Below are 70451 nucleotides of genomic sequence, written 5' to 3' on the forward strand. Positions count from 1 at the left end.
TGACCTTAATTAGATAGTTAGGAATTAATTTCCCCCAAAATAAAATTTTTCTACAAAAATCTTGGTTATCAGCAGTTATGTAACAATGACAGCTCCTTATCCGAGTCTGTACGCTGGAACACCAGGCTTCCAAAAGCCATTCCCTTATTCAGCATCTGGGTTGTGATAGTGATGGAGAGTGCTGTCTATGCATCAGTCCAAGGCCACGTGTTCAGTTGTGTTGAGATCTGGTGATGAATCATTTTTTTATCCTCATCAGACCGTTCAGTGAGTCCTCGTGCCCCACAGACAGTGGGATTGTCATCGGAGAAGAGAACAGTCCCGTCAACACAGAAATGTTGCATCACAGGATAAAAGTGATCACTCAGAGCATCCATGTGCGGATCTGCAGTGTCTCCTCTCTCTAAGGGCACAAGTGGATCCAAACCTACAAATAAACAGCTCCTAATCTCAGCATCACCCTCAATACATTTCTCTATATCGATCAAAACTCATGTTTTCCCGCATAGCTTTAAATGCACACGTCACTTTAGTTACAGTGCTTAAAACATGAGCCAGCTAAGCAGCATGTGAGGCTCAGCCAGCTGTGCCCCAACAAGCTAACATCTTTCTTTTGTCACCACTCTTCATCTTTAATAACAAGAAGAACAAGGAGTCCTGCAAAGGACATCATGAAATATGCAAGAGAGCTCTCACAAACTGCCCCGAAGTGTGCCAAAAAAAAGGCAAGCAGCTAAAAGACCTTAAGCTTTTCCTCCTGGTGTATTTTTAGGAAGCTTACTGGGAAACTGATAGATTCGTTTTTCACTGCTGACTCTGTGAACAGCTTTAATGTTTGCTGTGCTTGTTTTGAATCATACATTTAGTATTTTTTTCTTAAATGCATTGAGCTATTTTACTTTATTTTACATTAGCTTTTTACAGTGTTTTTAATGTAAAGTATTTTATTAAATTTTTTTTTACTGAGAGCTCCTTTATGTGTATTTTTCTGTTTAATTGCAACTGCAACTGCATTGCTTTGTTTGTTTAAAGCTTTCAGTTACATTACTTGCTGGCTGCTTATTATTGACCCTGTGCTGTGAGAAGAACAACAGACGGCAACATCAAGTCTGAATTATCTTTACAAAAGCTGAATAATCGCAACTACCCCCCCCCCCCCCCCCCCCCCCCCGCGCGCGCCTCACTCTGGGTTAGTTTTCAGTCACAGGTGTTCCAAGGGTAATTGAGCCACAGGACCAAATACTTAAAAGAAGCCTGGGCCTTATTACGGTCACATACACTGCATATTAGGTAAGCACAAAGGTATGAGTTTTCTAAATGTAGCAGGAGCTGAGGGGGGTCTATGTCATGACACACTGTTAAATTACAGTAAAGTACTGGCTGTTAAATTTGCCAGCATTAAACTGATGTTTCACAGTGCGCCTCCTGTAATCTAACAACGCTTCCTTACTGTAAAACAAACTTAATGATTGTTTCAATGTAACGCTTCACAAAATGCAGAAAATGCTCTGTGAGCGCTCTCGGGTGAAATGCGATCATCCCCGATGGATATAATGACAATTGTTTGACCTCCTCTTTTTGAACCAGTAAAAAGGGCCATGACAGCGTCTGTGGTTATGCCAAGCAGCTCAAGCATTCATAACTAACACGTGAGAGAAGAAGTGAATGTTTTTTATTTCTAAATGCACATCGAGCCAACAGAGCCAAATCGTTTACCCGCAGACCCTTTTGTGTTTAACCATGATGCATCCATGATGTAATCATACGTTTTGGTTTTCCTCTGAAATCTGTTATTGAACCCGTCGATCCAACAATCGGGTCTCGTGTTCGGGGTCCAGCATTATAAGATTTATGAGGTTTCCTCAGACACGCTGACCTCCACTCGCCTTGACACTATTACAGACGGCAGTGGCCAGAGCCCGTTTAGGTGACACCCGCTGAACACGGCGACCTCTGACCTTAACTCGGGACCTTGTCAATCATATTACCTCATCCTGATTCAATGTGTAGGGAATTTCTTATGGCATGCAAAGGCAAAAGAGGCAAGGAGACTCCAAATCAATCAATTTACTGAGTGTCTAAACAGACTCAGATATTTGTCTCCTTGTTTTACTCCTAATATTCAAACTGCACAGGAGAACCCGTCTGAGGCTGATATTATTCCTCTCTCCAAGTAAGAAGTAAGAAAGACTTCCTCTGGGTACCACCAGATTATTTGAAACAGATTCATTGTTATTATAGCTTTAAAAGCTCTTGAAGTGAAGCTGTAAACAAACAAGTGCATGCTAAGTAAGAGAAGACCCAAAAATAGTTAAAGGGGAGTAAACACGGCTATTTCGGGTGAGGTTTTGGCTTTTAGAAGGTGCCGGCACATCCTGAGACGACAAAGATAAATAACGCTACGCAGGAGCGGCTGTGGGAAAAACCGAGAGCTCTTCAGTAAAGACAGAAGATGTGATCAAAGTGTGGACCATCATTGTGGATTCAGCAGAAATCTGAAGGATGAAAGGATGGATGGACAGGCGTGGATAACGGGACATTACAGAAAATGTGACCAAAAACATGGGATTTAAATACTAAAATCTTCAGTTAGGGATAATTTTGGTCTTTTTTGGAACAACAGAATACAATAAAAAAAAAAAAATTACCTCAGCATACACTTTATTTATGTCTGTGGTATATCAGACACAGTTAGCATCATTAGCATTTATTTGCAGTTGTGTTTTAGACCACCTGATGAACATCCAGTTTTTTCCAACTCCTAAAGGAAGTATGTGTAACTGCTGACTATGTTTCTATGATCAGCAGCTAGCTGCTGCGTCTCTACAGTTCATCAGTGCAATCACACTGAAAACAGGTGCCTGGGCAGTTGTGTAGAAATCAGTGATTACCTTTGCTTTCCTTTCTCTCAGTAAACACTTACCTGATGACTCCTTCAGGTCATATGAAATAAAATATTAAGTTCATTTTGTAAATGATGTTGTGGTTCTTCTTAGTGTCAGAAAGGTGGATCAAGTGGAGGGTATGCTCGTGGGCTGTCAACTTGTCCATCACAGCACATTAGCTCATTTTCAGAAACATGTAAACTACAAGAGAGGAGAAAGGGAGCTGTAAAGACTTGTTTCAGGTAGTCGATAAACTGAGCTGAGGGGCTGCACCAAAGCCCAGAATCATTATTTTTATGTGTGAATCATGCAGCTTTAGAAGAGTTCAAGAATAAAAACATGGTGGGAAATGAGTGTAACAGTTTACTGTAAGGATGTATGAATAAATCAGAGTTTCTACTGTTCATAAGAGGTGGGAACAAAAAGGTCTGCTGGAAATATGCAATTCAGTAAGAAAGGATATCTCTGGCAGTCACCTTTCTCACTTTATCCTGGTTTTCACTATTGACTAATGCCTCAGCTGATACCGTTGTATATTTTCAGTCTCATACAGGGTTTGTTATTTCTTTAGCCTGCCTAAACTGTTCATCTATCTGTAAGCCACTTTGCAGCCCACCTTCATTCCAGCGCCTCCTTTAATTCTGTGTCTGACTTATTGTCATCTCTGGTCTCATTGATGGTTGATCTGTTCAGTGCTGGGAGTCTGGCTGTTGCTCTCCTCACCTCCTTCTTTCCATCTAGGCACACAGAAGGGTGACATAAGTGAGATAATGGAAATATATTCACATTTGTTATGTCACTTATTGATCGTTTCAAGAATGATCTGATTTTAGCTCCTCTCCTTTCATTAAGGAAGGTCCAGCGTAGCCGCTGCTGAAGGAGGTCACAAAGGAAGGATTGTAGCACCTTTCCTTTGTATTTAGGGAAAGGATGCGGGAAAACGCAGAGAATACACACACACACACACACACACACCAGGTAACGTGGGAAGAGGAAACGGGTGGTAACACAGCTGACACAAATGACATGGAACAAGACAAGGGAAGTAAAACCAAAGAGCAACTGGAGCTCAAACACAACAAGAACTACTGCTCAAAATGACTCAATGAATCAAAGCAGCGATCAAAACCTCAACCCAACAATAATGAAAATCTCAGAGCTGTCAAAAAGCAGCGAAGCTGAACAGTAATGAGTGCTGCCGGGCGCAGCAAGCCCCGCCCCCTCTCCAAACACTGAATCACTGAGATAACACACACGTCCTATTTCCCACGTTAAATTCAAGTAGCCTGCAAATCCAGAATCTGGATCGGATCAGTTTTACTTTTAAACCAAATTTAAGCATGAAAAGATGCTTTAACCCCTTAACTGGCAGCAAATAAAATCACCTGAAACAACTACATAACACCCTCTGGTTATTATTGGCTCTGAACAACCCATTTCATAGCCTATTAATCGGCTGCGTCTGGTCCGCGGGCCGAATGAAGTGCATTTATATGGCAGGCTAGACCCGCCCATTTTGACTGACACCTCATTCGGCCAATCATGTTAAGAAATGGGTTTCCCAGAGCCAATAATACTCAGAGGGCGTCACGTAGCTTTGTCAGGTGATTTGGTGCAGCCAGTTACATGATTGGCCGAATGACGTGTCAATAAAAATGGGAGGGTCTAGCCTGCCATATAAAAGGGACTACAAACGGCCCGTCACCGGGCCCTTGCCAGTTAAGGGGCTACATGACAACAAAAAAAATACAGACCAGTGCTTCCTACTCTCTGTAGGTGGCACAAGTCCCCAGAAATTACAAGTCCTAGAACACATGCTGTACCAGGTCTCAGTAGGTCTCAGTGGGTGTGTATGAGCCTCTGAGTAAGAACCAAGAATAAGAAATGCTAAAATCATAATAAATGCAAACCACTGATAATACTGTCACTTTCTGTGACTGGCATTATTATGGTAAGAATGAAGCTGTCTGAGATGTTTAGTAGATTCTTCTGTGGTGTGAATTTGACCATCCTGGTGACATCGCTCTTGAGTTATCATGGTCAGAAGTTTTTCAGAAAACCTGACCTCTGACCTTGACCCAATTATGGGAAAAATGTCATAATTTTTCATGGAAATTTGGTATAAATCGGTCTGGTAGTGTTGCTGTAATATTGTTAACTGACAGAAAACAATACCCCGTTCCCCCCTCTGAGGGGCAGAATAGTAACCATGAATCCCAAAAGTGAAAAAATTGTTGTTTGACTGTAAACCAACTTAGAGTGAAAGGACTGCATTAAAGTCTCTACTGCAGACTGCGTGGAGCTAAAGTCGCCTGTGTCTCTGGTCTAAAGCAGAATCCATCTGAAGCTGGAAGGAAAGAGGAAAAAAATCTCCAGAAAATATCATTCCTGGCTCCAAAGTCATACTTTCAGTCAGGCCTTCTTTCACCACACACACACACACACACACACACACACACACACACACTCCTCTCTGAGCTTTGGTGCCTAGCTCCATCTGGTTGGCATGGAAACAGCAAAACTCCCCCCAGATGAAAATGAAATGCCCCCCCCCCCCCCCCCCCCCCCCAACCTGACTAATATGGGAGCACAACGGGAATCACATTATTCCCCCAACATGCTAAGAGTGTTGATTGGTCTTCATTGTCAGACTTCACATGAGGAGAATCAAATCAGTCTTCATGACAGACCCCTCCAAAAAACCCCGAAACACTGAAAATAAAATGATTTTGTGCCAGAGTCTATTGTTGCTTTTTTTGTGTCCAGAGTCTTTTTTTAAACCCACAACAGAGCGAGAAGAATAGAAATCTCAGCCTGAGGCAAAGTATCGTCTGAGTCATGTGTGTTAATCATCCCCATCAGCCCCCACAGACTCCGGTCATTTAGAGCTGCAGGGCAGCAAAAGTCTTACTCACAACATCTTTCAAACTCCCAGGCAGACCAAAAATAGCTGACAATTTGGGGCTTCTGCATGGCAACACAAAATGTAATTCTGGTGTATGTGGTGAGTTTCTAGGGTAGGCTTTTATATATATTTTTAATATTTATCCACCAAACTCAATCTAAGACTGAGCCTGTTCAGCCTAAACTATAATCATTAGAGGTTAGTGTCAGATATATGTTTATTATAATGATTTAACTTGGCAGAAGTTACATATTAACCAGTTATAATGTATCTATATGATTCCCTGGTGAGATTTCCATGTGTTTAAATTATCAGGTGAACTTACTGATGACCGAGGTGAAAGCAGATTATAAAACTGACCTGCTCAGCGTGTTCAGTGGATGATTTCTGTTGTAGAGATCATGAAGATCCACGACCGTGTTTACCCATAAATGTAAAGAGCTGATGATTGGCTGAAAGGTTTCAGAGGTAACTACAGTAACAGGTTGTTACTGACTCATCAACAGGTATCTTTGACAAAGACCTCACAATGTAAAGACCCAGGTATCTGTCACTTAAAAGGTAATGTGTACCTTGGGCAGCTGAATCCTCAGAGATTTCACTGTCACGTGAGAGTGAACGCCACATCGTGTAATTCAACACCTCAGTCGTGCTTGTTGAACACTGAAGATGGACAATAACTTCCCATGAAATGAAATCCCACATTGATCCTGTTCTTCACAGCCTGAATGTGACTCACACGCAGGCACACACAGCATTGTGTTATCAGTGGGGAAAAGTCTGACATTGGAATGAAATAAAAGCAACACATTTGGACTTCTTGAATAAGGAATATTAAAAATATCTACACTACTGTGCAAAAGTCTTGAGCAATGCCTCATTTCTTTATACTTTGCTTTCAAAGAGCCAGACTTTCTTGTAATTTTTTTTAAAGCTGGTCTTCAGCATCAGCTCTCCAGGCTTTCTGAAGGTCATTAACAATAATTAGATTATTAATAATGATATAATAATCTGTAAGCATCACTCTGGGAATCGGTTGAACTTCCAACTAATAAGATTAAGATTTACAAAAAAAATGTTTTATGGCATTTCAGCAAATGACTAAGAATAACTTGAATTTAGTGGTCCCATTATTATTATTATTATTACCAGTAGGTGGCAGTGTTTGACAAGAAAGCGTTAGTGTAGTTGCCCCATCGCGGGAAACAAGAAAACCGCTTGGCTGGGTGTCGTCCTGTGGAGTTTGTGTTGTTCTCCCGCGGTCCAGAGACATGCTTGTGAAGTCAAACGGAAATCTAAATCGGCTTTAGGTTCGGATGTGAGTCTAAACAAATCTCTGTCTCTCTGTTTGACCCCTGACAACCTGTTTAGATAACCAACCTGACTTAGATAACTAACAATAGAATAGAATAGAATGCCTTTATTGTCATTATACAGGATGTACAATGAGATTGGAGGGCCACTCCTGTTCAGTGCCACGTAACAGAAAATCAAACTCTCTAAAATAAAAATAAAAATAAAAATATTATAATCTAGTATAATCAATATAATCAAGAGATATACAGAAAATAAACAATGTGTAAAATATACAAAAAATAGAATGTATAAAAATATATACATACATTGGCGCAAGTGCCAGTAACACACAACCAGAGTATGGTTATTCTAAGATTAGTCCAGGTGAGCTGAAAAACAAGGTTACAGTGTTTCTTATAAAATTACTGTTAATAGTGTATCTTAATAGCCTGCTATTACGTTACTGTTACAGTCCAGATTAGTTTGCTGGGTCTTATATGAATTTGTGTGTGTGTGTGTGTGTGTGTGTGTGTGTGTGTGTGTGTGTGTGTGTGTGTGTGTGTGTGCGTGCGTGTGTTAGGGGTGTCGTTTGATACACTTAGACATATGAATAATGTTATAATGTTTTCCGGAGCCGGACTTTACCAGAAGTACTTGAACGCCGCATGCGCTCTCGGCGGTCTCTTTGAAGTGGCGTCTGCGGCTGCAGCTGAGTGTTTCTTCGGAGGGAGGTAACTGCTAGCTTACATCCAAAAGAAAAGAGTTTTGTATTATGATAATTTAAATTTCAGCCTCCGAACAGGTCATGGGACCTTCCGAAATAGTTTACCTGCGAAAAGCGCGCTTAAAGTTCAGCTTTTAGGTTTTTTTTATAATAGTTGATGGATTTTTCCAGCACCCCCTGAATTGGATAAGCTTGAACTGATGTGCCGACATGCAGCAGCTTTAAGCTAATTTATAAACGAGGGGAGAAGTGAAGGAAAGTCCATTTCACTTGAATATAACTCATTTAACTCATGCTGCTAATTTCCACATTCAGTTACAGTGATTGCTGCAATGTTACAGACGCCATTTGTACCTTAGAACCTTCTGGAGGTAGCAAAGATGGCTTATTCTGGTTTAGTCTAAACCAGAAAACTTCAGCTTTAAACCTCATTAGTTATCTATTATATATAAGTATGCTAATTTAAGTGTCTTAATTTACAGATACTGAGTGCTTTACCAAGTAGGAAAATCCCTGTAGTCATTCCCCTTACCTTATAGGATGTTTCATCACCAAAAACTACAAACATGATGGATACAGGTCCCAAGAATATGATGCATCTGTCCACACAGCTAAGCTTCCAAGGCTGGCAGACAAAAAGAAATTGAAAACTGGGGATGCGAATGGCTGAGAAACAATTGGGATGTAGTCAAAGAAACATGGCAATGGTGGAATGGCTTATTTATAATGAAGGTAATAATGAGCAGAGACATTTCAGAAAGGTGTGGAAGATCAGGTGATGGAAACAGAGGCAGAGTGTGGCAGGTTTGTATGAAATGACAGAATGAACAGAATAAGCAGAAGAGGATGATTTAAACTGATTTAAAGGTACAAAGAACCTATGAAATAAACGGCTATAGCTAGGGACAGTTTTGGTCCATTATCATCTGCTGATTATTTGATTATTCCCAATTTTGGTTTCCACTGACTGCTGTTACATCATTTTGTTCTCAGCACAGTGCACAGGATATCTGTGAGCACTGTGGCACGTCTCCTCCTCATATAATGTCAGGTGCGAGTGAGTTGGCACAATGCTCTAGGCTCTGGGTATGACTGTAATCAAAAAACATGGCACCACTTAAGTCATGTGATATTAATATTATTGAATGGTATGTTTTTGCTTGCTGTAATAACATTAATTAGTAAGAGAAACATGCTTTAAACTGCAAACTTTATGAATTTGAGACTAACCTCTTTTCCTTTTTCTTTCATACAGAATGATGTTCGACTTTGAGGAGGCAGACTTCTTTTTTGAAGCTGAGAAAAGAAAAAGAAAAAAACACAAAAAACACAAAACCAGCATGACTGTGAAAACACAAGAGAGCATCCAGAAGAAAAAGAAAAATAAAAACTTCAAATTCAGAGATGCAATGAAGGAAAGGAAACAAAAGAAAAAAGAAAAGGAGAAACGTAGACTGCCTTTAGAGTTCGATGTCAGTCTTTTATTTGAAGAGCGAAATAGTGCACAGGAAACGTTTTTTGAGAACCTTGAAGCATCGTATCCACCTGATCCTCTGACTCCAGACTCCAGGAAGAAAAGCAAAAGAAAAAACAAAGTCGTGTTTGACGTGCCGCCCTGTCACATCCGTATCAAACGCCCTAAATTTGCATCATCATCCATCGAAGAGAAGGAATCCGTGAGAGACGCTGAGAGCTGTTCGCAGGTCGCAGTGACAGGGAGCAGTCCCGATCATGGCTCTCAGTGCACCAGTGACGACATCAACAGCCAGGATTTGTTTATTACCCAGAAGACTTTCAGAAAACCGCTCCCCGATCCCTCCAGAGGCGAAGCTAGTTACAGACCTCTTGTGGCATCTCCTGAACTGCAAACACAGCAAGGCAACAGCCAGCATCCTCCGCTGGTGAAACGGTTTCATGAAGAAGCAGACAAATGGCCACAAGGCTCACAGCCTCATCAGCTGTGCGTGCAGTCGAACCCAGAAGAAGCTGAAGAAAATAAAGCATTACATAAACTACAGAGGAAGAAAACAAAGTCCTTTCTGACACAAAACACAAACGTTTGTGAAGAGAAGAGCGTCGCACGTCCCGTAAGTTTAAAGCACAGAGTGGGGAATCCTTTCCTGGATGAGCCAGTCGTTGTAAAGTCCTCCTTGGAAGTTGCAGAGCAAAATACCTGTCCTCCAAATCAGCAATCCCCTTCATCCCTTCCACGTATCGATGAGTCACTGCTACCTCCCAGGCCCACAGTGAGCTCTTCAACACAGACAGAAAACTTCTTCACCACTGAGCTCTCCTCCTACCTCAGCTTCTGCCAGAAAAGTAGACCAACCGTTTGTTTCGAGGACCTGAAACCTTTAGACCTGAGCCTTCCGCAGAAGGCGAGAAAAGACCTCAGGAGCAGTTTGTCGGAACTAGAGGTCAAAAACGAAGGAGAAGCAGGAGGCAAGGCCCCATCTGATTCTTCACACGTGAAGGAGAAGCGTTTGCCTTCGGGCCGAGGGGAAACTACTCCCAGCCCGCAGTTTTCAGAGTCTGATCAAAAGTCTGCTGACACGACGACGTCCAGCGAGGACAGCGAGCAGCCGTGCCGCATGGGCAAGCTGGACCTGATTCAGGTGAGACCGCGTGATCCTGCTCCTGGATTTTCTTTATTTTCACTAAAATCCTGCACCCACTGCTGGTTCATCTGTTTGAATAACATTTGCTAAAAACTACAATTCCCAGCAGTTTTAGGGGCTGAGACGTGCTAAAGATTGGGTTATGAAACATTTATGTGGTTGGTATATAATTCTATATACTACATACTGTACTATGTACTGTAAAAGTTGCTGAAGCTTTAACCTCTTCTTGAGTAGCAGTACAAAGTCCTCCTTTAAGGCAGCATCCATTAATTTTCTTCTGATTGGCCGCCCTGCACTAACAGCGGGTGGGCGGGGCTTCTTTGCACAGCCAGAGCTGTGCAAATGATATGATATAGTTTTTTGGCAGACTCATAATAACTGTATGAAAAACATACATACATTGATCTTTTTTCCTCACATAGAGGTGTAGAACAACAGCGAACAGACATTTCTCAGAAGAATTCAGTAAAATTATCTGAAAAAGAAAAAGCAGACCTGAAGCGTCATAAAACCGCTCAGTTACACTGATCTTTGTCGGTCTGCAGGTCAGAGCGGTCCAGATGAGACTCAACGAATCCTTCTTCTTCAAGAACAAAGGAGAGAGACCGTCGCCCAGGCCCGAGTCACCGCTGATGAAACTCGCTCAGGGCAGAGACGTCAAGAGCAGGAAGAGCTGCAGTTCACACATATAACCGATAAATATTAATTAATATGTTAGACCTGTTGGCTGATATCGACATATCAGCAAATAAGATGGCATTAGTTGATGTCAGTGATCAGTATTTATCTGTTCTGGTTCAGTTTTAATGGCTTCTGTTGAAGAGCAGTCTGTATCAAATGTGTCAAAACTCACCTCGAACCTCTTTAAGCAGAAAGGCGGTGACATCAACACTGTGAGGGAGCTCAGGATGTCTATGATTATCATATACACTGGAGAATTCTGATGTCCGCTATATGGACAAAAGTACTGGGCCGCAGCTCTTAATGTGTGAGTGCAGCTGTGTTTATTACCATTACCACAGGTTTAAAATAATAAAGCAGCGGCCTGCCTTTGCAAACATTTGTGAAGGAATGGGTCGCTCTAAAGCACCCGCCAAAGTTGTTATGTTACATGAATACAAGAAACACGCTGTTATTAAATCAAAAGTTGACTTCTAGGATAGAAAAACAAACTTGTTCTTCCTCTGAATCGGCTCATTTGGACCTGTTCTGAAGTTTTGGTATTTCTCTGTAAGTTCATCCTTTAATTAAAGGAGTTTCAGTGGCAGGTTTTTTTAATGCCATGTCACTGTGACATCATATCGTAGTTCAGTATCGTATCATATTGTAGTTTATAACTTGGTCCATTCTGCATAAGAAAATCATCTTTAATCAATTAAGGTTTATTTATTGTAAAGTTCATTTTCTGCACAGCTGGGACAGCTGAGTGTTGACTCAGCATTTACCAAATTCTTAAATGTTTATTAATAAAGATCTTTATTATTTGAATCTGTCTGTTTATTCTCATGAGAAGAGAGGCCAGAGTTTGTGGAGAACAATTTTCTGCTTTGAAACACAGCAAATATGCAGCAATGCTGAGTCATGTTTACTGTATATACCATATAAGTGCTACAAAATGAAAGCTGCCTCAGCAACATGGTTTAAAACAATATCAGTGCGACCAGCTGGATTTGCAAGAGACCAGCTTGATCCTCACCTGGACCAGACCCACCACCACAGACGGGGAGAACGTGCTCGCAGTTAAGTTCTGATGTAACAAACTGCTGGATAAATATCAGTGTTTTATTTTTGTAAGCAAAGCACATTTAATACATCAGTTAAATGTGCTTTGCTTGCAGAAGTAAACCCAGTGTAGAGTCTGCTTTTGCTTGGCTCAGGGTGTTACAGTATGATAGCACTTCAGTTATTGCTCAGGTGTCTCTGAGGCGTCTTTGTGCATGAGTCTGGCCTCCGTGCCATGGATGCTGTCAGCGATGCCGAGCTCCTCACTGATCAGCTCACTGGTCTTAACCTCGTACATGAGGGGAATCAGATGGACGACTGACCTGAGATTAAATTTCATTTACATTTTTTGCTTTTAATAATTCTGGAAATCCATCCTCTCCACCTTCTGGGGGGCGAAGCTGTGCCATCTCAGACACCTGGCAGTCTTCTCATCCTGGGGCTGTGTGTTTAGGCTTGACTGTGGCTCTCCGCCAGATTGTCCCGTCACCCCTCGTGAGTTGTGTGTGAAGGATCTCGACTTGCAGCCTCATGTTCCTGTTCCTGTTCCCTCCTGTGATTAAACCACCTCACTGCTGCTCAGCCACACCAACTGCATAACAACCATCTACAGACTGCAGCCTGCCTGCCCGGTCTCTGTCTCAGCCATACCGGTCATACCCTCCTAGACCGTGTACTCTCTGTACTTCAAGTAAAGCTTCCTATTCCCAGACATTAAGCTCCACCATCTTAAAATCAGCTGTACTAACTCTCTCACTGTAAATAAGTCAGTTGTTTTGTGTGTTTCTTGGGTCCAGCACAGAAGCTTGTTAACATGACAGAAAGTGTAATTCAGGTCAAACCAAGAAGTGGCCAGCAGGGGTCGGCTGTCGCCCTCACAACAGGGCATGAACCAGCCACTACTTTCTATTTTTGTGAGTGATGAGGTGTTGGAAATGTCTCATTAAAAATCACCAGATTGTCATTCAGAGCAGAATATTTTTATTGAAACATTCCTGGAGGGGATCTGAAGCAATACAAGAGTGTGGGTTTACTGATTCATCGCAAAGCATCTTAGAAAATACAGTCATAATAAAATGCTGTTAGCCCAGATTAACATAACAGAGCTTTATTGTTGTTGATGATGAACTCTGAAGATCATCACTGATCTGCTGCTGCTTAAAAGCCTTTTGAGCCCAGGTGACACTCTGGCTCACACAGACTCTCCTCCCTGCAGCTGTACGGATCCTGCAGGAAAATTACAACAGAGTTAGGACTGAAAAATACCACACTGTGTCTCATGCATTTTGTTTTGAAAGTTTATTATTACTCTAAATTACTCTCTGTAGTGACATACACAAATGCTTTTTCAAGACAGCTTCTGTGAGTCTTGGTGACAGAGATAATTTTCAGTGCAGGTATCCTTCCTGTAAAGACATTCAAACAGCATTCTCCTGGAGATGTCAGTACTTGAACTGGAAGAAAAAGAGAGATTTTTAATCACCATATTCATTTAGTGACCTCAGAAAGCCAGCACATCTTTACACTAAACAGAGGGCCTGAATCTCCAAGTTATGGCTGGATTAACCTGCCACAACTCTGAGCTGACACTGAGCAAATATCCATTTGGGGTCCATCATACCCAGCTGGTAATGCAGGCTTGAAGATGAACACAGGTTACAGAATTAATCTGAAAAAATGTATCACCGAGTTTCTACACATTCAATTCAATTTTATTTATATAGCACCAAATCACAACAAACAGTCGCCTCAAGGCGCTTTGTATTATAGGTAAAGACCCTACAATAATACAGAGAAAAGCCAACAGTCTAAACGACCCCCTATGAGCAGCACTTGGTGACAGTGGGAAGGAAAAACTCCCTTTAAACAGGAAGAAACCTCCAGCAGAACCAGGCTCAGGGAGGGGGGGGTCATCTGCTGAGGAAGAGAGCCAGAGATCAATAATAATTTATTCTATTCTAATCCAAACAGAACCACAGCTTCTTTAACCTGGATCAAACAGTGAAGACAAAAAGTTGATTCAGCATCGTGAAAGTTACATTTTTAAACTGGAACTTTTTAAAAAATAACAGCAAAATTCATCATCCTCTGTATGGTCTATCTCATATATATAAGTTGTCTATTGATCATGTGTTCACGCTATTGATCATGTGTTCACGCACATGATCAATAGAGGGTCATAACCACCTCCAGGGGACTACGCCCACAGGGGTTTAAATACCTGGGTCTCTCCACCTTTTGGTTGAGAACTGAAGAAGCCTTTCGGATGAGAGGTGAAACGTCTTCAAGAAACAAAAAGAAGTCCAGTCGCCTTTTTCAAGCTCCAGAGACTACTATGACCTGGATGACTGAGAATCTACACAGACATAAGTTGTCTATCTTCTATAGTTCCTTTATTTGTTTTACTTTTTCTCTGCTCTTCTTTTTAGATTACATATATTTTGATATTTATTATTATTGAGCAGAAGAAGTGCAGAATAAGAATTTCATTGTTCAGTGTAACTGACTGTTTCCTGTACACATGACAATAAAACGCTCTTGAATCTCTTGAATACTTATAACTACATCATGTTTTTGTGCTAAAAGAGAAATAATTTCCTTCTTACTAAAAACGATTCTAAAGTTTAGTTTCACAAATTCATCTACACAAAACATTTTGGAGAGCGTAGAGCAGACGTGGCAGTTGGTTGACTTGTAACGACAACTTTAATTTCTACGTTTAGACTTTTTTCTCAAAATTTTGACTTTATTCTCAAAATGCTAAGTTAGATTTTTTTTTTATCAGTGTGGCCCTGATGCTCCATAAAGGACAAATAAATAACAGTAAGTTAAAATTTTTAATGTGCTTAAAGAGCACGTTAAAAACTTTAACAACAAAATATAATCTGAGGTTTATTTACCCTGGATTCATACTTTCCCAATGTTGTAATTCATACAAGTTATTATGATGACTAATAAAATTAAATAAAAATTAAAAACCGGGCCTCTGATGACATTTATCCAGAGTCAAAGCAGAGTGACAGACTTACGGATGGCAGCGCAGTGATAAACAGTGAGCAGCAGAAGCAGCAGTCCCACCGTGGTCTTCATCCTGACTTCACTGTGGATGTGATGATGATGATGTCCTTCTGTTGCTGCTGCAAGAAGTGATCTGACTGGTAATGTATTTTCAGACGCATATAAAGGGCAGTGATCAGAGTTGTGGTGAGGGTTTATTTTTTGCTTTTTTGGGTAAGAGGAAGTGGTAAAAAATCATCCATCAAAGAACATCTCTGCAGCTGCTCCACACCGATCATAGAAACAGATAACCTCAAAGATGCATGTAATGGAAAATTTGTTTGTCAACTCTAATAATAACAGTGTCCCTCTTGGGTATCTAATTATAATTTTCCTGTACAGAGACTGAGTGTCTTGATAGGGAGGGATGGGTCCGCCAGGGCCCTCCTCAGGCCTGGCTCCAGGGTGGGGCCCTGACAACCCTATCCCAGGCATGAGAAACAATTCCCTTGGTGACTCTTCCATAGGAGTCTTTGGAATTTCATTGTCTGGCCCCTCACCCAGGACCAATTTGCAATGGGAGACCCTACCAGGGGGACAAACCCCCCCGGACAACATAGCTCTTGGGATCACTGGGATACTCAAACCCCTCCACCACCATAAAGTGCCAGTTCACCAAAAAAGAACAGGTCCTGACTGTTTTTCAACTATTGGCTGATGTGCCAAATAACAGTTCAGAGTACCCACCCTTCTTGGAGTTGCCGGGTGACTGATGACTCCATCTTCATATTGGGAGGTGAGGGGAGCCATCAAGATGAAGAAGGTGGCCTATCGGGCTCAGTTAGCCTGTGGGACTGGAATTTTGAGGACGAGGGGGACGACTCGCCCATCACTGAGGGTGAGGTCACTGAAGTGGATGAACAACTGCTTGGTGGCAGGGCCTCTGGGATGGACGAGATTTGCCCTGAAGTTCCTGAAGGCTCTGGATGTTGCAGGGCTGTCGTGGTTGTCACGCCTCTGCAACATTGCATGGAGATCTGGGGTGGTGCCACTAGGGTGGTAGTCCCCATCTTTAAGAAGGGTCCAACTTTCAGGGGATCACACTATTCAGCCTCCTCCGTATGGTCTCTGCCAGGGTGCTAGAAAGGAGGGTCTGTCCGTTAGTTGAACCTCGGATTCAAGTGGAACAATGCAGTTTTCATCCTGGTTGTGGAACTATCATCCAGCTTTTCATCCTCTCGAGGATATTTGAGTGTGCGTGGGAGTCAAAGCTCAAAGAGGAATCAAATATTACTCCAAGATTATGGATGCTGGGGTTGGGTCATGGAAGGGAGAAGTGAGCGGGAGATTGACAGACGGATCAGGGCTGAGTCTACAGTGATGAGGACGCTGCACCGGTCTGTCATGGTGAAGAGGGAGCTGAGTGTGAAAGCAAAGCTGTAGAGTTACCACTCAATCTGCGTCCCTACCCTCACCCTCAGAAATGGGCTTCCTCCATAGCATGGCTGGCCTTTCCCTTACAGCAGGGGTGGACAACTCCTGATCCAACACACCAGAATCAAATGGCTGAATTACCTCCTCAGTATGCAGTCAAGTTCTCCAGAGTCCTGCTAATGACTTCTATATGTGATTCAGGTGTGTTGGATCAGGAACACATCTAAAACCTGCAGGACACCGGCTCTCAAGGCCTGGAGTTGGCCACCTCTGCCTTAGCGATAGGGTGAGCAGTGCAGCCATTCGGGAGTGGCTCAAAGTGGAGTAGTTAGTTGATGTCAGCGCTCCAGTATCTTGCTAAAAACTTTTCAGTGGACAGCTAATGACCCTCTGTTTCTTCTTTGCTCAGGAAACTGGAACCCTTGTGTACATGCCTGAGAGTAAGTGAGTGAGAAGAGGAAAAGAAGAGAGGTCCAATCAGAGGGAGGTCTTGGCTTCCCTGCTTAGGTTCCTGCCTCCATGACCCAGCCCCAGATAAGTGGAAGAAAATGGATGGATGGATGGATGGATGGATGGATGGATGGAATGACTGCATGTGTGAAGATGTCATGTAACGTCTATGTGGCAGGCAGGAAGGAGGACCCCAATGCAGGATACACAAGACGGAAGTAAATAACAACTTTATTGGCTGGCAGAGCAAACTAAGGGCAGGGCTGGACAGGACCAGAGGCACAGAATGTAACAAAACAAACAAAACCCAGGAGACCAAACAGAAAATCAAAGATAGTTCAGGGGGTCTGCCAGGGAAGTGACAAAGTCCAAAACAAAACAAAAATACAGAAACAGAGTCCAGGGTATGAAGGCGGAGACGGACGAAGCTTTAACACTGAATGTGTCCCATGTGACACGACATACTTGAGAGTGGATGCAGCAGGCTTGGACAGCTGGAGGTGAAGGGTGGTGATCAGAAAGTCCTTTACTAACCCGTGTAAGGAATCCAGAAGCCATGGAGAGCTATCAAACAGCCCTTGAAGCTTGGCTGCAATGGCTTTCTGTGCTTCCTCACACGGGTCAGACAACAGTTCAAAACACAGAGTGTCCACTCTCCGAATGATTATTTTTTCTGTTCCTCAAACAGGGCAAGAGCAGCAGAGTCCATAGCTTGAAGATATGACATGGTTTCAGGGGGGTCCATGTGAGTCTCACTGACCACCGGATTATTTAATACAGTCCATGACTTAATGTTTTTCTCTGAGGTCAAAACAGAGCGACTCACTGTGTTGGTGGGCTGCGATTGCCGTTTCGGATGCTGATAACGATGCTCCTTCCCCACTGAAGCAGGCTGAGGAAATGGCGTTGCAGACTGGGTGGAATTCCGTGGTGGCGGTGATGAAATCCGCAGCTTTATACCGCACGGGGCAGGAGGTGATCCTCTCCACTGCTGCTGGGAGTCTAGCTGCCTGCCCTCCGGAAGAGGCTGAGGCGGCGATGAAGCGAGTGAGCTGGGTGGCCAGGGAAGCCCTATATCCCAGGTACCGGAAAAATGATTCCTCTGGCGTCATCCCACTTGGCTCAGGAGAAAACTCCTTCCGCTGCTGCCGGGAATTCCTCTTCCTCCGTCCCTGTTTAGACTTCTGAGGAGAAGAGGGGCTAGCACATGGAGAGGCAGGTGAGTGAGCGGCTGGAGCGAGAAAAAGCCCACCCACTCGGAGTTCCTGTGACTCTGGCTGTAGTATATAAAGTGGATCTATTTACTTCAGTGGAACCACTCCCCTTGTTACTGAGTTCACCTATAGGTTATCTGCCAGCGCAGTGATATGTTCTCTGTGAGTCTACCGTGAAGTTAAGTAAAGTCTTGTTCAATCTACCTCCGTGTTGGATCATGTGTTCATGTCACTATGTGGGAGTAAAGACACAACAAATTGGCGACGAGTAAAACCGGACCCTAAATAACTACACGAAACGGAAAATTAAGACCAAGGGGACGGAGAAACGACGGAACGAAACCTAGCAAAGGATCCGTGAGTAGCATAGCACACAGTGAAAGGATACACGGATAAGATTTGCACTTCATGTCCGAAATGGCTTACGTTGGGAAAGTTGAGGAGTTTGATAGCTCAAGTGAAGACTGGGAATCATACATAGAGCGAGTGGAGTAATACTGCGACGCTAATGATATCGGGGATGACAAAAAAGGTCCCGTTTTCCTCAGTCTAATGGGAGCTAAAACTTACAGTCTACTGCGTAATCTCCTGAGAAGACATCGTTGAGACGTTGCAGAAGCACTTAAACCCCGCACCACTAGTGATAGCAGAAAGATTCAGGTTTCATAAACGGAACCAAACACAGGATGAAAGCATATCTGAGTATATGGCCGAACTGCGCAAACTCTCGCAGCATTGTGACTTTAAAGATGGACTTAACGATGCCTTAAGAGATCGATTGGTATGTGGCATTCATTGTACAAGCACACAAAAAAGGCTATTGTCAGAAAAAGAGCTAGATTTGAAGAAAGCACTAGAATTCGCTACCTCAATGGAAACAGCAGCTAAAGGTGCATCAGAGCTACAGAAGAAAACCCTTGAAAACGAAGTGCATCAAATGTCTCTGAATGGGAAAAAGCAAAAATGCTACAGGTGTGGTAAATCCTCTCACCATGCAAACAAATGCTGGTTCAAGGAAAAGACATGTAGGAAATGCCATAAACAAGGCCACATAGAAAGAGCATGCAAAACAGACCAAACTAATACCCAAAAGAAAAAACCTGGAAAGAACAAAGGTTTTAAACCTAAATCAAAGGTCAAAGCAAATGAAATGCACAAAGTAACAGAACATTCAGACAACACAAACAGCAGTGAGGAAGATGATTTATCATGCTTAGAGCTGCATAGCATAACTGAAAAAGACCGGAAAATAATATGGGTCACGACAACAGTGTCTGGAGTGAAACTTAAAATGGATCTGGACGTGGGTTCAGCCTTGTCAGTTATCTCTGAGACCGACTATGACAGGCTGTTTTCTCACTTACCACTGAAAAAGACATCAGTGATGTTAAAAACGTACACAGGTGAAAAGGTGTCACCCAAAGGAAAACTTAAAGTGGATGTGGCCTATGGTGATCAAACACACAAGTTAGAGCTCTATGTCCTGAAAACCACAGGCCCAGCTTTACTAGGACGTGAATGGCTAAGAAGAATTCAGCTTGACTGGCATGCAATAAAAGCCCTAAATATCTCGACAAACCCCAAGAGCTCCATCCCCAGCTCTGACCAGAGACTGTCACAGTTGTTGGAGGCTAATGCACATGTGTTTAAGAAAGGCATTGGTAAACTTAAACACCTAAAGGCCAAAATTGAATTCAAAAAGATGCCAACCCGAAATTTCACAAAGCGCGCCCAGTCCCGTACGCCCTACGTCCCAAGATAGACGCCGAACTGCAGAATTTGGAGGCATCCGGCATTCTCTCAAAGGTTGACTGGAGCGATTGGGCTACGCCCATTGTTCCCGTGATGAAGAAGGGTAAATGTGAAGTGCGTATATGTGGGGACTTCAAGGTGAGCATTAATCCGATGCTGCGCACAGTACAGTACCCCCTTCCACGCATCGAAGACATCTTCTCATCATTGGCTGGTGGGGAGAGTTTTTCAAAGATCGACTTGTCACAGGCCTATCTCCAGATGGAAGTGGAGGAGTCAAGCAAAAAGTTCCTAACCATCAACACTCATAAAGGCCTTTACCAATACAATCGACTTGTGTTTGGTGTTGCTTCAGCTCCAGCCATCTGGCAAAGAGCCATGGATCAAGTGCTCCAGGATATTCCTGGAACACAATGCTACCTGGATGATATTATCATAACGGGAAAAGATGATGATGATCACTTCCAGAACCTGAGCAAAGTACTCACCAGGCTGAATGAGTATGGTCTACGCGCAAAGAGAGAAATGTGAGTTTTTCAAAAGTGAAATCTCATACTGTGTCATGGCCGGGGAGGAAACGGACGAGGAAGGACAAACATGCAGGACTCCGGAGATGGGCATAACTTAAAGGCATTTATTAAAGTAGGGAAAAACAATACAAAAACCGTTCAGAAGGGAGACGAAGGGGAACCACAGGGAGCACAGGAACACACGGGCACACAACATCAACGACGCGACAAGGAACACATGGAAACTGAGGGCTTAAATACACACTGGGTAATCAGGGCAAGAGGAAACAGCAGGGAACAACAGGTGAGGCAAATGAAACTAATTACACAGGGGAAGCAAAGCTGAACACAAAGCACAGGAAAACCAGACTGTCAAAATAAACAGGAAGTGACAAACCAAGGAACATACTGACTAAACACGGGGAACAGGCACAGACTCAGGACAGAGACGCAGACATATCACAACAATAGGAAACACAAGACAAACATACTGGGAGGAGAAGCTCAGGAAATAAACTAAACACAAAACGCTGGGCAAACGGCCCAGGACGTGACAGTACCCCCCCCTTAAAGGCCGGCTCCCGACGGCCAAAACAAGAAACAAAACCAGACCAGGGCGGGAGGCGGGGGACCAGGAAGGAGGGCCCGAAACAAAAACAGACAGGGAGCAAACAAAGTCAGGAACAAACCCAAAAACACAAGGAAGCACTGGAGCAAGGGTAGAGCACAAGGGCAACAAACAATAAGCACAAGGAACCGAACAAAGAAAAGCAATGGCACAAGCTGAATACAGTGCAAAAACCAGAGCAAAAACACGGGGATGAGAAAACAAAAAAAAACAACCGGATGAAACAAAAAGCGACGGCACAAGGCCGGAGAGCTCCAATGTCCAAAACAGGGGGTCGAAACAAGGAACAGTCCAGGAGCTATGACAAAACAAAAAACAGCAGGAGAAAAAACAGGCCACAGTTCAGGGGAGTCAGTGGGAAATCCAAAAACAAAAAACACACAGTTCAGGAGGCCGCAGAGGCCAAGGGGCCACAAAGCAAAATCCCAACGAGGGAGGCCGACCGCGCTCCCAGCGGCGGCGGCGACGAGGACGAGAAGGAATCACTGGAGGCCGACCGCGCTCCCAGCGGCGGCGGCGACGAGGACGAGAAGGAATCACTGGAGGCCGACCGCGCTCCCAGCGGTGGCGGCGACGACGAGGGGGAGTCACTGGAGGCCGACCGCGCTCCCAGCGGCGGCGGCGACGACGAGGGGGAGTCACTGGAGGCCGACCGCGCTCCCAGCGGCGGCGGCGACGACGAGGAGGAGTCACTGGAGGCCGACCGCGCTCCCAGCGGCGGCGGCGACGACGAGGAGGAGTCACTGGAGGCCGACCACGCTCCCAGCGGCGGCGGCGACGGGGAGCAGGCACCGGAGGCTGACCGTGCTTCCAGCGGCGGCGGCGGAGACGCGGAGAAGACACTGGAGGCCGACCGCGCGGCATGCGGCGGCGACGAGGAGGGGTCACTGGAGGCCGACCGCGCTCCCAGCGGTGGCGGCGACGAGGAGGGGTCACTGGAGGCCGACCGCGGGGCGTGCGGCGGCGGCGACGGGGAGCAGACACTGGAGGCCGACCGCGGGGCATGCGGCGGCGGAGAAGGGCGACCCCGGGCTCTGGTGGGGAACCCTCGGGTGACGTGGAGCGCTCGGACTGAGCAGAGACCCCCACCGGCTCGGACTGAGCGGGACCCCCTGGCTCGGAGCGCTCGGACTGAGCGGAGACCCCCATCGGCTCGGACTGAGCGGGACCCTCGTGCGCGGAGCGCTCGGACTGAGCGGAGACCCCCATCGGCTCGGACTGAGCGGGACCCTCTGGCGCGGAGTGCTCGGACTGAGCGGGACCCCCTGGCTCGGACTGAGCGGAGACCCCCATCGGCTCGGACTGAGCGGGACCCTCTGGCGCGGAGCGCTCGGACTGAGCGGAGACCCCCATCGGCTCGGACTGAGCGGGACCCTCTGGCGCGGAGCGCTCGGACTGTGCGGAGACCCCCATCGGCTCGGACTGAGCGGGACCCTCTGGCGCGGAGCGCTCGGACTGAGTGGGACCCTCTGGCGCGGAGCGCTCGGACTGAGCGGGACCCCCTGGCTCGGACTGAGCGGAGACCCCCATCGGCTCGGACTGAGCGGAGACCCCCATCGGCTCGGACTGAGCAGGACCCTCTGGCGCGGAGCGCTCGGACTGAGCGGAGACCCCCATCGGCTCGGACTGAGCGGGACCCCCTGGCTCGGACTGAGCGGAGACCCCCATCGGCTCGGACTGAGCGGGGCCCTCTGGCGCGGAGCGCTCGGACTGAGCGGAGACCCCCATCGGCTCGGAATGAGCGGAGACCCCCATCGGCTTGGAGTGAGCTGAGCCCATGGGCTGAACGGGGCCTACATAGTGCGGCACCGGATGCGTAGGCTGGGACCGCGGAACAGGGCACACTGCTGCTTTATTGAGCAGCAGGGGCTGCTCGAGGAATAGCCGAGGTGCAGGGGACTGCGTGGAAGCAGGCCGGGAGACGACTGGCTGCGTGGAAGCAGGCCGGGAGACGACTGGCTGCGTGGAAGCAGGCCGGGAGACGACTGGCTGCGTGGAAGCAGGCCGGGAGCCAGAGAGAGCGGGCTGTGAGCTAGGGAGATCTGGCTGCGTGGAAACAGACCGAGAGCTAGGGAGATCTGGCTGCGTGGAAACAGACCGAGAGCTAGGGAGATCTGGCTGCGTGGAAACAGACCGAGAGCTAGGGAGATCTGGCTGCGTGGAAACAGACCGAGAGCTAGGGAGATCTGGCTGCGTGGAAACAGACCGAGAGCTAGCTGACACTGGGGCCTGAGAGGGAGCTGACACTACTGGAGCTACAGAAGGAGCAGGAGCTGAGGGAACTGGGACCAAAACCGAAGGAACTAAGACAGGGGCTGAGGGAACTGACTGAGAGGGCACTGAAACAGCTGACACTGGGGACCGAGGAAGAGTTACTGGAGCTGACTGAAGGCGAGGGAGAGCGACTGGAGCTAGAGCTGACTGAGACCCTGCTGCTGCAGCTAACACAGAAAACCGATGCGAAGGCTTGGACCTGGTTGCCCCCACCCGCGGAACAGGAACAGGTGCAGAGGTCAGCCCGTCCGTGGCTGCCCCCACCCGCGGAACAGGTACGGGTGCAGAGGTCAGCCCGTCCGTGGCTGCCCCCACCCGCGGAACAGGTACGGGTGCAGAGGTCAGCCCGTCCGTGGCTGCCCCCACCCGCGGAACAGGTACGGGTGCAGGGGGAGCTGGAGCCAAGGGAGCGGGAGCAGGGTGAGCAGAGGGAGCTGGAGCTAACTGAGGGGTCTGAGACTGCGACTGAGGAGGAGCTGGAGCTACAGCTGACTGGGAACACTGCGACTGAGGAGGAGCTGGAGCTACAGCTGACTGGGAACACTGCGACTGAGGAGGAGCTGGAGCTACAGCTGACTGGGAACACTGCGACTGAGGAGGAGCTGGAGCTACAGCTGACTGGGAACACTGCGACTGAGGAGGAGCTGGCGCTACAGCTGACTGGGGAGACGAGAAGGCTGGAGCTACAGCTGAGGTCTGTGGCGCTGGCTGTGGATGAAGGGTGGTGATGACAAAGTCTTTCACGAGCCCATGCAGAGAGTCCAGCAGCCAAGGATGGTCACACACTAGCCCTTGCAGTTTGGCTGTGATAGCTTTTTGCTCAATCTCGCATGGGTCAGACAGCAGCTCAAAGACCAACGAGTCCACCCACCGAATGATGGTCTGCTTTGCCACCTCAGGGAGGGGAAAAGCAGCGGGGTCCTGTGAACGTCTGTCCTTGTTAGTGGGTTGTTTTGTTCTGTTGGGCCGAGATGCATGAGTTTCTGCCTCCAAAATGTCCACCATCAGGGGAGAATCGATTATCTCTACATCGGCGGGTAGCCAAGAGAGATCTGGCTGGCAGCTGGTGGTGTGAGAAAGCCCCTTATCCCAAACGGTTGTGATACTGGAGTCAGTCTTACTCACAGAGACGGTAGTTTGCGCATGACGCTGTGACAATATCCGCGGCGTTATACCGCTCGGGTCTGGGGGGGCCCCCCACCGATGCTGCCGGGAACTCCCCCTCCTCCGTGGCCGCCGCGACTGCAGTGGAAGGGGGAAGCCAGTGAGCGGAGCCGCAGATGAAGGACGCTGACGGGCACTGTTCTGAAATGCTGGGCCCCCCAGCGCCAGACGAGTGCCGTTGAAGTAGCCGGAGCTAGCCTGGTCTTTAGTATGGTCGCGTCGTTCTGTCATGGCCGGGGAGGAAACGGACGAGGAAGGACAAACATGCAGGACTCCGGAGATGGGCATAACTTAAAGGCATTTATTAAAGTAGGGAAAAACAATACAAAAACCGTTCAGAAGGGAGACGAAGGGGAACCACAGGGAGCACAGGAACACATGGGCACACAACATCAACGACGCGACAAGGAACACATGGAAACTGAGGGCTTAAATACACACTGGGTAATCAGGGCAAGAGGAAACAGCAGGGAACAACAGGTGAGGCAAATGAAACTAATTACACAGGGGAAGCAAAGCTGAACACAAAGCACAGGAAAACCAGACTGTCAAAATAAACAGGAAGTGACAAACCAAGGAACATACTGACTAAACACGGGGAACAGGCACAGACTCAGGACAGAGACGCAGACATATCACAACACTAGGAAACACAAGACAAACATACTGGGAGGAGAAGCTCAGGAAATAAACTAAACACAAAACGCTGGGCAAACGGCCCAGGACGTGACATACTGTGGACATGTCATCGACAAGCACGGCTTACATAAGTCACAAGAGAAAATTGAGGCAGTGCTGAAAGCACCTACACCTGAAAATGTGTCGCAACTGAGATCATACCTGGGTCTCGTCAACTACTACCACAAGTTTCTACCAAACCTTGCTTCAGTGCTGTATCCACTAAATACGCTTCTGCAGACAGGAGCGGAATGGCGTTGGTCTGAAAAATGCAAAAAGGCATTTGCAGAAACAAAAAGACTAATAACATCTGATGAGCTACTTACCCACTATGATCCATCCAGACCCATCCGTCTAGCATGTGACGCGTCCCCTTACGGCATTGGTGCTGTCTTATCGCACACAATGGTTAATGGACTTGAACGCCCAGTTGCATACGCCTCAAGGTCCCTTTCAAGTGCCGAACGCAATTATGCACAGATAGACAGGGAAGCCCTTAGCCTAGTATGGGGTATCAAAAAGTTCCACCAGTACCTCTATGGCCGAAGGTTTACCTTAGTGACTGATCATCAGCCCCTAGTGTCACTATTCAATCCACGGAAAGGAGTCCCAGTGATGTCAGCTGCACGACTACAGCGATGGGCCCTGTTCTTAGGAGCACACTCGTATGACATTGAGTTCAAGGGGACTAAACAACATTGCAATGCTGATGGGTTGTCACGCCTCCCACTGTCAACACATGTGGAAGAAATTCCATCTAAAGGGGACCCGGCGGAAATGTTCCACACAACACTGATAGACCAGCTGCCAGTTACAAATGCCATGATACGAAAAGAAACGCGGAATGACCCAACACTGTCCCAGGTGTATGACATCACAGTACAAGGCTGGCCGGGCCATGGGAATCCATGTTTTCCTGAGTTCTCGGCAAGACGCGATCAGCTGTCAGTTTGCCAGGGAACATTAATGTGTGGATCACGTGTGGTAGTGCCCCCCAAGCTTCGCACCAGAGTGTTGGACAGTCTACATGAGGGTCACGTAGGTACGGTGAAGATGAAAAGCCTGGCCCGTAGCTATGTATGGTGGCCAGGGATAGATAAACAAATTGAGGACATCACCAAAACCTGCCTAGGATGCCAGAGCATTCAAAACGCACCACCAAAGGCTCCCCTACACCCGTGGGAATGGCCGTCTGCACCCTGGCAGAGAGTGCACATTGATTTTGCTGGCCCGTTCATGAACTCTATGTTTCTCATAGCTGTGGACGCTCACTCAAAATGGCCAGAAGTAGTTCAAATGAAATCAACAACGTCCGAAAAGACTATTTCCATCCTGAGAACCACCTTCGCCAGGAATGGCCTGCCTGAGCAAATTGTGAGTGACAATGGCCCACAGTATACTTCTGAGGAGTTTCAGGATTTCATAAAAAGGAATGGTATCAAGCATTTCAAGTCAGCACCTCACCATCCAGCAACAAACGGGTTAGCAGAACGGTTCGTACAAACATTCAAAAAGTCCATAAAGGCAATGACAAAAGAAGATATCTCTCTTCAACACAAAATTGTCATGTGGATCAGCTGTTGACTGCTCAACCACGGACGCCGGAGCGACCGACACATCCAACTGATCCTGGGACCGACTTCGACCACAGTATAGTAACACCCACAGTTACAGAGGAAGTGCCCCCTACAGAGAGCACTCCACAAGTTCTGAGACGTAACCCTGAACGACTTAGGGCACCACCGAAAAGATTGGATTTGTGAGTTACTAATGTGACTTATGGACACAATCTAAAAAAAAAAAAAAAAAAAAAAACCTTTCAACATATGTCAACTGAATAACAGATTGTGTCAAATGCATGGGCAATGTTGTATGTTACTTTAGTTATGTAGCATTAATCTACAAGGGGAGGAGTGTAGTATATAAAGTGGATCTATTTACTTCAGTGGAACCACTCCCCTTGTTACTGAGTTCACCTATAGGTTATCTGCCAGCGCAGTGATATGTTCTCTGTGAGTCTACCGTGAAGTTAAGTAAAGTCATGTTCAATCTACCTCCGTGTTGGATCATATGTTCATGTCACTATGTGGGAGTAAAGACACAACACTGGCTGGGGAAGATAGCGGCGTCGCCGAGGACCTTTCCAGAACGCAGGTCCTCCGAGAGCCAGGTGACAGCCGCTGTACAATTCCATATCCACGGGGTCCATTATGGTCGGACCATGACAGAAGATGAGAAAACAGTTCAAATCTAAGCTGTGTCTAAGGTCATGATGCAGGTCACCATCATGCTGGTGCCAACATGATGTCGGGAAGAAAACTCCCCACAGCTGGAACAGAATTGCATCCACACACGAATATAAATGAGGTGTCATGTTTCCTTTTCAGTATCAATGCTGGTGTGAAGACTGTTTGAGCTGTATTGATCCCTTTGCAAAGGTTTCTTTCAATAAATATCAGAGTCAGATGTTTGGTTTCAGAGCTCAGGGATGAGTTTTCTCCAGTGATTTCTTTTCTGATTTCATGTTGATCCAGAAAACCTGCAGGTAGCCTCAGTCGGTCTGAACGAGCACGTACCTCTGAGTAAATGATTGAAGAGATGAGTGCCTGACAGCTGAGAGCAGACAGAGTCACGGCTGAAGTCTCAGTTGGTAAAGAACTCAGAGTGGAGAGCAGGTGAGACCAATTTGATTTTCTGACTGTACTATAATTTTAATTTTATTTTGATTAAAATTTGGAATTGTTCTGTGTTTGGTAAGAGGGCCATTCAGAGAACATTTCTGTAAACATAGTTCATCTATGTTTCAGCCATCATATTTATGGAAATAAACAGGAAACAAAGCAAGAAGGATGAAACACAGAGAATGAAAATAACTAAGAGAAAAGCTCTGAATCATCCCAAAATCCAAAACTGCCATAACAGAGAAAAGCACCCCCCCAGACCACGAAAGATGGGAGTGAAAGGATAATTCCAGTTTATTTCTGCCTCATGTATTTCTTTATAATGTTTCTGGTGTGTCTCTAAGAACTCCTTTATGCTCCATTTGGGCTTCATTGAAACAACATTAGCAGTTATTCTCTGGTCACATGACTCTGCAGTAGTCATGGGCTCCCGCTCCAATCAGCAGTGATGGAAACTCAGCAGCTGATTGGTTTGAGGGTCCATATGTGTCAAATTACACTCACTGGACACTTTATTAGGAACACCTCTCTGGTACCAGGTTGACCCAGTTTAGCTTCAGAGCGCCTTCAGTTTTGATGCCACAGGTGCTGGAAGCATTCCTCACAGATTTTGGTCCATTCAGGGTAAAATCTCATGAACATGGGGAGCTCCCTGCTGTGGCTCCCTGTGAATAAGGCAGCAGCCAAAAGCAGCTTTACTGACACGATAGCGTCGCACAGCTGCTGCAGATTCACGTCATCGATGCAGCCGCCAAATGATTACATGAGTCTTCCGTCCCACCCCATCCCAACGGTGCTCTGTGTTATGAGTGCAGACTTTAACAATGATTAAGATTAAGATTAAGATTGAGATTAAGATAGTGTTTATTTGTCACATGCACAGTTATACACAGTACAATGCACAGTGAAATGTATTTTGTACCTGCAACCATATATACACACACATATAAATAAGAAGAATAAAAATAAAAAAAAGTAATTCACACTATACACTATACTCTATATACTATACACTATACACACTTTTATAAATTATAATATTTACATTGTGCAATAATGGTCCAGTTAGGGCTCAGAGTTGAGCAGACGGATGGCTTGTGGGTAAAAACTCTTCTTCAACCTTTCAGTCTTAGCCCTCAGGCAGCGGTAACGCCGGCCTGATGGGAGCAGGGAGAAGAGAGAGTGTCCGGGGTGGCTGGGCTGTTTTAGGATCTTCATGGCCCTCAGCCTGCACTGCTTGGTGTAAATGTCCTGCAGGTTGGGGAGGGTGGTTCTGATGGTCCGTTCAGCTGAACGAACCACCCTTTTTAGGGCCATGAAGTCCTGCTTGGTGCAGTTTCCCATCCAGGTGGTGATGCTCCCACGCATGATGCTCTCGATGGTGCAGGTGTAAAAGTTCCTGAGCACCTTGAGTGGGAGCTTGAAGTCTCTCAGCCGCCTGAGGAGGTAGAGACGCTGTCTGGCCTTCTTCACAGTGATGTTTATGTGATGAGTCCAGGACAGGTCCTGTGAGATGGTCGTTCCCAGGTATTTGAAAGTGTCCACTCTTTCCACCTCAGCACCACTGATGACAAGTGGATGGTAGTCCCTCTGCTGCTTCCTGCTGAAGTCCCCAATCAGTTCCTTCGTTTTGCTGACGTTGAGCAGGAGGTGGTTCTCCTGGCACCAGTTCTCCAGGCGGGAGACCTCTCTCCTGTAGGCTGTCTCCTCATTGTGAGAGATTAGTCCAGTGTTGAGGGTGAGGGAGGATGAGGTGAGGTGACCCACTCGTACCACCTGTGGTCTGCTGGTCAGGAAGCTGTGAACCCACCTGCACAGGGATGGGCCCAGGCCCAGGTCCAGCAGCTTAGAGACCAGCCTGGAGGGAACTATGGTGTTGAATGCTGAGCTGTAATCTACAAACAGCACTCTCACATAGTTCCCCTTACCAGTGTCTATGTGTGAAAGGGTCTTGTGGAGGAGGAAGGATATGGCGTCATCTGTGGATCTGTCTGGCCGGTATGCAAACTGTAGTGGGTCGAGGGTGGTGAGCAGTGAGGAGGTGATGAATGTCTTGATGAGTCTCTCAAAACACTTCATCACCACAGAGGTGAGTGCTATGGGCCTGAAGTCATTGGGGCTGCTGGGGTGTGGTTTCTTTGGGACAGGGACTATGATGGACTTTTTAAAGCAGGTGGGAATCACACACAGTTTCAGTGAGAGGTTGAATATCAGTGTAAACACAGGTGCCAGCTGGTCAGCGCAGGTCTTAAGGACACGTCCACTAATACCGTCTGGTCCAGCCGCTTTCCTGGTGTTTACACGTCTAAACGCCCTCCTCACGTCGCGCTCCGTCACAGTGAGTGTCTCCGCCCCTCCGGCCGGGAGCGCAGCGGGCTGTCGGCTTCCCGACTCAAAGCGCGCAAAGAAGATGTTGAGTTCATCAGCCAGAGAAGCGTCGGCACTCACCGGGTGTGTGTGTGGTGCTTTGTAGTCCGTGATGGTGCGTAGTCCCTGCCACAGTCCCCTGGGGTCAGACTGTTGTAGTTGCTGTTCCAGTCTGCGGCCGTAGCGATGTTTAGCTTCTTTCACCGCTCTGCGGACGTTGTATGATGCAACCTTGTAGTCCTCCATGTTCCCAGAGGCGAGGCCGGAGTTGTAGGCAACGGTGCGGGACCTCAGGGCGTCGCGGACAGATTTATCCACCCACGGCTTCTGGTTGGGAAAAGTCCTGATGGTCCTCCTAAGTGAAGTGTCTTCAACAACTTTCCCAATAAATCCCACACAGTTTCCGTAAACTCCTCGATGTCTCCGCCCGCGCTGCTGCGAAACATGTCCCAGTCGGTTGAATCCAACGCACCCTGCAGAGCGGCCTCTGTTTGATCAGACCACCGTGTCACTTCTCTCACAGCAGGGGGTTCCTGCCTGAGCTGTTGTTTGTATTTCGGCATGAGAAGGACAGAGGTGTGGTCAGACTTCCCCAAAAGGCGGAAGAGGCTTTGCTTTGTAGCCCTCTTTGAATGGAGAGTAGCAGTGGTCTAGGGTCCTCTCTCCTCTGGTGGGGCAGTCGATGTGTTGAATAAACTCCGGTATCAGCTTTTTCAAGTTTGCACTGTTAAAGTCCCCGGCTACAATGAGAGCCGCATCACGCTGGTTAGCCTGATAGGTGGAAATAGCCTCATGTAGCTCGGATAGTGCAGTGTTTGTGTCCGCCTGAGGTGGAATATAGACGGCGCTGAAGATGACCGAAGTGAACTCGCGGGGCAGGTAGTGGGGGCGGCATTTCAGGGTTAGGAGCTCCAGGTTAGGTGAACATGATTGTTTCAGAGGGACAACATTCCTACTGTCACACCAGTTGTTATTAATCATTAGGCACACACCTCCTCCTCTTGATTTTCCAGACTCACTCGTTCTGTCCGTGCGATGAACACTGAAGAACTCCGACGGCTGTACGGCGTGGTCCGGTATGAGGGGGGTCAGCCATGTCTCCGTGAGACAGATGATGTTGCAGTCCCTTATGTCCCTCTGAAACTGTATCCTGGCCCTGAGTTCGTCCAGCTTGTTATCCAGTGACTGGACATTAGCCAACAGGATGTTCGGCAGTGGTGTTTGGTGCGCTCTGCGCCTCAGCCTCTCTCTTACAATGGTACATTGATTTCAAATCCACTGCAATGATGGACAGATGTGCAGCATCTACTCTCCCTGGTTTGAAAAACGTGGGACTCCATATCAGGATAAGTTGAGACAAACAGTTTGGTCCTTTTAAATATTTCCTCACTTCATACCTGGACAATCAGATTACCTGTGCAGCTGTTATACTGTCAGAGTGTAAATACAGGGGAAGAGGGCCTTTTAGATCATAGGAGTCCATGTGTGCCCAGTGAGGAAAATCATTTCTTCTAAATGGACCTCAGCTATGCAGCACAATAACACAATGAGAATCTTTGATATTTAATTCCCCACAATCAAAACCATCCATTAAGTTAAAAATGTCCATGTGTGTTCATACAGTTGTGCTCATCGTGCTCAGGTGACATCCTGGGTGTGATGATTGTATCTGAACTTTCAACCAAAATAAATTCAAAATTCTGTGTCAAATTCTTGTTTTTAAGATGTTTGCTGTACAATCGTTCCACCCTGGAAAAAGAAACCATTAAAAGCCCCAAATTACCAGGATAGTCACGCCCATGATGAGTGCACGGAGACTTCTGACCACAACTGTAGATACTATAGGTGACATGTAGGAAATGTCTCATTAAAAATCACCAGATTGTTATTCAGAGCAGAATATTTTTATTGAAACATTTCTGAGGAGATCTAAAGCAAAACAAGAGTGTGGGTTTATTTATGCTTTGATAGAATAGAATAGAATGCCTTTATTGTCATTATACAGGATGTACAATGAGATTGGAGAGATGTACAATGAGATTTGCAAAGCATCTTAGAAAATACAGTCATAATAAAATGCTGTTAGCACAGATTAACATAACAGAGCTTTATTGTTGTTGATGATGAACTCTGAAGATCATCATTCATCACTTGATCTGCTGCTGGTCATAAGCCTTTTGAGCCCAGGTGGCACTCTGGCTCACACAGATTTTCCTCCCTGCATCTGTATGAATCCTGCAGGAAAATTATAAAAGAGATAGGACTGAAAAATGCCACGCTGTGTCTCATGCATTTTGTTTTGAAAGTTTATTATTACTCTAAATTACTCTCTGTGGTGACATACACAAATGCTTTTTCAAGACAGCTTCTGTGAGTCTTGGTGACAGAGACAACATTCTTTGCAGGTATCCTTTCTGTAAAGAATTTGAAACAGCATTCTCCTGGAGATGTCGGTCCTTGAGCTGGAAGAAAAAGGGAGATGTTAATCACAGCATTCATTCAGTGACCTCAGAAAGCCAGCACATCTTTACACTAAACAGAGGGCCTGAATCTCCAAGTTATGGCTGGATTAACCTGCATTAACTCTGAGCTGACACTGAGCAAATATCCATTTGGGGTCCATCATACCCAGCTGGTAATGCAGGCTTGAGGATGAACACAGGTTACAGAATTAATCTGAAAAAATGTATCACCGAGTTTCTACACATTCAATTCAATTTTATTTATATAGCGCCAAATCACAACAAACAGTCGCCTCAAGGCGCTTTGTATTATAGGTAAAGACCCTACAATAATACAGAGAAAAGCCAACAGTCTAAACGACCCCCTATGAGCAGCACTTGGTGACAGTGGGAAGGAAAAACTCCCTTTAAACAGGAAGAAACCTCCAGCAGAACCAGGCTCAGGGAGGGGGTCATCTGCTGAGGAAGAGAGCCAGAGATCAATAATAATTCATTCTATTCTAATCCAAACAGAACCACAGCTTCTTTAACCTGGATCAAACAGTGATGGAGTGAAAACATGTCTGTGGTAAAAGCAAAGGTTTGTCTTTGTGACACTTTCACATCTTTTGTAACCAGAGACAAAAAGTTGATTCAGTTACATTTTTAAACTGGAACTGCTCAAAAATAACAGCAAAATTCATCATCCTCTGTATGGTCTATCTCATATATATATAAGTTGTCTATCTTCTATAGTTCCTTTATTTGTTTTACTTTTTCTCTGCTCTTCTTTTTAGATTACATATATTTTGATATTTATTATTATTGAGCAGAAGAAGTGCAGAATGAGAATTTCATTGTTCAGTGTAACTGACTGTTTCCTGTACACAGGACAATAAAACGCTCTTGAATCTCTTGAATACTTATAACTACATCATGTTTTTGTGCTAAAAGAGAAATAATTTCCTTCTTACTAAAAACGATTCTAAAGTTGAGTTTCACAAATTCATCTACACAAAACATTTTGGAGAGAGTAGAGCAGACGTGGCAGTTGGTTGACTTGTAATGACAACTTTAATCTCCATGTTTAGACTTTTTTCTCAAAATTTTGACTTTATTCTCAAAATGCAAAGTTAATAAATAAATAAATAACACTAAGTTAAAGTTTTTAATGTGCTTATAATCTGAGGTTTATTTACCCTGGATTCATACTTTCCCAATGTTGTAATTCATACAAGTTATTATGATGACTAATAAAATTAAATAAAAATTAAAAACCGGGCCTCTGATGACATTTATCCAGAGTCAAAGCAGAGTGACAGACTTACGGATGGCAGCGCAGTGATAAACAGTGAGCAGCAGAAGCAGCAGTCCCACCGTGGTCTTCATCCTGACTTCGCTGTGGATGTGAAGATGATGATGATGATGATGTCCTTCTGTTGCTGCTGCAAGAAGTGATCTGACTGGTAATGCATTTTCACACACAGATAAAGAGCAGTGATCAGAGGTCTGTTGTCATGAGGGTTTTTTGCCTTTTCGGGTAAGAGGAAGTGGTAAAAAATCATCCATCAAACAACATCTCTGCAGCTGCTCCACATCGATCATAGAAACAGATAACCTCAAAGATGCATGTAACGGAAATTTGTTTGTCAACTCTAATAACCACAGTGTCCCTCTTGGGTATCTTATTATAATTTTCCTATACAGAGACTGAGTGTCTTGATAGCCGGGGATCGGCCTGCCAGGGCCCTCCTCAGGCCTGGCTCCAGGATGGGGCCCTGACAACCTTATCCCAGGCATGAGAAACAATTCCCTTGGTGACTCTTCCATAAGGGTCTTTGGAGTTTCATTGTCTGGCCCCTCACCCAGGACTAATTCGCAATGGGAGACCCTACCAGGGGGGACAAACCCCCCGGACAACATAGCTCCTGGGATCACTGGGATACTCAAACCCCTCCACCACGATAAGTGCCAGTTCACAAAAAAGAACAGGTCCTGACTGTTGTTTGCGCTGATGTGCCAAAAAGACACAGTTCAGAGTACCCACCCTTCTTGGAGTTGCCGGGTGACTGATGACTCCATCTTCATATTGGGAGGTGAGGGGAGCCATCAAGATGTAGAAGGTGGCCTATCGGACTCAGTTAGCCTGTGGAACTGGAATCAGAGTTTGAGGACGAGGGGGACGACTCGCCCATCACTGAGGGTGAGGTCACTGAAGTGGATGAACAACTGCTTGGTGGCAGGGCCTCTGGGATGGACGAGATTTGCCCTGAAGTTCCTGAAGGCTCTGGATGTTGCAGGGCTGTCGTGGTTGTCACGCCTCTGCAACATTGCATGGAGATCTGGGGTGGTGCCACTAGGGTGGTGGTCCCCATCTTTAAGAAGGGTCCAACTTTCAGGGGATCACACTATTCAGCCTCCTCCGTATGGTCTCTGCCAGGGTGCTAGAAAGGAGGGTCTGTCCGTTAGTTGAACCTCGGATTCCAGAGGAACAATGCAGTTTTCATCCTGGTCGTAGAACTATCATCCAGCTTTTCATCCTCTCGAGGATATTTGAGTGTGCGTGGGAGTTTGCCCATCCAGTCTACATGTGCTTTTTGGATTTGTAGAAGGCGTTCGACTGCATCCCTCGAGGTATCCTGTTCGAAGTCCTGCGGGAGTATGGGGTGCCTGTTGTGGGCCATTCAGTCCCTGTACACCTGCAGGGAGAGCTTGGTCAGTATAGCTGGCAATGAGTCAGACTTGTTTCCTGTGGGTGTTGGACTTCGTCAGGGCTGGCCTTTGTCACTGATTTTGCTCATAACTTTTATGGACAGAATTTCTAGGCGAAGCCATGTAGCAGCAGGCTTCTTCCTTGGTGCCCTCAGAATCTCATCTCAGCAGTTCAAGTATCTCAGGGTCTTGTTCACGAATGATGGGAGAAGTAAGTAAGTAAGTAAATTTTATTTATTTAGCGCTTTTCACAGACACTAGTCACAAGTGCTGTACATGCAGAAAACACACAAAAACAGACAGTAAATAAACACCATAATATCTAAAAACCAATAATGTAAAGCTAAAAATAATTAAACACCATAATAGCTAAAACTAAAATTCATTAACATTTCTCAATAGAAGGCTTTTTTAAATAAAGGAAAGTTTTTAACTGCTTTTTAAAAGAATCCACAGAGTCAGCTGAGCTGAGATGTAGGGGTAGACTGTTCCACAGCCTTGGTGCCACTGACTGAAAGGCTCTGTCCCTCCTAGTCTTTAGTCGTGTGTGGGGAACAACTAACAAATTCTGAGCCTGCGAACGAAGACAGCAAGAAGCAGTATATTTTATGAGAAGCTGGGAAATATAATCTGGAGCCTGGCCATTTAATGCTCTGTATGTGAAAACGAGAATTTTAAATCGAATCCTAAAATCGATTGGGAGCCAATGTAAGAAACGTAAAATCGGAGTAATGTGAGCTTGCTTGCTAGAATTTGTTAATAATCTGGCTGCAGTGTTTTGTATTGCTTGGAGACGTGAAAGAGATGATTTGTCCAAGCCAGTAAACAGGGCATTGCAATAATCTAAACGCGAAGACACAAATACATAAATAATTTTTTCCAGATCAGCCTTGGAGACCATATGTCGTAACTTAGAGATGTTCCTTAAATGAAAGAAGCAGGAACGAGACAGAGCTCTTGCATGTGAGTCAAAGCTCAAAGAGGAATCAAATATTACTCCAAGATTACGGATGCTGGGGTCGGGTCATGGAAGGGAGAAGGGAGCAGGAGATTGACAGACGGATCAGGGCTGAGTCTACAGTGATGAGGACGCTGCACCGGTCTGTCATGGTGAAGAGGGAGCTGAGCGTGAAAGCAAAGCTGTAGAGTTACCACTCAATCTGCGTCCTACCCTCACCCTCAGAAATGAGCTTCCTCCATAGCATGGCTGGCCTTTCCCTTACAGCAGGGGTGGACAACTCCTGATCCAACACACCAGAATCAAATGGCTGAATTACCTCCTCAGTATGCAGTCAAGTTCTCCAGAGTCCTGCTAATGACTTCTATATGTGATTCAGGTGTGTTGGATCAGGAACACATCTAAAACCTGCAGGACACCGGCTCTCAAGGCCTGGAGTTGGCCACCTCTGCCTTAGCGATAGGGTGAGCAGTGCAGCCATTCGGGAGTGCTCAAAGTAGAGCCACTGCTCCTCCACATCAAAAGGAGACTCAGCTGGCCTCTCTCTCGCTCTCACTCTGGGTGTCATGGTCCGGGGTCCACAGGACCCCGTGTGTTTTTGTTTTGCTTCATTTTGTCTGTTCTGTTTGGGATTTCTTTTGGTTGTGAGGTTTAATTATTTCTAGTCCTTGGTGTTCTCTCTGTATTCTGTGTGAGGTCTGCGTTTTTGTTCCATCGTGTTACTTCCTGTTTTATTTTGATAGTTGTCCAGTCCCAGTCTCTTGTGTTTAGTTTTGCTTCCCCTGGTCTAGTCAGTATTATCAGCGTCACCTGTGTTACCACCTGTTTCCACCTCCCTCATTAGCCCTCCTGTGTATTTAAGTCTTGTGTTCCAGTGCCTGTTGTTGCGTCGTGGTCCCGTATCGTCTCCTGCTGTGTGTCTTGTTTCGCCTCGTATTTAGCCTGGTATTTTTGCTCTGTGTTTTGCCACTAGCTCTGCCTAGTCCGGCCTTTTGTTGTGCACCTGAAAATAAAGTTGAATTTCCTTTTACCTGTGCCTGGCGTGTCCTGCATTGGGGTCTCTCCTTCCTGCCTGCCACACAGACGATACATGACACTGGGTCTCCCATTATCATCATGTTCACTAAACAATCCCTGTATTTGGAGGCAGTCCTTCTCCAATTCTCAGTTGTTAGAAACCTGGGCCGGTCCCTGCAGCTGAGGATGGTTTGGGTGATCATTTGTCCTACTTAACTGGAGGAAGACCTACACTTGATGCCAGATTGTTACTTACCTCCTAGTTAGTTGATGTCAGCGCTCCATTATCTTGTTAATAACTTTTCAGTGGACAGCTAATGACCCTCTGTTTCTTCTTTGCTCAGGAAACTGGAACCCTTGTGTACATGCCTGAGATTAAGTGAGTGAGAAGAGGAAAAGAAGAGAGGTCCAATCAGAGGGAGGTCTTGGCTTCCCTGCTTAGGTTCCTGCCTCCATGACCCGGCCCCAGATAAGTGGAAGTGGATGGATGGATAGATGGAATGACTGCGTGTGTGAAGATGTCATGTAATGTCTGTTTGGCAGGCAGGAAGGAGGACCCAATGCAGGATACACAAGACGGAAGTAAATAACAACTCAGCTTTATTGGCTGGCAGAGCGAACTAAGGGCCGGGCTGGACAGGACCCGAAGTAGGGTTTAATATTTTTCCCGAAAATGACATGAATCAAATCCCGGGAAATGACGAGCCATTTCCCGGGAATCCCGGGAAAAGTTTATTTATTTTTTAATTTAATTAGGCCTTCTGTAGCCTGTGTCGGCCTTAACCTATTGTGATATTGTAGATGTAGCTTTCCAGCTATGTCCTGTTATGCCCAGTAGGGGGTAACGTCGGCTTGATTAACGCAATAAAACCTACATCTGGACATTCGAGTGCTCGAGCTATGCGGTGTTGTGTCATTCCTCAACACTCCCTTAACAAATATAATTCGAATATTCCTCCATTGTACACGGAATTATACCAAGATATTTTACAACTGCTGGTGCAAAACAATACGGTTCATCTCCACAGCATTGATAAGGCTCAGCACACGCTGTCGTGGCGACATCTGTTGCGCTATATCTCCACCAGTGGAACGCTGGTAATAGTCATTGAAAAGTTAACTACCGTACTACACTATAATATGGCATAACACAGGGCCTTGAGTAATGCACTACGACTTGGTCATTGCCATTCTGGCAACAGCAAATTTATAACACCGTTGTCTGAGGGTTTAAAGGTAGGTTCGCTGGAATCGTCTTTGAAAAACTGGCCGATCCTTATAGCCTTAAAAAATATACATTTACTCAACTCCACTTTAAAAGCGAAATATGTTAAAGCAATCTATTTCATGATAATTTCTTCACACATTCGGCCCGTATCCTAATTCATGATTGTTAGTAAGCGGCTGCAAACGAGGGAAAAGAAACACCTCGAAGTTTAAACAGATATTTCTTTATTGTTCAGGGCAGGCATATTTTATAGGCTATATAATGCAATATAACAATATATAATATAAAATTATATAATACAAATCACCTTAGGGTAAACCACCATTGCCTACGATTTCAACAAATTAAAGAGGAAAAAAAGCACAACTGTGTAATAACCTCTATTAAAACGCTTGAAGATGAAGGCTGAAGCCTTAAACGGAGGAGAACGTGCCTGAAATGAAGAGTAATGCTTTTCGCATTAAACGAACCCTTCTCTCAATATTTCCTTAAATTTAACTTTCTGAAGCTTTCTTTTCTTTCTGAAAGTCAAATCAACGCGCGCGACTTTTTTCCCGGTTTCCCGTCTAACGTTTCCCGGGAAACGGGAAATGGTTCTGATCGCATTTCCCGGGAATCCCGGATCCCGGGATTAAACCCTAGACCAGCGGCACAGAATGTAACAAAACAAACAAAACCCAGGAGACCAAACAGAAAATCAAAGATAGTTCAGGGGGTCTGCCAGGGAAGTGACAAAGTCCAAAACAAAACAAAAATACAGAAACAGAGTCCAGGGTATGAAGGCGGAGACGCACGAAGCAGTTAACCCTTTAACAACGAATTTGTCCCATGTGACACGACATATTTCAAAAGTGCCACCGTTCGCAGACTTCCAGCAACAAATACCTTAATACCCCTATATAGCTGTGACGCGCAATTTCTGGGCTTTCAGGAACCATTTGCATTTTTTTGATAGGACAAACGGTTGCGGAGTAACGGTAATACACCAGCTGATCGACGTTCCTTTGATCAGCTGACTCCGAGCTGATAAGCCACGTCTCAATCAGCTGTTCGCCGCTATATGAGGGCAAGAAACCGGGCACTTCAGCAGCAGCATCGCCCCAGCGTTAAAGGGTTAAAGAGGGCCAAGGAAGAGACGGAAAACAAAAACATAGGCCTAAACAAGCACAGCACAAGGCCAGAAAAATAGTCCAAAAAGTTCAGGGGGCCGGCAGAACTCACAGGCTGGGAAACCCAAGGTTCGTCAAGAAGCCTGCCGCACTCCCAGCGGCGGTGGCGAAGGCGTGGAGACGAGACTGGAGGCCTGTTGCGCTTCCCAGCGGTGGCCGCTGCGGAGGCGGCGGCGAAGAGACGAGACAGGAGGACGGCTGCGCTCACAGCGGCGGTGTGGCGAAGAAACGAGACAGGAGGCCGGCTGCGCTCCCAGCGGCGGCGAAGAGACGAGACAGGAGGATGGCTGCACTCCCAGCGGCGGCGTGGCAAAGAGATGACACAGGAGGCCGGCCACACTCCCGGTGGCGCTGGTGGCAATGACGAGGAGATAACACAGGAGGTCGACCCGCAGCTCCAGCGGTGGCAGTGAGATGAGACAGGAGGCCGACTGCGCTCCCAGCGGGGCCGGCGGCTACGAGACAGAACAGGAGGTTCGACGTGAGCTTGACACTCGAACCCAGCATGACCCTTGGGCTTCACACATGGCTCGGACTGAGTGAACGCCACAGGACCCTCGGGCTTCCGGACGAGTCGCAGGACGGGGCTCGGACTGAGCTGGACCCACCAGCGTTGGGCCTCTGGCTGAGTGGACCCTCCAGAGCGCTTCGGGCACTGGATGCGCAGGCTGGGGCTGCTTGGGGATTGTTCGGGTAAGTCTGATGATGGTGGTGAAGACCAATGAAGTGCAGGTACTGGAAATGGCATAGATGGTGACAGGGAAGCTTGCCTTGGGCTCTGACTGAAGAAGCTGCAGCTGACATTAGATGAGGGGAAACCGGTGGTGCTAAACACTGGGGGCTCTGACTGAGTTTGCTTGGGAGCTGCTGAAACTGACTCAGACTGCGGGGAAGCTGACTGTTGGGGAAGCTGACAATATTGACTGAAGTGGAGGGAAAGCTGACCCTGGGGGAACTAAGGGAACCAAAAATTACAGAGGGAGCAGGAGGCTGAGGGGACTGGGACCCAGAACTGAAGGGGCTAACACAGGAATCGTGGGGACCAAAACATAGGGAAACTAAATCGAAGGGGCTGAGACAGGAACTGAGGGGACCAAAACCGAGGGAACTGAGACTGAGATGAGGAGACCAAAACTGAACTGACCGGAGGGACCAAGGGGGTGAAGGAGCTAACTGAAACACACACTGTGAGAGCTACAGGAGCTTGACTGAGACTGGAGTGATGCGGGAGCGTCTGGAGCTGACTGAGAGCGAGGGAAAGCGACTGGACCACAGCTGACAGAGACTGGGACTGGACGGAGGCTGGGGCTACAGCTGACAGAGACAGAGACTGGGGAAGAGCTGTAGCTACAGCTGACAGGGATAGCGGCTGATGAAGCTGCTGCAGTAGTGGACGACGGGGGCACTATGAGCGTGGCCATGGCTTGAGGCCTGTTGCTGCTGCTGCAGGCGGCTCGGAGCGTGGCCGTGGCTTGGGGCCTGCTGCTGCAGGCAAAGGAGACAGTGGCTGCCTGGAGACTGCTGCAGCAGGCTGTGGCAGCAGAGGCTCTGCTGCAGGCGGCAGAGACTGAAGCTGGGGCGGATGCTCTGCTGCAGGCAGCGGAGACCGAAGCTGGAGCAGACTTGAGAGTGGCTGCAGCAGGCATGGACAGCTGGAGGTGAAGGGTGGTGACCAGAAAGTCCTTTACTAACCCGTGTAAGGAATCCAGAAGCCATGGAGAGCTATCAACCAGCCCTTGAAGCTTGGCTGCAAAGGCTTTCTGTTCTTCCTCACACGGGTCAGACAACAGTTCAAAACACAGAGTGTCCACTCTCCGAATGATTATTTTTTTTTGTTCCTCAAACAGGGCGAGAGCAGCAGAGTCCATAGCTTGAAGATATGACATGGTTTCAAGGGTGTCCATGTGAGTCTCACTGACCACTGGATTATTTAATACAGTCCGTGACTTAATGTTTTCTCTGAGGTCAAAACAGAGCGACTCACTGTGTTGGTGGGCTGCGATTGCCGTTTCGGATGCTGATAACGATGCTCCTTCCCCACTGAAGCAGGCTGAGGAAATGGCGGTGCAGACTGGGTGGAATTCCATGGTGGCGGATGAAATCCGCGGCTTTATACCGCACGGCGCCGGAGGTGATCCTCTCCACTGCTGCTGGGAGTCTAGCTGCCTGCCCTCCGGAACAGGCTGAGGCGGCGATGAAGCAAGTGAGCTGGGTGGCCAGGGAAGCCCTATATCCCAGGTACTGGAAAAATGATTCCTCTGGCTTCATCCCACTTGGGTCAGGAGAAAACTCCCTCCGCTGCTGCCGGGAATTCCTCTTCCTCCGTCCCTGTTTAGACTTCTGAGGAGAAGAGGGGCTAGCACATGGAGAGGCAGGGGAGTGAGCGGTGGAGCGAGAAAAAGCCCACCCACTCGGAGTTCCTTTGACTCTGGCTGGGGAAGATAGCGGCGTCGCCAAGGACCTTTCCAGAACGCAGGTCCTCCGAGAGCCAGGTGACAGCCGCTGTACAATTCCATATCCACGGGGTCCATTATGGTCGGACCATGACAGAAGATGAGAAAACAGTTCAATTCTAAGCTGTGTCTAAGGTCATGATGCAGGTCACCATCATGCTGGTGCCAACATGATGTTGGGAAGAAAACTCCCCACAGCTGGAACAGAACTGCATCCACACACGAATATAAATGAGGTGTCATGTTTCCTTTTCAGTATCAATGCTGGTGTGAAGACTGTTTGAGCTGTATTGATCCCTTTGCAAAGGTTTCTTTCAATAAATATCAGAGTCAGATGTTTGGTTTCAGAGCTCAGGGATGAGTTTTCTTCAGTGATTTCTTTTCTGATTTCATGTTGATCCAGAAAACCTGCAGGTAGCCTCAGTCGGTCTAAACGAGCACGTACCTCTGAGTAAATGATTGAAGAGATGAGTGCCTGACAGCTGAGAGTAGACAGAGTCACGGCTGAAATCTCACTTGGTAAAGAACTCAGAGTGGAGAGCAGGTGAGACCAATTTGATTTTCTGACTGTACTATAATTTAAATTTTATTTTGATTAAAATTTGGAATTGTTCTGTGTTTGGTAAGAGGGCCATTCAGAGAAAATTTCTGTAAACACAGTTCATCTGGGATCAACACCGCTGACTCAGGCTGACTCTCTTTCTCTAGGGAACTTCAGGATTCAAGGTTGGTCCTTGCCAAAATCCACCTTTCTACTGGCCAGGGGCTGGAAAGTAGACTCAATGACTTGAATGTTGTAGAATGGAGTCGACTAAATCCACAAAGAACAGGAAACCACCTCAGACCTACCAGCAGCAGCTGATCACACAGCTTTTTTCTAAGTGAGCCTTTTCCCTCCCCTGTCCTGCTACACTGGAACTTTGGGGTCCCCCACCTGCTAAATCCCACTTTAACCTCTGGATGTGAGACAGTGCTGGAATATCAGGTCACATTTGGACAAAATTTGCAACCAAAAGACAAAGAATACACCTTTTATCAAGCAAGTTAGAAATTTGCATGTGTTTTCAAAGATACTTGATGTTTTTATTTCTTTATGTGAGAGATGAGATGTAGAAAGTTTTTCATTAAAAATCACCAGATTGTTATTCAGAGCAGAATATTTTACTGAAACATTTCTGAGGAGATCTAAAGCAAAACAAGAGTGTGGGTTTATTTATGCTTTGCAAAGCATCTTAGAAAATACAGTCATAATAAAATGATTTTAGCACAGATTAACACAGAGCTTTATTGTGGTATGATGAACTCTGAAGATCATCATTCAGCATTGATCTGCTGCTGCTTAAAGCCTTTTGAGCCCAGGTGACATTCTGGCTCACACAGACTCTCCTCCCTGCAGCTGTACGGATCCTGCAGGAAAATTACAACAGAGTTAGGACTGAAAAAATACCACGCGTGTTCCTCATGCATTTTGTTTGAAAGTTTTATTATCTAAATTAATACTGCGCTGTGGTGACATCACAAAGCTGTTTTTCAAGACAGCTTCTGTGAGTCTTGGTGACAGAGACAACATTCTGGCGGGATGCTTCCTGTAAAGAATTTGAAACAGCATTCTCCTGGAGATGATACAATCGGTCCTTGATCTGGAAGAAAAAAAGAGAGATTTTTAATCACCATATTCATTTAGTGACCTCAGAAAGCCAGCACATCTTTACACTAAACAGAGGGCCTGAATCTCCAAGTTATGGCTGGATTAACCTGCATTAACTCTGAGCTGACACTGAGCAAATATCCATTTGGGGTCCATCATACCCAGCTGGTAATGCAGGCTTGAGGATGAACACAGGTTACAGAATTAATCTGAAAAAATATATCACCGAGTTTCTACACATTCAATTCAATTTTATTTATATAGCGCCAAATCACAACAAACAGTCGCCTCAAGGCGCTTTGTATTATAGGTAAAGACCCTACAATAATACAGAGAAAAGCCAACAGTCTAAACGACCCCCTATGAGCAGCACTTGGTGACAGTGGGAAGGAAAAACTCCCTTTTAACAGGAAGAAACCTCCAGCAGAACCAGGCTCAGGGAGGGGGGGTCATCTGCTGAGGAAGAGAGCCAGAGATCAATAATAATTCTCTATTCTAATCCAAACAGAACCACAGCTTCTTTAACCTGGATCAAACAGTGATGGAGTGAAAACATGTCTGTGGTAAAAGCAAAAGTTTGTCTTTGTGACACTTTCACATCTTTTGTAACCAGAGACAAAAAGTTGATTCAGCATCGTGAAAGTTACATTTTTAAACTGGAACTGCTCAAAAAAACAGCAAAATTCATCATCCTCTGTATGGTCTATCTCATATATATAAGTTGTCTATCTTCTATAGTTCCTTATTTGTTTTACTTTTTCTCTGCTCTTCTTTTTAGATTACATATATTTTTTATTTATTATTATTGAGCAGAAGAAGTGCAGAATAAGAATTTCATTGTTCAGTGTAACTGACTGTTTCCTGTACACATGACAATAAAACGCTCTTGAACCTCTTGAATACTTATAACTACATCATTTTTGTGCTAAAAGAGAAATAATTTCCTTCTTACTAAAAACGATTCTAAAGTTTAGTTTCACAAATTCATCTACACAAAACATTTTGGAGAGCGTAGAGCAGACGTGGCAGTTGGTTGACTTGTAATGACAACTTTAATCTCCATGTTTAGACTTTTTTCACAAAATTTTGACTTTATTCTCAAAATGCAAAGTTACATTTTTTTTATCAGCGTGGCCCTGATGCTCCTTCATAAAGAACAAATAAACAACACTAAGTTAAAGTTTTTAACGTGCTTAAAGAGCACGTTAAAAACTTTAACAACAAAATATAATCTGAGGTTTATTTACCCTGGATTCATACTTTCCCAATGTTGTAATTCATACAAGTTATTACGATGACTAATAAAATTAATAAAAATTAAAAACCGGGCCTCTGATGACATTTATCCAGAGTCAAAGCAGAGTGACAGACTTACTGATGGCAGCAGTGCAGTGATAAACAGTGAGCAGCAGAAGCAGCAGTCCCACCGTGGTCTTCATCCTGACTTCACTGTGGATGTGAAGATGATGATGATGATGTCCTTCTGTTGCTGCTGCAAGAAGTGATCTGACTGGTAATGCATTTTCAGATGCATATAAAGGGCAGTGATCAGAGTTGTGGTGAGGGTTTTTTTTGTTGCTTTTTCGGGTAAGAGGAAGTGGTAAAAAACCATCCATCAAACAACACCTCTACAGTTGCTCCACACCGATCATAGAAACAGATAACCTCAAAGATGCATGTAATGGAAAATTTGTTTGTCAACTATAATGACCACAGTGTGCCTCTTGGGTATCTAATTATAATTTTCCTATACAGAGACTGAGTGTCTCGATAGCGGGGGATCGGTCTGACGGGGCCCTCCTCAGGCCTTGGCTCCAGGGTGGGGCCCCAGCAACCCTATCCTGGGCAGGGGAAACAATTCCCTTGGTGACTCTTTTTTTTTTTTAAGCCTGTCATGTCTGGCAGATCTTGCAAGCAGAACTGTGATCTGAATGTGTTGTTGTGCCAAAGATATTTGCTATTTCAAGGTGAGCTCTATAGGTTCTCTATAGGCTTCTCTTGTTAGTGTGTGACCCTTTATTTTATTTGAGTTATTTTTAACATACAGTGTGACAAATTTTGCCAGAGCTGACAGGCTTAGGAAAAGAAAAGAAAAAGGGAGAGAGAAAGAGAGAGGGGAAAAAAGAGAACAGAGAGAAGAAAAAAAGAAAAAAAATAGGAAAGAGCAAAAGTAAATAAACCAATAATTAATCACCTGTTAAACATAAAAGATAATGACAATACTTGCAAAGTTAAAAATTGTGTGAGGAAAACAAACATTGCTTGGTTACACAAACCAACCATTTTGTATTATGATTACGTGAGTGTTTGTGTCTGTGTCATGAAATGTACTTACCAATGAGGGCAGAACGCCGCAGCTCTGCCCATCAGAAGCTAGAGGCAGGCAAAGAAAGTCCCAGGAAGCCCGGGGCCGTGGTGACAGCATCCCGGAGCACTGCAGCACTGCCACCCCACCGCAGAGGGCAGCCCGCTCACACTAGACACCCATTCACTCAACAATAGACACAACAAGCGACAGGACATACTGGCCTGAGTTGGAAATACGGTGCCCTGTCCCCACCAACCACTCCACCGCGGTCCTGGTTTCACTGGGATACTCAAACCCCTCCACCACAATAAAGTGGCGAGTCACCAAAAAAGAACAGGTCCTGACTGTTGTTGGCGCTGATGTGCCAAATAACAATTCAGAGTACCCACCTTTGTTGGAGTTGCCGGGTGACGTGACTTCCTATTGGGAGGTAAAGGAGACATCAAGCTGAAGAAGGAGTCCTATCGGGCTCAGTTAGCCTGTGAGACTGGAATCAGAGTTTGGGGACGAGGGGGACGACTTGCCCATCACTGACGGTGAGGTCACTGAAGTGGTTAAACAACTGCTTGGTGGCGGGGCCTCTGAGATGGACGAGATTCGCCCTGAAGGTCCTGAAGGCTCTGGATGTTGCAGGGCTTTCGTGGTTGACACGCCTCTGCAATGTCACCTGGACATCTGGGCCGGTGCCACTAGGGTGGTGGTCCCCATCTTTAGAAGGGAGACCGGAGGGTGTGCTCCAGGGTTATAATAGTTTTGGATTTTACATTATCGTTTAGTTTTAGTTAGTTTTTACTTTTTTTTTCTTTAATTCAGTTAGTTTTAATTAGTTTTCAGAGTGGTTTTGCTCGTTTTTATTAGTTTTATTTTGGTTTATAGCTTAGTTTTAGTTTAGTTTCGTTAGTTTCAGTATTAGTTTTAGTTTTTCATACTTTGTCAGGTGCAAGATTCAAGGTACAAGAGTAACTCTTGTGTAATAAAAACTCAACAAAAGATACCTTTAAAGAAATATATTCAACAACCAACTGTTCACAATACAGAAGCACTACATGCTAAATGTGCGTAAGGACACACATGAACATCAACAGGGAGAAACAAAAACATGAACTCCCAAACTCAATAAATTCTACGTACAATAAACTACAATAAAGTTCAGTGTCAGTGCAGCAGATTAACAACAGCTTTTGTTTTGGAGCTAGCTTGGTTAGATGCTCCATATGTGGCCTCATGTCGCATTTCTGCTTGTGTAACTGGATTGTGTGTTCATTACCTTACGGTCGTGTGCTGGTGTTTTATATGCGGTGCCGGCTGGGACTTCTTTTGGTCTTAGCTCTTTGTGCTCAGATTTTTGGCTGCAAACATATTTGTTCCTGTTTTTTCACTTTCTTCATTCCCTCGAGTCCTTATATTGATTGTTCCTGATTGTTATTCTCTCACTGATAAAGTGGCCGGAAACGCACAAGGACAGAACAAGTTCATCACAATGTTGCGGCTGCGTGGCTGATTCACATTTCTCCTGAGGTGAACGCCAGATTGTCGGTTTAGAGCGGTTTCCGTAGCTGCCTTGTGTGCGCTTCTCAGGTGGACTTTGATGTTGGTGTTTTTTCCTCACTGAGACGGGTTCCATACATTTTCATCATTCACAACAAGACGCTCTTCTATCTGTATTATCGGACTCAAAGAAACTCCATACGGGACTCTGCTGCTTTCTCGGCAGACCGCTGCCATTACTTTAAGGACCAGCGCGGTGAGCGCACGCACGCCCGCGCACAGCTACCCGACGGCGCTCCCAGCTTCAACTCGGAGAGCGGAAAATGATCAATCCATAAGGCTTTTAAATAAAATGGCAAACAAGAAAAGGAAGGTCATTTTATCTATAATTTTAGTTAGTTTTAGTTAGTTTTTTAAACTCACAATACAGTTTTAGTTAGTTATCGTTTTTTCCTTTTAATTTGAGTTTTTATTTATTTCAGTTAACAACAATGTTTTTTCAATTTCAGTTTTCGTTATTTCGTTCGTTTTCGTTAACTATAATAACCCTGGTGTGCTCCAACTTTCGGGGCACCACACTCCTCAGCCACCCCAGTATGGTCTATGCCAGAGTGCTGGAGAGGAGGGTCTGTCCATTAGGTGAACCTCGGATTCCAGAGGAACAATGCATTTTCGTCCTGGTCGCAGAACTCTGATCCAGCTTTTTATCCTCTCAAGGATATTCAAGCATGCGTGGGAGTTTGCCCATCCAGTCTATAATGCTTTGTGGATTTGGAAAAGGCATTCAACCACGTCCCTCCGGGTATCCTGTGGGAGGTCCTGCTGGACTATGGGGTATCTTTGCGGCCCATTCAGTCTCTGTACAACTGCAGCCAGAGCTTGGTCAGTATAGCTGGCAATGAGTCAGACTTTTTCCTGTGGGTGTTGGACTCCATCAGGGCTGGCCTTTGTCATCGATTCTGTTCTTAATTTTTATGGACAGAATTTCTAGGCGTAGCCATGTAGCAGCAGGCTTCTTCCTTGGTGGCCTCAGAATCTCGTCTTTGCTCTTTACGGAAGCCTGTTGGCTTCATCAGGTGGTGGCCTCCAGCTCGCGGTGGAACAGTTTGCAGCAGAGTGTGACGCATCTGGCATGAGAAAACGCACCTCTAAGTCTGAGGCAGGGTTATAATTGTCATGGCGGGGAGGAAACGGACGAGGAAGGACTCACATGAAGGACTCCAGAAGCAAACAAATAACTAAAAAGGGGATTTATTTCAACGGGGAACACAAATACAAAAACCTTGGAAGGGAGGCACAGGGGGAGAACGAAGGGCAGGCACAGGGAACACAGGAACATGCGGGCACAAAACATCAACGACGCGACAGAGAACAAATGAAAACTGAGGGCTTAAATACACAATGGGTAATCAGGGCAAGAGGAGGAAACAGCAGGGAACAACAGGTGAGGCAAATGAAACTAATTACACAGGGGAAGCAAAGCTAAACACAAAGCACAAGGAAATCACATTGGCAAAATAAAACAGGAAGTGATAAACCAAGGAACACGCAGACAAGTCCCAACACTGGGAACATGAAACATACAGGGAGGACAAACTCAGGAAATAAATTAACACAAAACGCTGGGCCAACGGCCCAGGACATGACAGTACCCCCCCCTCAAAGGCCGGCTCCCGACGGCCAAAACCAGAAACAAAACCAGACAAGGGCGGGGCGGGGGACCAGGGGGGGGGCCCGAAACAAAAACAAAGACAGGGAGCAAAACAGAAATCACAGGGCGTGAACAAAACAAATCAAACCCGGACAGGAAGAAAACAAAAACACAGGACCAGAACAAAAGGCGACGGCACAAGGCCGGAGACAGTCCAACAGGGGGCATCAAAATGAGGCAGAGCAGAGCAGAGGAACACAGTCCAAACAAGAAAAAAACACGGGGACGAGAAGCAAAAAAAACAACCGGATGAAACAAAAAGCGACGGCACAAGGCCGGAGAGCTCCAATGTCCAAAACAGGGGGCCGAAACAAGGAACAGTCCAGGAGCTATGACAAAACAAAAAACAGGGAAAAAACAGTCCACAGTTCAGGGGAGTCAGTGGGAAATCCAAAAACAAAAAACACACAGCTCAGGAGGCCGCAGAGGCCAAGGGGCCACAAAGCAAAATCCCAACGAGGGAGGCCGACCGCGCTCCCAGCGGCGGCGGCGACGAGGACGAGAAGGAATCACTGGAGCCGACCGCGCTCCCAGCGGCGGCGGCGACGAGGACGAGAAGGAATCACTGGAGGCCGACCGCGCTCCCATCGGCGGCGGCGACGACGAGGAAGTCACTGGAGGCCGACCGCGCTCCCAGCGCGGCGGCGACGACGAGGAGAGTCACTGGAGGCCGACCGCGCTCCCAGCGGCGGCGGCGACGACGAGGGAGTCACTGGAGGCCGACCGCGCTCCCAGCGGCGGCGGCGACGACGAGGAGGAGTCACTGGAGCCGTGCCGCGCTCCCATCGGCGGCGGCGACGACGAGAGGAGTCACTGGAGGCCGACCGCGCTCCCAGCGGCGGCGGCGACGACGAGAGAGTCACTGGAGGCCGACCGCGCTCCCAGCGGCGGCGGCGACGACGAGGAGGAGTCACTGGAGGCCGACCGCGCTCCCACGGCGGCGGCGACGACGAGAGTCACTACTGGAGGCCGACCGCGCTCCCAGCGGCGGCGGCGACGAGACCTCCAGCGGGGGTCCACTGGAGGCCGACCGCGGGTGCGCGGCGGCGCGGGGAGCAGACACTGGAGGCCGACCGCGGGGCATGCGGCGGCGGAGAAGGGCGACCCCGGGCTCTGGTGGGGAACCCTCGTGACGTGGAGCGCTCGGACTGAGCAGAGACCCCCACCGGCTCGGACTGAGCGGGACCCCCTGGCTCGGAGCGCTCGGACTGAGCGGAGACCCCCATCGGCTCGGACTGAGCGGGACCCTCGTGCGCGGAGCGCTCGGACTGAGCGGAGACCCCCATCGGCTCGGACTGAGCGGGACCCTCTGGCGCGGAGCGCTCGACTGAGCGGAGACCCCCATCGGCTCGGACTGAGCGGAGACCCCCATCGGCTTGGAGTGAGCTGAGCCCATGGGCTGAACGGGCCTACATAGTGAGGCACCGGATGCGTAGGCTGGGACCGCGGAACAGGCACACTGCTGCTTTATTGAGCAGCAGGGGCTGCTCGAGGAATAGTCGAGGTGTAGGGGACTGCGTGGAAGCAGGCCGGGAGACGACTGGCTGCGTGGAAGCAGGCCGGGAGACGACTGGCTGCGTGGAAGCAGGCCGGGAGACGACTGGCTGCGTGGAAGCAGGCCGGGAGACGACTGGCTGCGTGGAAGCAGGCCGGGACGACTGGCTGCGTGGAAGCAGGCCGGGAGACGACTGGCTGCGTGGAAGCAGACCGCGAGCGAGAGAGATCTGGCTGCGTGGAAGCAGACCGAGAGCTAGGGAGATCTGGCTGCGTGGAAACAGACCGAGAGCTAGGGAGATCTGGCTGCGTGGAAACAGACCGAGTGCTTGGGAGATCTGGCTGCGTGGAAACAGACCGAGAGCTAGCTGACACTGGGGCCTGAGAGGGAGCTGACACTACTGGAGCTACAGAAGGAGCAGGAGCTGAGGGAACTGGGACCAAAACCGAAGGAACTAAGACAGGGCTGAGGGAACTGACTGAGAGGGCACTGAAACAGCTGACACTGGGGACCGAGGAAGAGTTACTGGAGCTGACTGAAGGCGAGGGAGATCGACTGGAGCTAGAGCTGACTGAGACCCTGCTGCTGCAGCTAACACAGAAAACCGATGCGAAGGCTTGGACCTGGTTGCCCCCACCCGCGGAACAGGAACGGGTGCAGAGGTCAGCCCGTCCGTGGCTGCCCCCACCCGCGGAACAGGTACGGGTGCAGAGGTCAGCCCGTCCGTGGCTGCCCCCACCCGCGGAACAGGTACGGGTGCAGGGGGAGCTGGAGCCAAGGGAGCGGGAGCAGGGTGAGCAGAGGGAGCTGGAGCTAACTGAGGGTCTGAGACTGCGACTGAGGAGGAGCTGGAGCTACAGCTGACTGGGAACACTGCGACTGAGGAGGAGCTGGAGCTACAGCTGACTGGGAACACTGCGACTGAGGAGGCTGGAGCTACAGCTGACTGGGAACACTGCGACTGAGGAGGCTGGAGCTACAGCTGACTGGGAACACTGCGACTGAGGAGGAGCTGGAGCTACAGCTGACTGGGAACACTGCGACTGAGGAGGAGCTGACACTGGAGGAACTGACACTGGAGGAACTGACAGAGTGCTAGGGTGAACAGACATTAGGGAAACCGACTGAAGGCTAGAGGGGCCTGAGTACGTCAAAACTGGCCGCGTGGAAGCAGGCCGGGAGACAGAAAGAGCAGACTGCGAGCTAGAGAGCGCAGGAGCTAAGGGCGTTAGAGCTAACTGCGAGCTAGGGGAGACTGACTGCGAGGAGACTGACTGCGAGGAGACTGACTGCGAGGAGACTGACTGCGAGCTAGGGAGAGGAGCTGACTGCGGGAAGCAGCCTGAGGCACAGCTGACTGGGGAGACTGAGACTGAGCCACAGCTGACACCGGGCACTGAGAATGCGCTGACACTGGGGACTGAGAATGAGCTGACACTGGGGACTGCTGTAGGTGAAGGGTGGAGGTTAAGAAATCCTGCACTAACCCATGCAGAGAGCCAAATAACCAAGGGTAATCATCGACTAGCCCTTGCAGCTGGGCCGTGAGCTGTTGCTGTTCCTGCTCACATGGGTCAGCCAGAAGGTCCATAACCAGTGAATCCACCCAACAGATAATGGTCTGCTTTGCCACCTCAGGGAGGGGAAAGGCAGGGGGGTGACGGGAATAATTGTCCGCAGGCATAGTAGCGTTGAAGCCAGTGTTACTCACGGAAACGGAGGATTGGGTGTGAAGTGGTGAAGCGGTCCGCGGCGTTAACCGCTCGGGTCTCGGGTGCCTTCCGCCGTTGCTGCCGGGAACTCCCTCTCCTCCGCGGCTGCCGAGGAAGGGAGGGATCAGCGAAAGGGGAGGCAGGTGAGTGACGATGACGGGGACTGTTCAAAGACGCCGGGCCCCCCAGCGCTAGACGAGTGCCGTCGAAAAATTGGAGCCGGAGGGGGTTTTGTAATGGTCGCGTCGTTCTGTCATGGCCGGGGAGGAAACGGACGAGGAAGGACTCACATGAAGGACTCCAGAAGCAACATAACTAAAAAGGGGATTTATTTCAACGGGGAACACAAATACAAAAACCTTGGAAGGGAGGCACAGGGAGACGAAGGGCAGGCACAGGGAACACAGGAACATGCGGGCACAAAACATCAACGACGCGACAGAGAACAAATGAAAACTGAGGGCTTAAATACACAATGGGTAATCAGGGCAAGAGGAAACAGCAGGGAACAACAGGTGAGGCAAATGAAACTAATTACACAGGGGAAGCAAAGCTAAACACAAAGCACAAGGAAATCACATTGGCAAAATAAAACAGGAAGTGATAAACCAAGGAACACGCAGACAAGTCCCAACACTGGGAACATGACAAACATACAGGGAGGACAAACTCAGGAAATAAATTAACACAAAACGCTGGGCCAACGGCCCAGGACATGACAATAATAGTTTTGGATTTTACATTATAGTTTAGTTTTAGCTAGTTTTTACTTTTTCTTCTCTAATTCAGTTAGTTTAAATTAGTTTTCAGAGTGGTTTTTCTCGTTTTTATTAGTTTTTATTTTTGGTTTTATGTTTAGTTTTAGTTAATTTCAGTTAGTTTCAGTATTAGTTTTAATATTTTCATATCTAATCAGGTGCAAGATTCAAGGCGCAAAAGTGACTATTGTGTAATGAAAACTTGACAAAAGATACCGTTTAAAGAAATATATTCAACAACCAACTGTTCACAAGACATGCTAAATGTGTGTAATATTAAGGACACACATGAACATCAACAGGGAAACAAAGAAAAACATGAACTCCCAAACTCAATAAATTCTACAATAAACTCCACAATAAACTTCAGCATCAGTGCAGCAGATTAACAACACCTACATGTGGTGTTTGACAAAAACAAACTCTTTGAAGGATTCAAAGCTCAAATCCAGCTGCATCCTGATGTTCTGACCACCTGAAGCTGCTTCTGTTTTGGAGCTAGCTTGGTTAGATGCTCGCTAATTAAACTTGCAGCCTCTGTACATAACCTACGGAAGTTGTCGACCTCATGTCCACATTTATGCTTGTGTAGCTGGATTGGTGTGTTAATTACCTTGTGGTCGTGTGCAGGTGTTTTATATGCAGTGCAGGCTGGGACTTCTTTTTGGTCCTCGGCTGTAAACATATTTGTCCCTGTTTTTTTCACTTTCTTCATTCCTTCACGTCCATCCTGATAGTTTCAGCAGTCTCCTACCAGGAATTTACTGACAGTTGTGAGTCCTTATATTGATGCTTTGATTATTATTCCTGATTGTTATTCTCTCACTGATAAAGTAGCTGGAAACGCACAAGGACGCAACAGTTTAGTCACAACGTTCTGGGCTGCATGGACCTGACAAGTAGTCCCGTTTCTCAGAGGCGCAGGCCAGGTTACCTGGTAGGATCAGAGCGGTTCCTGTAGCCGCTGTGTGCTTCTCAGGTGGACTTTGATGTTGCTGGTTTTTCCTGACTGAGAAATGTTCCGCACATTTTTCATCATCCACAACAAGACTTTCAATTCTATCTGTGCTTTTGTACTCAAAGAACCTCCATACAGGACTCTGCCGCTTTCTCGGCAGACCGCAGCCATTACTTTGGCCCAGCGCAGTGCGCGCACGCACATGCGCACACACTCACACAGTTGTCCTGTGGCGCTCCCAGCTTAAACTCGGAGAGCGGAAAAAAAAGAGTTCATATCAATCCACAAGGGTTAAATAAAAAAAATAGTAAATGAAAGTCAGTTTATGAGCATGAAAGCAAAACTGTCAATTCACTGGTCAATCTACATCCCTACCCTCACCCTCAGAAATGGGCTTCCTCTGTAGGGTGACTGGCCTTTCCCTTAGAGCAGGGGTGGCCAACTCCAGGGCTCGAGAGCCGGTGTCCTGCAGGTTTTAGATGATCCAACACACCTAAATCAAATGGCTGAATTACCTCCTCAGTATGCAGTCAAGTTCTCCAGAGTCCTGTTAATGACTTCTATATCTCATTAGGCCTCAGAAAAGAAATCACTGGAGAAAACCCATCCCTGGAGGCCTGGAGTTGGCCACCCCTGCCTTAGAGACAGGGTGAAGAGTGCAGCCATTCGGGAGGGGCTCAAAGTAGAGCCGCGGCAACTCCACATCAAAAGGAGACTCAGCTGGCCTCTCTCTCTCACTCTGGGTCTCCCATTATGATCATGTTCACTAACCAATCTCTGTATTTAGAGGCGGTCCTCCTCCAATTCTCAGTTGCTGGAAACCTGGGCCGCTCGCTGCAGCTGATGACCTACACTCAATGCCAGATTGTTACTTACCGTATTTTTCGGACTATAAGTCGCACCAGCCAAAAAAGCATAATAAAGAAGAAAAATATATATAAGTCGCATTTTTGGGGGGAAATTTAGTTGATAAAATCTGAGACCCAGAGCAGACATTTCATCTTGAAAGCCAATTTAGAATAATAATGGATTAAAGAACAGGCCAAACACGGTTACGCCTACGGTATGCTAGCGTAACACATTCAGCTACATGATGCATAGACTATGAACTGAGAACGTGTCTGGTATGTTAACGTAACATTAACAGTTATTCAGATAACCACAGCATAAAGAACATTCTAAAGAGTTTACCAAACCAATCCATTGAATTCTTCATCCTCGGTGTCACTTCTAAAAAAACTCTGCACACTCCGTAAGCAGACGAAGCGCCGCTTTCTCTTCTGTGTCGCTTTCATCAGGCTCGTCGTCAGTTGCAGTTCCAATTATTCCGGCCTTTCTGAATGCTGACAGGATGGTTTCGGTTGTCACTAAAGCCCATGTTTTGTTGATCCATCCAATGACTTCCAGGAAAGTTGGGTGTCGCATTCTCCCAGTTCCCGTGAAGCTGTGCTCTCCATCCATCATCCACTGCTCCCGCAGGTTATGCAAGACTGCCTTAAAGCTGCAGTTCACGGAGGTGTCAAGTGTCTGAGTATTTTGGTTAATGTGTTAATAATTTCACATATAAGTTATTATAAGTATAGGTCGCACCCCAGGCCAAACTATGAAAAAAAGTGCAACTTATAGCCTGGAAAATACGGTAACTCCTAGTTAGTTGATGTCAGCTCTCCAGTATCTTGCTAATAACTTTTCAGTGGACATCTAATAACACTCTGTTTCGTCTTTGCTCAGGAAACTGGAACCCTTGTGTACATGCCTGAGAGTAAGTGAGTGAGAAGAGGAAAAGAAGAGAGGTCCAATCATTGTTTTTGAATAGAGTCCTGTAAACCTTTGGCGCAGCCATGGAGAGTCCAGCCTGCCACCTTCCCCCTCCTATCATTACTCATTGTGTACTTTAAATAAATTCAGTGAAAGAGATTCTAACAAGTTTGCATTTTGAGTCCTCCCTGTTCCCTCAGCCATGACAGAGCCAGCTCAGGTGGTTCGGGCACCTGATTAGGATGCCTCCTGGGTGCCTTTTGGGTGAGGTGTTCTGGGCATGTCCTACTGGGAGGAGGCCCCAGGGCAGACCCAGGACATGCTGGAGAGATTATATCTCTCAACTGGCCTGGGAACGCCTTGGGGTCCCCCCAAACAAGCTGGAGGAGGTGGCTGGAGAGGGAGGTCTTGGCTTCCCTGCTTAGGGTCCTCCCTCCATGACCTGGCCTGAGATAAGTGGAAGAAAATGGATGGATGTATGGATGGATGGATGGATGGAAAGACTGTGTGTGAAGATGAAAAACAGTTCAAATCTAAGCTGTGTCTAAGGTCATGATGCAGGTCACCATCATCATGCTGGTGCCAACATGATGTTGGGAAGAAAACTCCCCACAGCTGGAACAGAATTGCATCCACACACGAATATAAATGAGGTGTCATGTTTCCTTTTCAGTATCAATGCTGGTGTGAAGACTGTTTGAGCTGTATTGATCCCTTTGCAAAGGTTTCTTTCAATAAATATCAGAGTCAGATGTTTGGTTTCAGAGCTCAGGGATGAGTTTTCTTCAGTGATTTCTTTTCTGATTTCATGTTGATCCAGAAAACCTGCAGGTAGCCTCAGTCGGTCTGAACGAGCACGTACCTCTGAGTAAATGATTGAAGAGATGAGTGCCTGACAGCTGAGAGTAGACCACTTAAAATTGTTCTGTGTTTGGTAAGAGGGCCATTCAGAGAAAATTTCTGTAAACACAGTTCATCTGGGATCAACACCGCTGACTCAGGCTGACTCTCTTTCTCTAGGGAACTTTAGGATTCAAGGTTGGTCCTTGCCAAAATCCACCTTTCTACTGGCCAGGGGCTGGAAAGTAGACTCAATGACCTGAATGTTGTAGAATGGAGTCGACTAAATCCACAAAGAACAGGAAACCACCTCAGACCTACCAGCAGCAGCTGATCACACAGCTTTTTTCTAAGTGAGCCTTTTCCCTCCCCTGTCCTGCTACACTGGAACTTTGGGGTCCCCCACCTGCTAAATCCCACTTTAACCTCTGGATGTGAGACAGTGCTGGAATATCAGGTCACATTTGGACAAAATTTGCAATCAAAAGACAAAGAATACACCTTTTATCAAGCAAGTTAGAAATTTGCATGTGTTTTCAAAGATACTTGATGTTTTTATTTCTTTATGTGAGAGATGAGATGTAGAAAGTTTTTCATTAAAAATCACCAGATTGTTATTCAGAGCAGAATATTTTACTGAAACATTTCTGAGGAGATCTAAAGCAAAACAAGAGTGTGGGTTTATTTATGCTTTGCAAAGCATCTTAGAAAATACAGTCATAATAAAATGATTTTAGCACAGATTAACATAACAGAGCTTTATTGGTTGATGATGAACTCTGAAGATCATCATTCAGCATTGATCTGCTGCTGCTTAAAAGCCTTTTGAGCCCAGGTGACATTCTGGCTCACACAGACTCTCCTCCCTGCAGCTGTACGGATCCTGCAGGAAAATTACAACAGAGTTAGGACTGAAAAATACCACACTGTGTCTCATGCATTTTGTTTTGAAAGTTTATTATTACTCTCAATTACTCTCTGTGGTGACATACACAAATGCTTTTTCAAGACAGCCGCTGTGAGTCTTGGTGACAGAGACAACATTCTTTGCAGGTATCCTTCCAGTAAAGAATTTGAAACAGCATTCTCCAGGAGATGATACATTCACTCCTTGATCTGGAAGAAAAGAGAGAGATTTTTAATCACCATATTCATTCAGTGACCTCAGAAAGCCAGCACATCTTTACATTAAACAGAGGGCCTGAATCTCCAAGTTATGGCTGGATTAACCTGCTAAGAACCTTCTGGGTAAAAGTGACTGTTGCCTCCTTCTGACTCTACTAACACTCACTGGATATGAACCATCAGGTCCCATTAAACCCTCCAACCAGAGGTCCTGATTGATTGAGCTCAGCCTTCACAGGAGTATCCTCATCATAAAGGTCCTGTACACTCATAGCTAATTACTCAAAGTCATTATTATGACTAATAAAATAAAGACAGGGCCTCTGATGGCATTTATCGTCAGTCTAAAGCAGAGTGACAGACTTACTGTTGTTAGTGCAGTAATAAACTGGGAGCATCAGAAGCAGCAGTCCCACTGTGGTCTTCATGCTGGCTGTGAATGTGATGACGTCCTTCTGTTGCTGCTGCAAGAAGTGATCTGACTGTTAGTGCATTTTCACTCTCACATAAAGAGCAGTCTGCAGAGATCTGTTGATTTTGGGGTGTAAAGAAGCTGAAGAGACACACCAACACGTCACACACAATAATAAAAAAGCATCACCTCTGCAGCTGCTCCACACTGCTGACAGAAACACACATCCACAGATATAAATCTATTTGACTCAGCTAAGAACAATCACTACAAAGTGTTAAAGTACTTTAACTGAAATGTCATGTGGTGTGGAGCGAGAGGACCTGAATGCAGACTCTGCAGGCAGACTTAAAACTGAAAACACACCTTTATTAGCAAGGAACAAAGTCCACAAAATGTAACAAGTCCAAAGTTCAAAGTCCAAAAAGTGGAAAAATGCAAAGTAAATCCAAGAAACAGGCAGTGAGCACACAAACAGAGATTACTGAGGAGTAAAGGAAACAACACAGGAAAGACTGAGAGGAGACGCCTTTAAATACACACAGAGGGTAACCAGAAAGAGGAGGGAGACTGAGGGCAGAGGAAGGCAGAGAGGGGAAAAACAACACACAGGAAGTAAAATGTGAGACAAGACACAACAGACACAAACTAACAAAGTAAAACAGGAAGTAACTAAATACTGAAGTCAGTCACTCAGGTCAGCAGGACACAGGGAAGCAGTGGGGAAGGCTTTGAGACAACACAAGGAAGTGCACTCAATAAACCTGAAGCAGAATATTTATGGAAATAAACAGGAAACAAAGCAAGAAGGATGAAACACAGAGAATGAAAATAACTAAGAGAAAAGCTCTGAATCATCCCAAAATCCAAAACTGCCATAACAGAGAAAAGCACCCCCCCCCCCCCCCCCCCCGACCACAAAAGATGGGAGTGAAAGGATAATTCTAGTTTATTTCTGCCTCATGTATTTCTTTATAATGTTTCTGGTGTGTCTCTAAGAACTCCTTTATGCTCCATTTGGGCTTCATTGAAACAACATTAGCAGTTATTCTCTGGTCACATGACTCTGCAGTAGTCATGGGCTCCCGCTCCAATCAGCAGTGATGGAAACTCAGCAGCTGATTGGTTTGAGGGTCCATATGTGTCAGATTACACTTACTGGACACTTTATTAGGAACACCTCTCTGGTACCAGGTTGACCCAGTTTAGCTTCAGAGCGCCTTCAGTTTTGATGCCACAGGTGCTGGAAGCGTTCCTCACAGATTTTGTCCATTCAGGGTAAAATCTCATGAACATGGGGAGCTCCCTGCTGTGGCTCCCTGTGAATAAGGCAGCAGCCAAAAGCAGCTTTACTGACATGATAGCGTCGCACAGCTGCTGCAGATTCAGATTAATTCCCCACAATCAAAACCATCCATTAAGTTAAAAATGTCCATGTGTGTTCATACAGTTGTGCTCATCGTGCTCAGGTGACATCCTGGGTGTGATGATTGTATCTGAACTTTCATCCAAAATAAATTCAAAATTCTGTGTCAAATTCTTGTTTTTAAGATGTTTGCTGTACAATCGTTCCACCCTGGAAAAAGAAACCATTAAAAGCCCCAAATTACCAGGATAGTCACGCCCATGATGAGTGCACGGAGACTTCTGACCACAACTGTAGATACTATAGGTGACATGTAGGAAATGTCTCATTAAAAATCACCAGATTTTTATGCAGAGCAGAATATTTTTATTGAAACATTTCTGAGGAGATCTAAAGCAAAACAAGAGTGTGGGTTTATTTATGCTTTGCAAAGCATCTTAGAAAATACAGTCATAAAAAAAATGCTGTTAGCACAGATTAACATAACAGAGCTTTATTGTTGTTGATCATGAACTCTGAAGATCATCATTCATCACTGATCTGCTGCTGGTCAAAAGACTCCTGAGCCCAGGTGGCACTCTGGCTCACACAGACTCTCTTCCCTGCAGCTGTGTGGATCCTGCAGGAAATTATAAAAGAGTTAGGACTGAAAAATACCACGCTGTGTCTCATGTGTGTGAATGCATGCATGTCCTTCCATGCAGTCATGTTTTGTGTTCAGAAACTTCATTATTATTCTAAATTACTCTCTGTGGGGACGTACACAAATGCTTTTTCAAGACAGCCGCTGTGAGTCTTGGTGACAGAGACAATTTTCTTTGCAGGTATCCTTCCTGTGAAGAAATTGAAACAGCATTCTCCAGGAGATGTTTCACTCACTCCTTGATCTGGAAGAAAAAAAGAGATTTTTAATCACCACATTCATTCAGTGACCTCAGAAAGTCAGCACATCTTTACATTAAACAGAGGGCCTGAATCTCCAAGTTATGGCTGGATTAACCTTCTGGGTAAAAGTGACTGTTGCCTCTTTCTGACTCTACTAACACTCACTGGATATGAACCATCAGGTCCCATTAAACCCTCCAACCAGAGGTCCTGATTGATTGAGCTCATCCTTCATAGGAGTATCCTCATCATAAGGGTCCTGTATATCTCATGGCCAGATAACCAGCTCACACTGAGGAATCCTTTGAGCTAACATCCATCCATTTTGGGTCCATTATACCCAGCTGGTAATGCAGCCTTTAGGATGAACACATGTTACAGAATTAATCTGAAAAAATGTATCACCGAGTTTGCACACATGCTGCAGCTTCTTTAATCTGGATCAAACAGTGATGGAGTGAAAACAAACATGAGCTCATGTCTGTGGTAAAAGCAAAGGTTTGTCTTTGTGACACTTTCACATCTTTTGTAACAAAACCTAAATAGTTGATTCAGCATCGTGTGTGTGGTTCCCTGCTCCACCACTGAGCCACCCAGGCGCCCCAAAAGTTACATTCCTAAAATTCAGAAATAACAGCAAAATTCATTTTAAAAACATCCCTCCAAGAATGAACTTTTCAAATATGGTGGAGGTGTTGTTGAAGTTAAAGTTTTCAACATGCTCTTTAAGCATGTTATAAACTTTAACTAGATATAATCTGAGGTTTATTCAATAATATTAAAGGGCCTCTGATAACATTTATCTCAGTCTAAAGCAGAGTGACAGACTTACTGGTGGCAGCGCAGTAATAAACTGTGAGCAGCAGAAGCAGCAGTCCCACCGTGGTCTTCATCCTGACTTCACTGTAGATGCGATGATGGTCTTCTGTTGCTGCTGCAAGAAGTGATCCGACTGGTAATGCATTTTCACACACTCATATAAGAGGCAGTCTTCAGAGAAAGATGGTGATGGTGATGTTCTTTGCCTTTTTTGGTAAGAGGAAGTGCAACAAACACCAAAATGAAAAATCATGCACCAAGCGACAAGTCTGCAGCTGCTCCACACTGATCATAGAAACAGATAACCTCAAAGATGCACATCTGTTCAACTCAGCTAAGAAGATCAGAATATCAGAATACTTTATTGATCCCAGAGGGAAATTTCTGTTGTTACAGCTGCAACCGTTTCATTTAGACGAGTAAACCTAAAACACAATAACATACACTAAGGCATAAAAATAAAGACTAAAGAGATAATTTGACTATAAACACATCTAAATCTATACACATATGAAACTTGTGAGTGCAAAAAAAATTTTTTTAAATAGGTGTCATTATATATATATGCACAGTCCTTTTTGTACAATGTATAAGTGTATGTACAATGTATGTGGAAATTTAAACAATTTTATGTACAATTGAATACAGATAAATGAATGACACTGATGAACCACAATGTCACCTATTAAGGGAGGAGTTCTAGAGTCTGATGGCCACAGGTAGAAATGACCTCCTGTGGCGCTCTGTGGTGCATTTTGGTGGGATGAGTCTTGCACTGAATGTGCTCCTGTGTCCCATCACTGTGTTGTAGAGTGGGTGGGAGCCATTGTTCATAATGGCCTGCAGCTTAGACAGCATCCTCCTCTCCGACACTGCCATAAGCGAATCCAGCTCCACTCCCACCACATCACTGGCTCAGTTTATTGAGTCTGTTGGCGTCTGCTGCCCTCAGTCTGCTGCCCCAGCATACAACAGCATAGAGGATGGCACTTGTTACCACAGACTCATAGAAGATCCTGAGCATAGTCCGGCAGATGTTGAAGGACCTCAGGCGTCTCAGAAAATAGAGGCGACTTTGGCCCTTCCTGTATAGGGCATCAGTGTTCTTAGCCCAGTCCAGTTTGTTGTCAATGTGTACTCCAAAGGATCACCAGAAAACATTCAAATAATTTCATTTGAAAAGCGAAGAGTGAACTCATAATTCCAGTCCATTTCTGGCATGTGCATTTTCTTAGAATGCTTCTTTTATGACTCTAATAACTGTTTACACTCCATTTGGGCTTCATTGGGACATGTTACCTTTTATTCTCAGGTCCCAGGTGACTCTGCGGTAGTCATGAGCACCAGCTCCAATCAGCAGTGATAATAACTCAACATCTGGGTGGTTCCATACTTTCCAAAATTACACTCAGTGGACACTTTATTAGGTCCACCTTGCTCAGAACAGGTTGACTCCCTTTGGCTTTAGAACTCCCTCGGTTCTTCTTGGCAGAGAGGCGCTCAGTAACACGACAGCATCACACTGCAGATTTGTCAGCTGCTCATCCGCCACATCAGCGAGGTGCTCTATTGGAATGCGGAGGCCATTTGAGTACAGTAACCTCACTGTCATGTTCAAGAAACCGGTTTGAGATGATCTGATCTTTGTGACATGCTGTGTTATCCTGCTGGAAGCAGCTTTCAGAACATGGGCACACTGTGGTCATAAAGAGCTGGACATGATCAGCAGCAGTCCTCAGCCTGCAGCACTGATGCTCAGTTTGCTCTAATGGGTCAAAAGAAAATATCCCCACACCATCACACCTCCACCAGCAGCCAGAACTGTTGATAAGAGGTGGGATGGATCCATGCTTTCATGTTGTTTACATCAAATTCTGACCCTACCATCTGAATCTGCAGCAGGAATTGAGACTCATGCCAGGCACCATTTTTCTACTGTCCAGTTTTGGTGAGCAGTGTTAATTCCGTCATAGTTTTCATCAACGACCCTTTTTTTCATGACGAAAACGAGACGATAACTAAATTAAAACTACCCAAAAGCATAAAAACGATGACGAATTTAATTGACACTTTTGTCAACGAATGAAAACGAGACGAAAATGCTTGGCAGGGATGAAATCCAATCAGAACTGATTTAATTTTGTGACAGGGCGGGACCAGTTAGGAAAACATCCAATCAAACGCACAGATGCACAAATTTGCTCTAAACCCGGGAAGACCAAACTAGCCTGTGATTTGTTTTTACTTCCGATAGAATTAAGTGATGTAACCAATGTCAGCAGGGAGAAAGAGAAGAGCCGATGTATGGACACATTTGTCCTTTGACGCTGTGACAAACAAAACGATGTGTAAACCATGTGGGGCGACTATCTCGGCTAAAAACACGACAAATATTAAACGACGTCTGCAAACCGGTCACCCAGATCTCCATGCAAAGGTCAGCATTTTAATGTCATGCAGGGTAAAGTGTTTTTCCCAGTTTGTGTTTAGAGAAAATCTCCACACCGCGGTGGATTAGCCTTTATAACCTTAGTCCTGAACACTGCCCTGTACCTTTCAGAGCGTCCTGCTGTAAAACGCTCTATTATCTCAGTAAGGTGCTGTTAATGATCAGGTGTGTGGGAAGCAGGTGAAACGCTAATGTTAATATTATTAATAATATTCCGTAACTTTTAATAAATGTTTAATTTTGTGTAAGTGTGTATAATGACTACTTCAAGGGAACTGAAGAAAAAGCATTTACATTTTACACTCTTTATATTTTAGTCGACTAAATCGACTGTAGATTTAGTCAAAATCAAAAAAAAAAATCAAAATTTGCTGTCAAAATGAACACTGTTGGTGAGCCTGTGTGCACTGCAGCCTCAGCCCTTCCTGTTCTCAGCTGACAGGAGTGGCACCCAGTGTGGTCTTCTGCTGCTATAGCCCATCTTCTTCAAGGTTTGATGTGTTGTAACATCAGAGATGCTCTTCTGCATACCTTGGTTGTAGTGAGCAGTTGTTTGACTTGTCTTTGCCTTCTTGTCAGCTCAAAGACTAGAAGCTGATGTATCACAGGGGGTCACCACAGCAGTTTGATTGATTACTGCATGTTTGATCTGGAGTTTTACCTCTGACCAGGGTTATTATAGTTAACGAAAACGAACGAAATAACGAAAACTGAAATTGAAAAAACATTGTCGTTAACTGAAATAAATAAAAACTATAATTAAAAGGAAAAAACGATAACTAATTAAAACTGAATTGTGAGTTTACAAAACTAACTAAAACTAACTGAAATAATCGATAAACTTACTTTCATTTACTTGTTTTTTTGGGGGGTTTTTTAAGCCTTGTGGATTGATATGAAATCATTGTTTCCGCTCTCCGAGTTTAAGCTGGGAGCGCCACAGGACAACTGTGTGAGTGCGCATGTGCGTGCGCTCACCGCGCTGGTCCGCAAAGTAATGGCTGCGGTCTGCCGAGAAAGCGGCAGAGTCCTGTATGGAGGTTCTTTGAGTACAAACACCTGCACACGACCACAAGGTAATTAACACACACAATCCAGCTACACAAGCATAAATGCGGACATGAGGTCGGCAACTTCTGTAGGTTGTGTACAGAGGCCGCAAAGACCCTGCAGGTTTAATTAGCGAGCATCTAACCAAGCTAGCTCCAAAACAGAAGCAGCTTCAGGTGGTCAGAACATCAGGATGCAGCTGGATTTGAGCTTTGACTCCTTCAAAGAGTTTGTTTTTGTTTAACACCACATGTAGGCGTTATTAATCTGCTGCACTGATGCTGAAGTTTATTGTGGAGTTTATTGTAGAATTTATTGAGTTTGGGAGTTCATGTTTTTCTTTGTTTCTCCCTGTTGATGCTCATGTGTGTCCTTAATATTACACAAATTTAGCATGTCTTGTGAACAGTTGGTTGTTGACTATATTTCTTTAAACTGTATCTTTTGTCAAGTTTTCATTACACAATAGTCACTTTTGCGCCTTGAATCTTGCACCTGATTAGGTATGAAAATACTAAAACTAATACTGAAACTAACTGAAACTAACTAAAACTAAGCATGAAACCAAAAATAAAAACTAATAAAAACGAGCAAAACCACTCTGAAAACTAATTAAAACTAACTGAATTAGAGAAAAAAAAGTAAAAACTAACTAAAACTAAACTATAATGTAAAATCCAAAACTATTATAACCCTGCCTCTGACATCAATGCGGTATTTTCTCCCAGAGAACTGACGCTAACTGGATATTTCACATTTTTCTGACTGTTCTCTGTAAATCTTAGAGTTGGCTGTGTGGGAAAGTCCAGCAGATCAAGACCAGTCCATGTGCCATCAGCAACCATGACATGGCATTTGATTGTGTACTTATGTGTTGTTGTTTCACTGACAACTGAGCAACTGATGTTGAAGTCACGCAACCTGCGTTGTGAGTTTTGTTGCTCCAGTGGTTTTTTGGATTCATTTGGATCAGATGTGTTAGCATGTTTTAATGAATTCTGCAGCACCGAACATGCAAAACAGCTCAGCGTCTAAATTTATTTTCTCATAACTGAAAGACACTTCAAAGATGAACAGGCAGAGAAATGTTTAACCACACACTTTAGTTCCTTTTTTCGTGTTGCTACAACTTTGCGTCGGTTGACTCAGTTGGTAACATTGTAACTCTTCTGTAGAGCTTGAAAAACACTGTTGCTGCCTTTGTTGCTGCTTTGCTGTTTACTTTTTTTTTTAAGTTCAGCTGCAGGCAAAAACAAAAAAACTGCATATATGCATTAATTTTAATATATAATTGAATTTGAGTCATGCAAACTTTGCACTTTCCTCCTTGTCTGCAGAGATTTGGGAATTAAATAGCCACACAAAACAGTGTGTATCAAGTCAGACAGCACAAACACTCGAACTGACCTGTAAGAATTCTTTGATCACTACATGAAAATGTTTCCTTTAAAGAAAGTAGAGCTCAAACTGAATCATTACTACCAGAAAACTGAAACAATGACAGAGTAAAACCTTCCAATAAACGTTTTCGCATCCACAGTAAATAAAATGTACACATGTACCCTACTGGGAAATTTGAATGTGCACTTTTTACCGCAGCCTAACACCTTCCGTGATATGATCTCGACTGAGCGAGAAAAACAGACTAGATCGTGTGAGATTATGTGTTCCATCTGAAGCTTGCCATTCACATTGACACTGATCTTATCTCAAGAAAGCAGCTTGTGGTGCGGAGAGACAGCCACACAGCAGCTACGTGAAATAAAATGCCCACAGCACAGAGTGATTAACCTGGGTAAATAGTGTTCATGATGCATATGTAATATCACACTTTTGCAGACCTGACATTGCACACATCAGCATAAATCAACATCTCCGATTCTCGCCCCTGTTCTCACTTAGACAGTTTTAACTGTGTAATCGCAAAAGCCTCCAACTTTTATACATGTTCATCTGTTATTTAACATAATTCAGAATGAAATTAATTATTTAGTTTTATATTTTTTATTTGACGATTAGACCAGACTGACTTTTGGTTTCACATCATTATTGTAAATGCTCCTGTGTGTGAGGAGGACCAGGAAGAGCACCGCAGAGCCCCACAAATGACCTCCAGCAGTCTACTCATGTGTGCGTTTCTGACCAAAATGTCTGAAATAGATGCAATGAGGCCGGCATTATATATTATATATATCAGAATGGTGTGTGTATGTGGTCATCTTAGAGAATCTGCTGGAGAGCTGAGAGAAAATATAGAAAAAAATTAACTACAGATTGTCTTTGAAATCTATAAAATGCTCTTCACTGCTACAATAATGATAGAAAATTAATCAGACAATCCTACATCTCCCAACTGATCAACATTAATATGTCTAATTCTGCTTTTTTTTTTAATTCCCATTGTTAAACTACTGAATGCTCCCAAATCCACACCCACTGGATTCTGTTACACAAATAAATGTAACAAAGTTGCTGTTTTTTTTTCAGACTAAAGTTTCTGATATTAGAGGTAATATCTTTGCCTCTAGCACTGCCTTACTTTCTTATCAAATTATATTCATCAATTAAAGTCTTGCACCTCTTTGCTGGACCTGATCCCCATTAAACTGTTCAAATCTGTATTTCATTGTTTCATAAATCATTTAGTAAACATTATCAATACCTCAGTATGTGATTTTTCCCTTTTTCTTTCAAATGTGCTTTCATGCCCTTTAACATAAACTCACAGTTTTTAAAATTAGGAACACAAACTCCAGATTTTAGATCAGGGCTCTTCAACTCCAGGCCTCGAGGGCCGGTGTCCTGCAGCTTTTATATGTGTCCCTGATCCAACACATCTGAATCAAATGGCTGAATTACCTCCTCAGTATGCAGTCAAGTTCTCCAGAGTCCTGCTAATGACTTCTATATTTGACTCAGGTGTCGTTGAATCAGAGACACATCTAAAAGTTGCAGGACACCGGCCCTCAAGGCCTGGATTTGAGGATCCTTGTTTTAGATGGTTCCCATCAACAGCTGGAAGTATGAAACGGGACATTTCCTGTTACCTCTAGGTGGCACTACGACTCTCGATAAATCGATCTTGATCAATATTCCCACGCAGATCCGTTCAGGGGTGGACCCTTATTAAACGTGAGATGATTTGAGCCGATTGGATAATGTGTATGTGAATAACAGCAAATTAAAGTTCATGGTGAGCGACTGAAATTCACCACGATACTCTCATACCACGATACCACGGACACACCCTGCAACGGAAACACAAAAGCTTTGCAATTTAGCATCACTGAAGTTTGCCGCTGAGGCTGATCAAATTTAAAGTCGATCCCATTAAAGTCGAAGTACTGGTTCAACTTCTTTACTTAAGTAAAAGTAAAAAGTACAGGCTCTGAAATCTACTCAAAGTAAGAAAGTAAAAGTAGTTCTTTGGAGGACGTTTCTACCAACTATTTTTGTGTACAAATAACTGAACCTCACTATATTATTGTAATAATATAAAATAATATTACATGAGAATATAAATGTTACTCCAATCTAAATTTTAAGTCTAATGAATGCACTCAGCTTGAATCTGTTATGTAGGACACAAACTGTTAAAGGGAATTTAAACACAGCTCTGTTCTCTGTGTCCTCCATAGTAGAGGGTGACTGTGCCTCCACCTAAACACCAACATGAGGATACTCAGGGGTTACAGTGGGATTCAGAAGCTGGAGGAACCCTAAGATCAGCTGTAGTGGCTCTGCATGGGGAGAAGAACCACAGCTTTGTATTGTGAGCTGCAGTAAATGATGTTAGTGTGCAGGCCGTGATCAGCTGACCTGCTGCTCTCTTCTTCCTCTCCCTCCTCTTTCTTACATCTTTCTCCATCTGAGTGAAGTTATCGCTCATTCTTTGCTCTCCCTGGAAATACAGCAGCTGTTCTTTTGGCTAGCAGACACACTGTGTGACAAACTGCACACACTTTTTGTGCTGATGTTGAGCATTTAGACAGTGGTGCAAAAAGACATTAATTATAATTAAATTATAATTATTAATTATATGCTTTTGCCTCTTTAATTTCATTTGTTTGTATGCGCTAAGCCCCGGTGATGGAGGATACGCAGTACGATTGTCTCCCTTATGTTATTCCTCCGTTCAGGCTCAGATCGTTGGATGTTTGAAGGCACACTGACCGGAAATTAAAAACCTCTCTCAGATGTTAAAGTAACGAGTCTGTTTGAAAATGCAAGAAGAAGAAAGTACCGATATTTGTGTAAAAATGTAAGGAGTAAAAGTAAAAAGTAGTCAGAAAACTAAATACTCAAGTAAAGTACAGATACCTGAAAAATCTACTTAAGTACCTCTGCTGAATAATAATAAAGAAAACACAATAGGGTTTTATTTACTATTACACAGTCAGACAGAGACGGGTTCGGGCACATGTGGAAATTCCCCCAGCAGATAAAAAACCCAGCAGTGGTCAGCAATGACAAACCCACCAAATCATAAAGAATTTCTCAGTAACACACAGGAAATACAATGAATTACAACTGCTTTAGTGGAAGTATTTATTCTCTTTGGGTTAGTAAAAAAATATTTACATGAACTGACGGTGAGATTAACAGTAGAGCAGCATTAGTGTCAGTATGGTGTGGGATGAATTACGCAGTGTGATAATCCTGTTGGCTGACTAATGGCTGCGGCTCATTCACACTCAGGACCTGCTTTTAGAGATGATGTGATGAAGTTCAGTAAACTTAGATCTGATTCTGCGGTTTCCGTTTCCATGTTTCACTCGCTCAGAAGTCTTTGCCTGCTGATAAAGGTTAATGTTGCATTAATTTCTTAAATCTTTACTGATCATTTAGCAACTTAACCCACAATGAAAGTATGGCCATTAGTCAGCGTTTTGGTCTCTCTTACCATCATCGTTTGGTTCAGTGTAACAAAGTCATGTTTCCCACGTGAAGCCCAAAATAATAAATACCAGAAGTTCTTACATGCAAAGTGAAGACTCTGCAACGCCGTCAAACTGAAGCAGATTAGCTCTGCTGATCGTGTTAATGATTTCAATATACACACTCGTGGATGTGACTCGTTTCAGTTCAGGTTTGTACATAAAGCATCCGTTCACCTCGAGGTAAATCTGCAGCTGTTGTTCAACTGCATCTCAAGCGTCCAGCATTTTGCAATTATGGCTCCATTTAGTGTGAAAATAAAAAGTAAAAAGCTAAGCGTGTGGCTGCCATGTGATCGACACATGAGCTGCAACCTGCTAGCCTAAAGCATCAGGATCCAGGTCATCTGGGTCATCAGGATTGAACCAAGCTGAAAAAATGGTGCCAGCATGGAAGTGACAAAAGGGTTTGGACTTGTTGGGATGTGTAGATTTTTTTTTAGCTTTGTACTT

The 70451-nt window shown here is 45.5% G+C and overlaps 5 protein-coding genes across 6 annotated transcripts; 1 reads left to right on the forward strand and 4 right to left on the reverse strand.

Moving 5' to 3' along the window:
* Nucleotides 1–7707: 7707 nt before the first annotated feature.
* On the forward strand, nt 7708–11788 carry LOC115782027 (uncharacterized). The gene is made up of 3 exons (XM_030731996.1): nt 7708–7817; nt 9066–10425; nt 10977–11788. The coding sequence occupies exons 1-3, from the start codon at nt 7708–7710 to the stop codon at nt 11121–11123; spliced, it is 1617 nt and encodes a 538-aa protein (XP_030587856.1). The 3' UTR covers nt 11124–11788.
* Nucleotides 11789–13182: 1394 nt separating this feature from the next.
* On the reverse strand, nt 13183–15282 carry LOC115781411 (C-C motif chemokine 8-like). The gene is made up of 3 exons (XM_030731052.1): nt 15183–15282; nt 13490–13607; nt 13183–13380 (listed from the first exon to the last, which is right to left on the reverse strand). Exons 1-3 carry the CDS (start codon nt 15241–15243, stop codon nt 13236–13238), a joined length of 324 nt encoding a protein of 107 aa, XP_030586912.1. The 5' UTR covers nt 15244–15282; the 3' UTR covers nt 13183–13235.
* Nucleotides 15283–29376: 14094 nt separating this feature from the next.
* Nucleotides 29377–34173, reverse strand: LOC115782306 (C-C motif chemokine 4-like; the record flags this gene model as incomplete). The annotated part of the gene is made up of 4 exons (XM_030732417.1): nt 34071–34173; nt 32646–32763; nt 32453–32536; nt 29377–29401 (listed from the first exon to the last, which is right to left on the reverse strand). Coding segments are annotated over exons 1-4 (288 nt in total), but the record flags the coding sequence as incomplete, so codon positions are not given.
* Nucleotides 34174–57514: 23341 nt separating this feature from the next.
* LOC115782128 (C-C motif chemokine 3-like) lies at nt 57515–59046 on the reverse strand. 2 transcript variants are annotated; one of them, XM_030732158.1, is made up of 4 exons: nt 58859–59046; nt 58448–58541; nt 57948–58071; nt 57515–57838 (listed from the first exon to the last, which is right to left on the reverse strand). In XM_030732158.1, exons 2-4 carry the CDS (start codon nt 58506–58508, stop codon nt 57745–57747), a joined length of 279 nt encoding a protein of 92 aa, XP_030588018.1. In that variant the 5' UTR covers nt 58509–58541; nt 58859–59046; the 3' UTR covers nt 57515–57744. The 2 variants fall into 2 exon arrangements, with proteins under 2 accessions (XP_030588018.1, XP_030588017.1); XM_030732157.1 differs by having other exon boundaries at nt 57517–57838; nt 58448–58544.
* Nucleotides 59047–60246: 1200 nt separating this feature from the next.
* Nucleotides 60247–61689, reverse strand: LOC115782129 (C-C motif chemokine 4-like). Its single transcript, XM_030732159.1, has 3 exons — nt 61576–61689; nt 60622–60745; nt 60247–60477 (listed from the first exon to the last, which is right to left on the reverse strand). Exons 1-3 carry the CDS (start codon nt 61634–61636, stop codon nt 60384–60386), a joined length of 279 nt encoding a protein of 92 aa, XP_030588019.1. The 5' UTR covers nt 61637–61689; the 3' UTR covers nt 60247–60383.
* Nucleotides 61690–70451: the final 8762 nt, after the last annotated feature.

This window comes from Archocentrus centrarchus, chromosome 6, assembly GCF_007364275.1.
Source record: "Archocentrus centrarchus isolate MPI-CPG fArcCen1 chromosome 6, fArcCen1, whole genome shotgun sequence".
NCBI classification, from domain to species: Eukaryota; Metazoa; Chordata; class Actinopteri; order Cichliformes; family Cichlidae; genus Archocentrus; species Archocentrus centrarchus.

Bases quoted from the DNA above. Each gene is read 5' to 3' on its own strand.
- LOC115782129 (XM_030732159.1), bottom strand. From the start codon at position 61,636: ATGAAGACCACGGTGGGACTGCTGCTTCTGCTGCTCACAGTTTATTAC. The intron at 60,746-61,575 runs GTAAGTCTGTCA...TTTTTCTTCCAG, and splicing joins TTATTACTGCGCTGCCACCA to ATCAAGGAGTGAGTGAAACA. The intron at 60,478-60,621 runs GTACGTCCCCAC...AATTTCCTGCAG, and splicing joins TGTCTTGAAAAAGCATTTGT to GATCCACACAGCTGCAGGGA.
- LOC115781411 (XM_030731052.1), bottom strand. From the start codon at position 15,243: ATGAAGACCACGGTGGGACTGCTGCTTCTGCTGCTCACTGTTTATCAC. The intron at 13,608-15,182 runs GTAAGTCTGTCA...TTTTTCTTCCAG, and splicing joins TTATCACTGCGCTGCCATCC to TTCAAGTACTGACATCTCCA. The intron at 13,381-13,489 runs GTATGTCACTAC...ATTTTCCTGCAG, and splicing joins TGTCTTGAAAAAGCATTTGT to GATCCGTACAGCTGCAGGGA.
- LOC115782027 (XM_030731996.1), top strand. From the start codon at position 7,708: ATGTTTTCCGGAGCCGGACTTTACCAGAAGTACTTGAACGCCGCATGC. The intron at 7,818-9,065 runs GTAACTGCTAGC...TCTTTCATACAG, and splicing joins GAGTGTTTCTTCGGAGGGAG to AATGATGTTCGACTTTGAGG. The intron at 10,426-10,976 runs GTGAGACCGCGT...GTCGGTCTGCAG, and splicing joins GCAAGCTGGACCTGATTCAG to GTCAGAGCGGTCCAGATGAG.
- LOC115782128 (XM_030732158.1), bottom strand. From the start codon at position 58,508: ATGAAGACCACAGTGGGACTGCTGCTTCTGATGCTCCCAGTTTATTAC. The intron at 58,072-58,447 runs GTAAGTCTGTCA...CTTTTCTTCCAG, and splicing joins TTATTACTGCACTAACAACA to ATCAAGGAGTGAATGTATCA. The intron at 57,839-57,947 runs GTATGTCACCAC...ATTTTCCTGCAG, and splicing joins TGTCTTGAAAAAGCATTTGT to GATCCGTACAGCTGCAGGGA.